This window comes from Phodopus roborovskii, unplaced genomic scaffold, assembly GCF_943737965.1.
Source record: "Phodopus roborovskii unplaced genomic scaffold, PHOROB, whole genome shotgun sequence".
In the NCBI taxonomy this organism is placed as follows: Eukaryota; Metazoa; Chordata; class Mammalia; order Rodentia; family Cricetidae; genus Phodopus; species Phodopus roborovskii.
In genome coordinates this window covers 180,581-252,669 of record NW_026126693.1, presented here as the reverse complement: position 1 = coordinate 252,669, position 72,089 = coordinate 180,581, and the positions used below count along the sequence as shown (strand labels likewise).

At 36.1% G+C, this 72,089-nt stretch overlaps 1 protein-coding gene across 1 annotated transcript; it reads right to left on the bottom strand.

Annotated features, from left to right (window-relative positions):
• Positions 1 to 25,323: 25,323 nt before the first annotated feature.
• On the bottom strand, positions 25,324 to 64,720 carry Gnat3 (G protein subunit alpha transducin 3). Its single transcript, XM_051174818.1, has 8 exons — positions 64,603 to 64,720; positions 52,375 to 52,417; positions 47,488 to 47,629; positions 41,443 to 41,600; positions 38,860 to 38,988; positions 28,947 to 29,076; positions 28,596 to 28,749; positions 25,324 to 25,514 (listed from the first exon to the last, which is right to left on the bottom strand). Exons 1-8 carry the CDS (start codon positions 64,718 to 64,720, stop codon positions 25,324 to 25,326), a joined length of 1,065 nt encoding a protein of 354 aa, XP_051030775.1.
• Between the last annotated feature and the right edge of the window lie 7,369 nt (positions 64,721 to 72,089).

Here is a 72,089-nt window from a genome sequence, read left to right as displayed (position 1 = left end):
TCAATCCCATGCACTGAAGACTTAAGCTCTTCAAAAGTTGCCCAGAGCAAGCCATCTGGGCTGCAAGGTGAAAGAAAATATGCAGAGAAGAATGTCTTTGCAGTGCATCCAAGTTCTATCTCCAATACTAAACTATGAAGTTTCTTCTTATTTTTGTAAGTAAATTTTATGCTGGTACAGATTCCCAAAGATTTTCAGGATTTGAGTATGTTATCTGTTATGTTTATTTTCTAACATTTTTATAAATATCACTAAAAAATGTTGGGCATACATGTACATGGACTCAGTTATTTAAGTTTAATGGCATTCCAGTGAGTAATAGAGAGACCCTGTTCTAATGTCTATAAAGTACCAAGGTGTATGGCAGTATTATAAGAATACCTCCATACAATACAACTACACATATGCAACTTTCTATTAGAAACACTGAATTTGATGTTTATAATAGAAGGTTATTGTGAGACACAGTGGTGCTTCTCATAGACTTAAAGGTCTTGGTGACCTCACATCAACAGCCTTTCTGAGTGTCAAAGAACTCACAGCACTTTGCATTAAATTGGGTGATAAATTAACTTCAAAATGACCTATCGGCAATTTGGAGAACTTCTTTTTCCCTGGATTTACTTGGCTCTGGTTCACAGGTTGGGAGTGGGATGAGTTGATTGTGCTTGGACTTTAATTTGTAACAGAAGAAAGAGAGCCCAGCAATTCCAAATCCAACATTCTATGTCAGAGAATATTGCTGGCATAACTTAGAAGAAATAATTCCAAGGTTGTAATTAAAGGGATGGTTGTTGAGAAAAATCTTTCAAAAGGCTGTCTTTGTAAAGAGGTGGGGAAGTCAAAGCAGATAAAAGACCCTTGGTGGAAAGGATAGCATGGGAAGTTCAGAGCCAGCCTTACAGAATGTATTTAAGAGGCAGTGAATACACCAACTTGGCTGTGATGAATGTGGTGTGCTTGTGTTACAAAGAGCACATGTACTAAGATTTATGTTTATTTCCCTGACAGTGAGATTTGGCTGATATAGATGAGGACTAAGTTCTCATTTGCTTCTGACTAACGTAGTTATTGAAAAGCTACTTACTTTGTCTTATTTGTTTCCTCGCTATTGAACATGTAGGTTGGAATGAATGACAAACTTAACAAAATTCATATCTTTTTGATGCTGTAGAACTCAATCATCATCATTGAAAGGTTTCTTTTTTCTTTTTGGGGGGATGAGTCAGAAAAAGTGGGGCTTAGGACAGTATTTGGGTATTCTGACTTAAGAAGACCTGGCTCTTGGATCCAGGGTGTTCTTAGGAGTCAAGAAAGATTTTTGAAAGGAAAGAAATCCAAACTTGGTCAGTGAGAATATTTACATACAGTTATTTATGTGGCTTAAGTGTGAAATATGTCCCCCAGAGTCCTTGGGATAAGTACTCTGTCCCCAGTGGCTGGCACTATCCTGGAAGGTTGTAGACCCTTTAGAAAATGGGGTTTGGATGTAAGAGGTGGATGCTGAGAACCAGAGACCTCAAGATGGCATAGTTTGGGTATAGCCTGGTCCTGCTTCCTTCTTGTCCTCTCAATTCCTAATCAGAGGGAACTGCCAAGCCTGGCCTGCTTCATGCAGGCCTGGAAAGTGTTGCTCTCACCAAGCAACTTCTCCTTGTAATGGGATTTCACACCCTGAACCAAGAGCCACAATAAATCCTCATTCCCTTAACTTGCTTCTCTGAAAATTAATTAATAATATGATGACCACAAATGAAAAAAGGGCAGTTTGAACAAACAGCCATTTTTCTCAAAGAGACATGATCACAGGAGAGTGAAGTCTGTATTGGAGAAATTTTTATTTTGGTTCCAGGGCATAATAGACAACTCCTTAAATGATAATTATTCTTGGAGAATTGTTCAGCATGCCTTTTTATCTCAATAACCATTGTATGTGCTTTCTGCATTGGACTTAATTCTTTGACAATTCTAACTTATGTGTAATATCCCTTCATTTTATAGTGATTAAACAGAAACAAACATATAGATAAATTATCCAATATCACACTAAAATAAGGGGCTAGAGACAAATCCATTTAACTCTGCTTAATCATTTGACCAGTTTCTCTTATGTTTCCTTAATCTTTTGCATAAGTATAAGTAACATTTGGAGTACAGTTTACATTGGTAGTAAATTTGTCACATGATCTAATGCCTAGGAATACCGACTGTAACAAATATGAGTTGCAAACCAAATCTTAAGTTTAGCATAGCTGTGTTCTGAATTTCTGTCAGGAGCAGTACATACTATCACATACAACCATGAACTTCACTTGCAAATGTTGACAAAAAGGAAAGGAAAAAAGGAGAGGAAACAGGAAGAAAGGAAGAGAAGGAGAAGGAAAAGGAGAGAGAGAAGGGGGGGAAGGTTAGGAAGTTCCATTGTGTAAGAGCAGCAAGGAAGCTGAAGCAGAGAATGTTTGGAAAAACACAGATTTTATTCCTCATTATTTGTTCCCTATTTCAAAGAGTTGCATCAGTTTTAGAGCTATTGGGAACTCCTGAGAAACTGAACTGACTGTGTGTTCATCTTAAGATCAAATTATGTTTTAATTTAATATCAAGCAAACACAATTGGTAAAACTGAGAACCATCCCAGGGATGTTTTGTAGTCAGTTCTTGGAAACAGATACATTAAAGATTTTCTACTTTCTAAAATCTGAAGATGAATAAGAAAGTAATATTTATCATTGTTTATATGAAAGAGATGATAACTTTACCACAAGATGGAGATGATCTTCTGTATTTTAAAGTGCTATTGAGTTAGGCCTGTGTGTGTGTGTGTGTGTGTGTGTGTGTGTGTGTGTGTGTGTGTGTGTGTGTGTGTGAGCGAGAGAGAGAGAGAGAGAGAGAGAGAGAGAGAGTGGTGTTTCTAGGAACATTTCATATTCCTGTTATCATTTGGGTTTATATAGCTGATATTACATTAAATGCTGAATTTGTCATATTATTTTTCATAGTTGATTTAATTTTACTTCTGGTGCCAGAACACAGGATATACCAGGAAAGTATCAGTTACTCAGTTATACTCCACCTCTTTAAATTAGTGGCTACTACATTACTGTTGAGAAAAAGAATTTGATTGTGTGACATAGCTATTGAAACTCCTATTCCAAATGTGCCTTATGAAACCAAAATACCACACCATCTCACTCTCATAACTCATGTAAGTATTTGAGCCTACCATGTAGATTGCTTTCTTGTTAATTAAGATTCTCAAGGATGATGGAGAACAAAATGTCTTAACAGACCATGCGTAACTTTTTAACTTTTCTATGGATACACTTCCTTTCAGAAGATAATCTCTAAATCTCACATGAGGTTCTGGGTAGGAGGGGCAGCTCACTTATACACAGTGCATCTCCCCAAAACTGGAGAATGAAGTTCTGAAAGAATTTCCACCTTGTATTATTCCTGTACCCTGTTTTCTCTTCCTCCTCTTCCTGGCAGTCTTTTTCCTCCTCTGCCTTCCCTGGTATCTTCCTTTCCTCTCCTGGTTCAGTGCCCAGGCCAACTTCTCTGATTAGTAGTCCTGTCTCAATAAGATGTATCCTTTCAAAATATGAGATTCTTCATGGGGAGCAGTAGCTACTCGTTAAACTACATTTAATAATATTTGTATTTTCTAATAAAGTTTTGGGTATTTTAACCATTTAAGGTATAATAAAAGTGCAATATGATAATCATCTCTATTTAAAGTGCATTATTTGATTCAGTTTACCCTCATATAAACTTTTTTGGTCATCACTGTAATTATGATCCCAAACATTTCTACAACTCAGAAGTTTCCTTGTGGCCTTTGTGCTGGGTTCCTTAGCCCCACCTGCCCAGACAGACACTCTTTTATTCTCAGTTATTTTAACTCTATTTGTAACATGAAGACTTTACAACTGGATTCATGCAGAATGTAGATCCTGCATAAAAATCAATAGGCAAATGAATATATTAACTCAATACTCATCAATATTTGCACAGCTAAGGGAAATTATAATACATTGAAATAAAGTAGCATTGCATAGTGATACAAAAATACTTTTGCTATTTTTTTTGATTTTTTTCATAAGAATACACATAGCTCTGACCCTCAATGTAAACAAGTGTATATCATTAAGGCCATTCCTCCCTTCTAAGTCAGGTGTTCTTAGAGCAACAGAGGGGAAAGCCAAAACAGAAAGTCTTAACTAAATCTAATCATGTTGCTTTTCCTTCCTGTATTTATTTATACAAAGTGTATTGTGCAGCAGAGAAGAGAAAGAAAAAACAGGAGCCATTATTCCCCTGTCTATCCTCCTTCAGGGGACATAAGTATGGCAGAGTATTTGGCGATCCATTGTGGTTTCACAGAATACTGTTATTCAAACATTAAGTCCTCAGTTCTGACTCAGAGTTAACTACAGATATTAAAACATGACAATATCCATTGTCTATAAGTCTGTTCTTCCCAAATGATAGACCTCTGATAAATAACAGATAAGGAAACCCTTTGGAGATACAGATCTACTTGAATTTCTAATAGTGTATATAGGCCTAACAGCCCTGATCACCAGGGAGTGCCATCCTTTGGGCGAAAGGTCTTCAGAGCTGGTTACCACTGAATCACTGAAAATTCGAAGCTAGGCAGTATGTAAGAATCAAGAATTATAAAAATAAGGTCCCACAGACTTTAAAGAGAGAAAGTGTGTCAGTGGGAGGGTTTTAAGGGAAGATAGTGAAGGGGAGATGAAGATGTGGGTGTGATGATTTCTCTAGACCCAAGAGAAATGATAAATGGGTTATTATGGAACCACTTACAACATAAATACAAAGAACTGAGGGAGAGCTCCTCTGCCCTTCCTACTGGATTGGCTGACCAAAGACAAAAGGTCCCCATGCAAGCAAGACCATGCTTTATACTTCCCTCTTTCAGCTTTCGTTCCCCTGAAGCCACACCTGAAGGGGGTGTGGGCTCTGTTACAGGTTCACAGGCAAGACACTGCTACAGGGGGCATCTAATTTATTATAACTTCAAAAATTAGAAATATAAAAACTATGTAAGGAAGAAGTACTGAGGCTCTAGCTCAGTGTTTGAGCATTTGTCTTACATGCATGACATAGGGGAGGAGGAAGACAGAGTGGAGGGGAAGACAGGGAAAGAGAAAGAAAAGGGAGAAGAGGAAGGGAAGAAAGGAAAGACAAACTTGGGGGACTGTTTAGACTGTACAGTGAGTAGAGGTGCTTTCATGCTGGCCTGAGGTCCTAAGTTTGATCACTAAATCTTACTTGCTGCCAAGAGAGGATGGAACCCTAAGACTCACCCTCTGACGTCCACATGCACCCATTCCCAACACACCCAAGCAAAAAAGATGAAGGGTGGATAAATTTTGCTATTTACAGCTTTTATTTCCCCACAGACAATGTCTTGAATGACTTTATTATCTTATTAGCTTTTCTAAAATCTCAGATATCTGTTTACTATATATTCAAAAACGAGTTGTCTTTGTTTTTTTTTGTTTTGTTTTGTTTTGTTTTTATTCTGAACAAAACATTTTCACTTCTTATAAGTCGATCCTGATTATGGAATGATCATGGAATGATTATGGAACAATCATGGAACAATCTGTTTGTCTGGATGCTTACAACTAGCTCAGGATTCCCATGATCTTTATCACTTCCCATGAATCTCAGTTGTCTACTTTTCTCACTTTTGCAAACTGTTTACCTCACCTCTCTACCTTTCCTCTTCTTTGAATTTTAATTCCATCTTGTTTGGTTCCAATAAACACTTCTGTATTTGGTGAATATTCTTGGTTGCCAACTTCATCACATCTGGAATTAACTAAAGGAAGAAGGACTGAGCACACATATGAGGGATTTTTTCTTTTTTTATTAAGTCATTTCATGTAGGAAGACCCACTTCTAACCTATATTCTAGGAGGTGGGGAGATAAACCTTTAATTCAGATCTTTGGATTAGGGAAATTTACCTTTAATATTGACCACACCTCCTGGCATCTTGTATAAAGGACATGGAAGAAGGAAGCTCTCTCTCCTTTCCTGCTTGTTCTCATCCTAATAAATAAATAAATAAATAAAAAATAAAATCCATTCATTCACTGGCATTACAGTTTACTCCTTCAGAATTTCCTATACCAGAGACATTCAGCCTTGTGACCTGAATAACTACCTGATTCTTAGACCATTTATTCATAGGTAGCAATTGTTGGATTAGCTATACTATAGCATGTAAGTCATTTCAATAAATTCCTTTCTGTATTTACAGAAACATTAATTCTATAATTCCTACTACTCTAAATAACCCTAATACACTGCATGTTTGTTCCTCAAGCTGAAAATAAGTCACACCTTAGTGTATCACACACCCCAAGTGACTCAGGGCTCCTGCCATCAGCTGACCCTCCACACTGCATGAACCTCACAGTTCTCTGTTTTTGTTTACTCCAGATGTTCTAAAATTAGCCCCATTCTCTCTGTTACAAAACAAAGCCTGTGCTATTATTGAAAAGCAGTCTTTTCCTTGGATAATTTGGACTAGCCCATGACAATCAAAAACCTCAGAATAAAACCAACCAGATTCTCCCTGCACATGTAAGAGACAGACTCCTGGAAAGGCACCATTTTCATACACTACCACAAATGGGTAGGAATGTAAACAGGTGTAAGGATTTGTGAGTATCTTGGTTGGTTTTTGCCACCTGGATACAACCTAAACATATCTGGGAAGAAAATTTCAATTTTGAAAACGTCTCCATCACATTGGCCTGTAGGCAATACTGTAGAAACATTTTCTTGGTTAATGCTTGATTTGGGAGGGCTGGCTGCTGTGGATAGTGCCATCACTTGGAGAGGTATGTTATGTAAGAAAGCAGGCTGATGAAGCCATAGGAAGCAAGTCAGGAAGCTGGATACCAGTGACCTCTGCTTTGGTTCCTGCCTCCAGGCTCTTGCCTTGAGTTACCTCAATGATGTGCAATGGCTAGGACATGTAAGAAGAAATAAAATCTCCCCATCATGTTTTTGGTCACAGGGCTTTTCACAGCAATAGAAACCTAATGAGGTGAATGAGAAAGAGGAAAAATGAACATCAAGCTCCATGGACATTACAACAAATGGATACCATTCTATTTTGAAGTTTTTAAGTATGAGAATCATTTTAATGTGACTGAAGTATTTACTTTTTAAAGACTTGCTTATGTTATATATGTTATATATAAACATATATTTTCTGAATTTGTAATCAAAGGGAATAAAGTACATTGAAAATTAAGTGATTTTTCATGTGTCATAAGTTTGCAATTAATCAGCTACTATTAATAGCCATCCTAACTCAGACTCCCACACAATCTATTAGTCTGATTTGCAATATTGTTAGAACTTTAAACTAGGAAGCATAAATTTAGAGATGAAAAAGTAAATTAGAGAACAGACACAAATTCAGCCACAGACGGAAGTGATAATGAGAGCCTAGGGCACACTGAGCTATAAGGTAGGAGAGCCTCCTAGCCTGGGAGGGAGATACCTTCATCCTTAAAACCGTGCCTCTAGACACAGAAGAAGAGGCAAGTAAAACAATTCCCTACAGAAAGTTTCAATTTCTATCCTTCCTAATGTTCTGTTTTTAAACACTCTTACAAGGATAATTTAGGGATGATTTAAATCTTAGTCAAATTATGTCATAAATCTTGTAAAGCAATCTCTTTTACCTCCTGAGACCTTTTCCCAGACACAGGTACTTTGTGTGTGTGTGTGTGTGTGTGTGTGTGTGTGTGTGTGTGTGTGTGTTTAGATTTACTTATTCTAAGAAAAGAAATATCAAATGAGATACAGCAGTAGCTTCCAAGAAAATAGGTAAACTATATCTATTGGGCTTTAGCGGCATTTAAGTCTCCCTTTCAGTTCCTGTGCCTCACTCCCAACTTTTATCTTTTAGCTTTTCCATGATACAATAAAGATAAGCAGTCATGTGACATAACAGGAACACTGTCTTACAATTTCTAAGCTTAGTGACCAGAGAACTGGTCATTATATTTCCTGCTCAGTGTCTCACCAGCTGGAACCCAAGGTTGCAAACTGCATTTAATTCTTCATCAGGGCGTAGTGTTCCCTTTCAAATGGCATCTTTCTTCTCCTTGTTCTTTTAATAAAAAGGCAAGCTTGCTGCACACCCAGGCTGGCAGTGGACTTTCAGTCCTCCAGCAGACTTCTAGCTATGGGTTACAGGCATGAAGCACCACAATGGCACACTCTAGTGGTCTGCGACAGGATTCAGTCTGCATGTCCTGTGTCTAGCTCATCACCCACATAGGCTCTGGTTTCCTCTGATGTTTTTCTGTTTTTGTTTGTTTATTTGTTTGCTTGCTTGTTTTGAGGCTTCTTTCAAGACCAGAAGTTCAAGACTGGCATGCTGAAGTGTAATTTTCTGCTCTATATCCTGTGTGTTTTTCTCAAGGCTTCACGTTCCCTGATCTGGTTTAGACACTGTTTTCTTTCCAGCTTTGTCCATCTGGATCTCGTGTGTCACACCCTTTGCAGTTGCTCCACAAGTCATGCACATCCAGCTTTTATTTTCAGTCTTCTCCCTACTATTATTTCATGCTGTTAGTTTGTTTCACATATACAAAAGACCCAAGATTCCTTCAATTCTATCTAGTCCACAAAATCTAGATTTTTTTTCTACAGCATTTTTGTTTCTAGAATTTCTGCATTTCCACTCACACAGTGATCTGTTTTTACATCCTGTCTACTTTTTCCAGCCCTCTGCATGTGACTCATATTTTCTTTTTTCTTTTTTTTTTGTCCTGTGCTAGCCTGATAATTGTGATTTCTGTGAACTGTTTGAGCCTGCTCATCAGTTATTCCCCTCAACTATGATGTTTTTTTTCTGCTCTTCAACGTTCTTTTTAATGTGTTCTTCAAAGCTGGCCATGATGTACTATTGTCTAAAAGGACCTGGACTAAATAAATCTTTAGTATTGCGCTATTAAGATGTGAGCAGGAGATAGGGAGAGGGTGTTAAAAATGGGCTTCCTTCCTCCACTCCAGACAGAATCTGGGGAGGTGGGGGATGCTAATAGTTGTTAGGAACAGATCTTTTTAAGAAGAGGAAGTTTAAATGAATTTGTAAAGCAGTTATTGCCCCTCCTACATTCCAGAAGGACAGAAGTTTTCTCCCCATTACTCACCATGAGAACACACAGAAATGTGGAGATTCCGTGGTGATTAGGACCCTCCAGAGTGTTTGCCTTTCAGATGTGTCCTTCTGGAGCCTCCAGAGCTTTATTGGTTGCTACTAAAGGTTTCATGCCTGGGACTGCTTTCTGTGTAAGGTTTCTCCATGACATTTTGATTTGACAAACTCGGATTCCCTGAACACACTTGTCTGATTCAGTTTTGAGGTAACAGTTTATTCTGTAATGTAAGGTAGGTCTCTGAAAGATCTGAGAATGGTTGAAATGCCATGTTTTCTCTCCTTAGATTTGAGGGGCTCTCAGGTCTTTGAAAGCCTCTCTGGGAAGATTTTTGTTTCCATAGCTACATTCTGGAAGTCTCAAAGGCCTGGTGACATTGTGTATCTCCTAATTATGCAGGAAACACTTTTATACTGCCACTTCTTTGTGTTTTTAAATACATGTGTAGTAATTGCTTGAGAGTGATATACAAGCATATAATGAATTTATAGTATTTATCCCTAGGCCTTCCTCTAACTTCTCCAAGGTCCATCTGCTTTTCGATATCCCACTCAACTTTCAACTTCGTATGATCTCCTCCTCCTCTTCACTAATGAGTCCAATTTGTTTGGTGCCAACCCCTGGAGCATGGTTAGCCTACTGGGGGTCGTATTTGTAAGGAAGTAGCCATCAATTGTCAATGGCTTCTCTGTGAGACACAGGGGCTTAAAAACCTTTTATGCTGGATGTTGTCAGCTTGATATTGGGCAGACCTTGTTCACTCAACTCATGTTGAGTTATCAGTTCATGAATGCAGTGGCCCTGTCATATCCAGAGGACACTGTTTCACTTTCATTCTCCCTAACCTCCCTCTGGCTCTTTCAGTGCTTCCTGTCCTTCTGCAAATGTCTCTGAGCCTTGGGAGATGGAGGAGGATTTGAGGTAAGTGTCTTCTCTGCAAGTAAACATTGTAGAAACATTTTCAGATGTGAATATATCAAATTTTGATCAAATCTACTTCTTACTGACTCTATTCTAACTCCTTCCATACCCTCTTCGAATTTCATGTATTCTCTTAAAACCCAGAGTCTATTTATTGCTGTCAGTATGTGCAGGAGTGTAGAGCACAGGAGAATGGATACAACTAGCCAATGGATAGAAAATAATGTTCTATGGGGTGCTTAGCCCTTAATGGTACATCTGCACCATACCCCCTCCCATCAAGACTCAAGGATCACTGTAGAAGAAGGGGGCAGAAGGGTTGTAAGATATACTACCATCTAAATGGTACTGGGCCAAAGTAAACCTTTAGTAATGTGGTACTAATATAGGAGAGGGTATTAAAAATGTGTGTTTCCTTCCCCCAAACCCAGGTAGGTTCTAGGGTGGGAACTCTAATAGTTGTTAGGAACAGATCTTTTTAAGAAGAGGAGGCTCAAATGAATTTTCAAAACAGTTATTTCCCCGCCTATATTCCAGAAGAAACCATTTTGAGTGAGGTAATCCAGTTACAAAAAGGCAAACTTGGTATGTACTCACTCTTATATTGATTTTAGACATAGAGCAAAGGATTACCAGCCTACAAACAACACTGGCAGAGAAGCTAGGAAACAAGGAGTTCCCTAAGAAGGACATACATGATTCCTTGGAGAAAGGGAAAGGGACAAGATCTCCTAAGCAAATTGTGAGCAGTGGGGAATGGTAAGGGAGTCAGGAGAAAGAGAAGGGGAGCAAAATAATGGAGAGGACATGAGGGAGCAGAAAGATTGAGTCTGGAAAAGAATAAAGGAGAACAAGAAACAAAGTACCATAACAGAGGGAGCCATTATTGCCTTAAAGAGAAATCTGCCACTAGGGAAATGTCCAAAGATCTACAAGAATGACCCCAACTAATAATCTAAGCAATAGTGGGGAGGCTACCTTAAATGCTCCTCCCTGAAAGTGAGATTGATAACTACCTTATATGTCATCCTAGAGCCTTCATCCAGTAGCTGATGGAAGCAGAAGCGTATACCCACAGCTAAACACTGAACTGAACTCCTGGAATCCAGTTGCAGAGAGGGAGGAGGGATGAGCAAAGAGGTCAAGACCAGGCTGGAGAAACCCATAGAAATAGCTGACCTGAACAAGGGGGAGCTCATGGATCCTAGACTGATAGCTGGGAAACCAGCATAGGACTGACCCAGACCCCTGAATGTGGGTGTCAGTTAGGAGGCCTGGGCAGTCTATGCGACCTCTGGTAGTGGATCAGTATCTATCTCTAATATAATAATGGACTTTGGGAGTCCATTCCACCTAGAGAGATACTCTATCAGCCTAGACACACAGGAGAGGGTCTAGGCCCTGCTCCAAATGATATGGAAGACTTTGAAGATCCTCCATTGAAGGCCTCACCCTCCCTCGGGAGCAGAAAAGGCATGGAATAGGGAGTTGGTGGGGGAAAGGGAGGAGGGGAAGGAGAGGGAACTGGGATTAACATGAAAAAGAGCTTGTTTCTAATTTAAACAAACAAATAAACAAACAAACAAAAGTCCCAGGAATAGTGGGAGGCTGTTGAGAAACCATGTTTACATTTTCACATACAAGACCTGACAAAGACCAAGCAGGCTCATATTCTAACATGGATGAGAATAGACTCCATAGTTGAGGAAATACTGACAAGTGATGGCTGCTGAGGGAAGGGGACAAGGTTTTCTGTGGGGATGTGACCTCAGGTAAGTTTTTCTCCTCTTATTCTGAGCTTCATCTGTCTTACTCTTACTTTGTATCTTTACATTTTACCTTTTTTTTTTTTTTTTAAATTCCTAACTGCCTGTCTTTGTTTTAGACTTCTTTGAGTTACAGAATTTCCCAGTATCACCTCAGCTAGCTTTGTTGAGGTACCGCCAAGGCCTCTCAAATGAAGCATGCTCAAAATGCTGTCCTGTGACTTCTCTAAAACTTTGTCCTCTTCTGTCTCAGCAAGTCATAAGTACCTGAACTTTCCTTCCTACCCAGGCCTCTCTCATATCTTATAGTAATGAGCTAATCATAAATGGATATATGGGGCCAGCATTGGAAATGCTTCACACATTTGCCTGCCTTTCATTCTCTATTTTTAGTGACATGGCTCAACCTATTATAACAACTACAGAGCATTTTTAGTATCTTCCCCACTCATCTGCACAAATACACTCTTGCTCATTTTCTACACAGCAAAGTAGATGGTTAAAATAGAGCTTCTAAAATTACCAACTATATCGTTCCATTCTATCACTAAACACATGTTTATAAAATAAAGGGAAAATTCCTGCTACATGTTGAAACACTGTGTACCATCCCACCTTGTCCTTTCCATCTCACCCTATGATTCTCCTTCTGTGACCTCTGACTGCTTCTATACCTAGTGGTTTCCTCACATTAGAGGATTTGAACATGCAACCATACCTTGCTCTTTCCATCTCATTATTCCTTCTTCATTCTCAGTTCCAGCTTACTTGATAGAGAAAATCCTTCAGACTCAATGAACTAGATCACAGTTTAGGGTGTGTGATCATGTTGAATCTATTATTGTGTTCATAATATATCTGCATTTTGTATTTATCATAGCATTGTAAAAATAGTTCTCTCCCCTATATACCAGGAGTTTTAAGAAGGTAGAGCTTGTGAGTTATTTTCTCTCACCACTTCCTCATCAGACACAATGTTTACTTGGAATCAGATTAAGTATATACATTGGCCAAATAAATGACCTAATGAATGACATAATGTGCCAAGGTTGGAAATACAATTCCTATTTCATATATTCTCCTGAAATATGCACCTTGTATCTTATGTCCCATTCTGTACTAGATTATAGTATTTTGAAATAGACACATATATTTATTCATGATTTTCTCAAGTGTTAAAATTTAAATATATGAAGTCCCTAGTTTATATCTAAGTAAAATACATGTATATGTAAGGAAATAAAAAAATAAAAGAAGAGAAATTATTATATTATTTAGTTAATAGTAGCACACAATTCCCACTATGTAATCATAAAATCAAACGTTTTGAGGGTTTTTCAGCAACAAATTTCAAATTGGAAGTCAGGAACTTATTTTTAAGTAATCATCCTTTGTGTTAGAAAGGCAAATTTGACTGGCACAAGCTTAATGACTTAATAGGTTTATATATGTAATGGAGTGAAGATAAAATGAATAACATTGTTTACAAGTGTTTTAAGAAACAGTCTTCTTACGATATTTCTTCCTTTCTCTATGTGTATATTTGTCGTAATACAGCCTGAAATAAAAATCAGTTTTATGTCCAATAGATATACAAATCTTGTCTTATTTTTCTTGATTCTTTTTTCTTTCCTTTAATTTATTAATTTATTTTACATCCCAACTACAATTTCTTATCCCTCCACTCCTCCCACTCCCTCTCCTGATTCCCTTTCTGAACAGAAACAGGGGCAGGCCTCCTGTGAGTTTCAACAAAGCATGGCACATCAGGATGCAGTAAAACTAATTTATTCCCCTTCTATCTAGGCTGGGCAAGGCAATCCAGGATGAGGAATAGGTCTCCAAGAGCAAGTCCAAGTATTAGATAGCCACTACTTCCATTGTTAGGAGTATCACAAATAGTCCACGCTAATAGCTGTCATACATATGTAGAAGGCTTAGGCCAGTCACATGAAGGATCCCTGGTTGTTGGTTCAGACTGTGAGTCTTTATAACTGTGGGTTTTAACTGTGCATGCTCTTGTGATGTCCTGACCTTTCTGACTCCTTTGATCCTTCCTCCCTCTCTTCAGCAGGCCTAATGCCTCTCTGAGCTTGGCCTAATGCTTGGCTATGGGTCTCTGCCTCTTTTTCCATTAGTTACAGCATGAAGGCTCCCTAATGATAATTGGGGTGATTATCAACCTAATCAGAGGAGATGGCAAGTTCATGCTATGTATACAGTATTGCTATTAATCTTCTTGATTCTTAAGCATACTTTAAATTGCATCTCCTGTTTTGCTAATGGAAGAAACACATTTTTCCTCCTACATGATATGAAAATTGTCACTTAAGTCTTTAAGTAGAAAAATACATTAGTTAAGGTTGAATGCAGCTAATATGCCTACATCCAAAAATATGTGATTTATACTCATCCAACATATCGTAATTGGGTCTTATACACTTTAAAGCATTGTCTTTTGGGAAATACCAGCCTATATGCTAACATTTTTTTTCTGGGTTCAATGGTGTGAGTTAATTGCCTGGAAAATAGCTAGGTCTAGAAACCACACTAAGATTATTACAACACTATTTTAGTGAAAGATTATAGTGTCAAGGAATAATTCTGTTCAGATGAATACCCTCACATTGATTTTGTACAAAGGGGAAAGTCTTTTCCTGGGTAAAAAGAGAAACTTGCCTTATGCTCAGTATTTTAAATTGATAATAAATCAGACTAATAGAATTCTAATGGTTCAATTTTGGAAAAGTGAATTTTCTGCCAGAATAAAATTTGTGTTCAAACATTTTAATTTTGTGACTTAAACTCAGCCATTTTCTATTATATAACTCAAGGTTCACCTTTATTCATGATAACTTACCATGTAAAGTCATGATGAACACTGTGTCCCTGGGAAATACCAAAGGGCTATTCTTAGTCACTGATTTTATTTGGTTTAATAAAATTGCTTTTCAACCTTTTTCCTGTAGTAACTATGTTCAATTCAGTGTTGGTAATAGGCACAAACCACTATACATGGTGACTGTCAGGCCCTAATAGTGCTACCTCTGCAAGGAAATGGACCTTGTCAGTCACCAAAGCTGCCTCTAACTGCATATTTATGTGGTCTCTTTAAAATAGTACAGGTAATGTCTCTGTTTAACTGGCTTATGAAATCATCACTTTATGCTGAACAGAACTGAAAACCACTAAGTAGGAAAATTACTTGCAGCTTCTGCACCCTAAATGAAAAGCTATTACAAAATCCATTCAATGATGTGGTCAATATATTATTCAATTTTACTAAGGGGAATAATTATAATTTGTGATGAAACTACTTCCTTTTCTCCTCAAAGTCTCCCACCATTAAAGAAACAGATTTTATTGTATTAACTCTTGTATGACAGTTACTTGTTTGTTGAAACTAACTTCCTGTCTAAGATAATTCAGGTTAATATAATACAATATCATATGCTGGGTGGATGATAAAAATAGCAGTTTCTATCTTACCATTTGTGAAGCAAGATCTGCAAGGGCAAGGTGATAGGAGGTTTACTACCTATTGAGGGCTCCTCCTACTTCACAATGGACTTCTACAATCCTTACAAGGCAGAAGGCAAGAGAGTCCTCAGGATTGATTTCCTTAATAGTTGCACCTTCCCCCACATCTTCACACTCTTTCCCTATTTCCCCTCCTCTCTTACCTCTTCCCATTTCTTCCCCCTTTCCTCCTTTCCTCTCCTCTCCCTTTTTTCTCTTCTCCCACATTATCTCCCCCTCTGCTCCTCCATTCTTTGCTTCCTCTCTAAACATCTTTCTTCTCCCACACTAGTTCTTCACTAACTCTTTGCAAAGTGCTAAATCTGCACAAACATTTAAGCTCATTTCCCTTTTTTCTAAACAAATCCTCCCATGTATCACATACACTTCTCCTACTTTGCTGTCTTTCAAATTAATGGGCTCCATTGTTTTTATATGTGTGTATATATTTTCATGTATTTCTAAATATAATCTTTTCAACCCATGTAATATTACGTGCATGCATGTCTTCAGGGCTGACCATTTGGTCTTGGCTAACCTATTGATGTGTGCTTCATTAGAGAAGATTATTTCTCCTGATCTCAGCATTCCTTAGTCTCTGTAGTCTCTGTACACAAAGAGTGTAGTCTTGAGGTCCCATGAGCTTTACTCCACCTATATTACTATGTATATTGTTGTCATCCTTGTTCTGGTTATGTTTAGGAAACCATCTTGGTAAGACTTCAAGTTTCTAACATTTCTAGCAGTCAAAAATCTCACAAAAAGTCCATATTCCTTTGTCTCTGACAATATTTTGCCCCCTTTTCTGCAATGATTTCTGAACCTTAAGTATAGGAGCTATAAAGCTATAATAGGGATGTATCAGTAGGTAGGACTGGGCTTCACAGCTCTGATTCTAATTGGTTGTGGTACTTTTAGTGGTTCCCATCTTTTGCAAAGAAAATTTTCTTGATAAGAGTTGAGTACTAAACTATTTCTTGTTAGAAGGACACATATTGGTTGTGTAGTAAGGAATTATGCTTCATTAGTAAATTAGCAGATGTAGGTTCTCCTCCAAGATACATCAGTTATTCTAGTCTTAGGTAGTTTCCAGACCCAGGATTGATTTTTCTCCATGTTCATTGCCTCTTCCCTTTCCTGAGGTCCTTTTCCATGATGCTAAAGTGTTCTAAACTTCTAACATATAGCAGTACAAGAACATGCCAAGTTTTATGTCATTTTCCTTGGTAACTGTTCATCTAATATATGTAGAAACTCCTCTCAGTATGCTCCCATGTCACCCCACTTATTCCTGTACTCTAAACTCACTATTACTCTTGCCCTCAATTCAAAAATGTGGATATAACAGAATTAAAACTTCCCTGCCAAACATCTGTAGTCAGCTAACAAGTCAAAGTTAAGGCTATCAACCTGCTTAACTGTCCATTATGGCTTAACACAGCAGCATTTGAAAGGAACAAATCACTTTCTAGTCTGAAAATACTCCCTTTAAATAAGAAATCGCACATATAGCCAGATGGTCAGAAACAAATAATGTTTATTGACTTGTAGGTAGCATGGCTTCTCATATTTTACTCATATAGCTGTATATCAACACGAGTGCTCAATTAAGGTACAGCTCCTGCTGCCTTGCTTCTTGACAGCTCTTGTTGGAACAGTAATCAATTAGGACCTTACAAGAGCTGATTTAAAGCTACAACCTGTTTCCAAAACAGCTCTCACATACATACCCAGTTGGTGGACGATGGGAGATTAATATTGCAGATAGCATGTGGATATTAAATATTCCAGCCTCAATGATTAGAGCACTTGTACAATGCAGGGAGCTCATAAGGCCATTTTGTTGTCATTGATCACAAGGAAATAAAGCAGATATTTGCTGAGCCTGTGATTAGGTAGAGTTTGAAGGTGGACTTCTTCTAAAATATACTCTAGAGCAAAAAGAAAGGAAAAGAAACTTGTGGAGTAAAAATGCTGCTTCTAGCAGGTTAATATTCCAGTTACATCTTGTGGACAGTTATATAATTACCAGCATTCTTGCTGTGTGAGTTTAATAGGGTGCAAGCCAGTTGTAATGCAATCTGACCATTATGATTTGATAAAATGTGTATTTCAAATAGCATTTAAAACAGAAAATAGGAAGTCCTTAATTTATTTCTTTATTTTTTCTTTGACCCAGATGTGGTACAATTACACATTGTTCAGTTTCCATGAGTTTGTAGGTTTTCTGCAATTTGTGTTGTTGAATTCCAATTTTAAAGCATGGTGGTCTGATAAGGTACAGGGGACTATTCCTATTCTCTTGTATCTGTTGAGGTTTGTTATGCCACCCAGTATGTTGTCGATTTTGGAGAAGGTTCCATGTGGAGAAGAGAAGAAAGTATATTCTTTTGTCTTTGGGTGGAATGTTCTATAGATGTCTGTTAACCCCAGTTGAGACATAACTTCTGATAGTTCTTTTGTTTCTTTGTTGAGTTTCTGATTTGTGGTCCTGTCTAATGTTGAGAGTGCTGTGTTGATGTCTCCCACTGTAAGTGTGTGAGGTTTTATGTGCTTTTTGAGTTTCAGTAGTGTTTCTTTTATGAATGTGGGTGCCTTTGTATTAGGGGCATAGATGTTCAGAATTGATACTTTGTGTTGATGGATTTCTCCTGCAATGAATACGAAATGACCGTCTTCATATCTTTTGATTAATTTTGGTTTGAAGTCTTAATTGTTAGATATTAAGATAGCCACACCTGCTTGTTTATTGTGTCTATTTGATTGGAAAATCTTTTCCCAACCTTTTACTCTGAGGTAATATCTATCTTTGAAGCTTATATGTATTTCTTGTATGGAGCAGAAGGATGGATTCTGTCTTTGTATCCATTCTATTAGCCTGTGTCTTTTTATAGGTGAGTTAAGATCATTAATGTTGAGGGTGAGTAAGGACCATTGATTGTTGATGCTTGTTTATTTTAGATTTGTTGTTGGCAGTGGTATTGTGAATATATTAGTTCTGCTTTACCCTTGGTTTCTGGTGTAGTTGGATTATTTTTTACCTACATCTTTGTGGGGGTAGTTAGATTCCTTGGGTTGGAGTTTTAAGGCCCATACCAAAACACTGAGTCGAACTAGAATCCAGATGCAGAGGGAGAGGACAAGACCTGAACAAGGAGGAGCTAATGGGCCCCCAGACTGATAGGGGATCCAGCATGGGACTGACTCAGCTCCACCCCAAATATGGGTCTCAGCCAGAAGGACTGAGCAGTCTAAGGGATCTCAGACAGTGGAACCAGGATGTATTCTTGGTGCATAAAAGGACCTTGCAAACACATCCCCCATGGAGGGATACTGCCTTAACCTAGAGACATGAGAGAAGTCCTAGTGTCTACTTCAAATGACTTGACAGATCTACATGACCCTACCTGGATGGCATTGCCCTACATGTAGAATTCGGCTAGGGGGATGGGATGGTCAGGGTGCATGTGATGGGGAAGAGAGAGTAAGAAGGAGGGAGGAAGGGAGAGGGAACTGGGATCGACATGTAAAATAAAAAATAAATAAATTAAAAAAGAACAGAAAATATTACTATATCAATTCTTTCTAGAAAGTAAAATCAAGTCAGCACAGAGTGCATGAATGGTGGGAATCATTGACTCTGTCTTAAAATAATACTAATGCATATGTTCATTAATGAAATCTTGGAAATAGTACACAGCAAATTATAACTCATAATTAATTTAACTGGAATTTGTAAGTTTAAGAAGAACTAATAAGCTTGGTGCTGGTAGCACACACCTTTAGTCCCAGCACTCAGGAGACAGAGGCAGGCAGATCTCTGAGTTTGGGGCCTTTCTGGTGCAGTGTGAATTCCAGAACAGTCAGGGCTGCTCAAAGAAACCCTGTATCAAACAATACAAACAAACAGAAAAGGACTAAGAAAATTGTAGGGTTCACTAACTTAAACAACAAACACAGAGCACTTTAAGTATGTTTGCTTTGGGTAGCTTAGATTTTTCATAAAGAATGAGATAATTCTCTGTCATTGGTCTTAATCAGTGACATACCTTGCTACTAGTGGGAAGAAAGCAAACCCCTTGAGCACTGTGTTGCTAGGCCAGTTGAGATTGTACATTGCAAGAAGAGTGACAGAAGAAGGAAAAATTTTTAAGATGAGTTTTATTACATATGAGCATACATGCACACAAGAAACACACATATACATAATTTAAAGATCTTAATTTTCAGATACCAAAGCATAAAAATAAGTGTATAAAATATTATCTCATTTTTCTGTGTTCTTATTAGGAAGGTATAAATATTCATTCAGAATTTTGATATTAAAACAATCATAAAATAGCTTCAATACTATTGATTTTCATTTGAACTTTACCTTAAAGACTAAATATCCTTATATACCACAGTTAAAAACATGGAGGTAATTTAAAACATGAGGTTTTCAATAGAAATTCTAATATATTTGTATTATTAAGCAGAGTACGAATTGGAGTTGACTTATTTTCTACTTAAATGTGTCAATATTAAAGTGGCTGGGGCTGCATCTCAATTGTGTGGTGCTTGCTTCCTCTGCTTCCAGTCTGACCAGTTCCTAGCAATAGAAAAAAATAGAAAGAGGAAGGGCAGTTAACCTGCTTGAGTGTTATCCAGAACATTCTGCTAGTTTTGCACTGTATGTACTTTTCCCATGTATCATGATAGGACTTTGTTCTGGTACATGGTTTGTAATCTCCTTAAATGTTACAAATAGTGACCATTTACAGGCTATTCTGCTACTAACTTCAAAGTTGCTGATAATTTGAAGAACAGATGGTTTAGATCTGTCAGGATGTAGGAGGTCAAGCTCATGTGTCCTGAGTACAAGAAATGCCCTGAGACTTTATTTCAGCCTGACCACAGTTTCCATGAATTCTGCTTATTGTTAGTTCTTTGAGAATTTCACACAATGATCTTTGATCATATTGATTCCTCATCTAACTCCTTCTAGAATTTCACCCTTAAATACTCACCCAGATTTGTGTCTTAGTTTTTGTAACCTATTAAGTCCAAATTGTACTGCCTATAATTTCTTGAGTGTGTACATACACATTCAATACAATTTTAAAGCAAATCCTATACCACCACACTACTTGGCATCATTCAACCCAAGATAACTGTGTGCCTCAACCCTCATCAGAGAAGCTGCTTTCCTTGCTTAATTCTTTAAGGAACACAATTGTTTCCTTGCTGATGGATTGTCTTACATTCTGTATATAAAAGTATGTACATGTACATCCATATATTTAAGTGGAATAAAATATTCTGATTTTTTTTTTACATTTATCTATTTGTTTGTGTGTGGGAGGGCATGTGTGTCACTGTGTATATGTGGATATCTGTAGTGGGATATTCACTTTGTCTCCTTCTGTGGCACTGACCACGCCCATTGGGGGGGGTAGAGCCAGGGGCGGAAGTGACCTGAAGAAAGAGGTCTGAGGAGGAGCCAGGGATGCTTTCTTGCTGGCAGGTCGGAGAGAGGAGAGCATCTGGTGGAACTTGCTGGTGTTCATCTGTCTAGGCTGTAAATTATTTCTCCCTGAATAAACATCTATTCAGCCTAATTGTTTATCCTGATCCTTATTTAACCGCAATAGACATCAGAGCACAATCCCTGAGAATTAGCTGTTTTTATCCCATGTTGTTTTAGGGGGTCTAACTCAAGTTGTCAGGCTTAGAGACAAGTGTCCTAATTTAGAAATCATTTCACCAAGCCCATATGCAAATTCTTGATTTTTTAAATAGAATTGTGGCAGGCATTATCTCTTCTGTATGGGATGCTCTGGATGGCAAACCTATGCTGAGCTCAAGTACAGCCACCTAGGTATTTTCTCTTGTCTGAGATTCTTAGTGGGTTAGATTTAATTATTCTCCATTGGCTGTAACAGAAAATTTTTAATATTTGATTTTTTATTTGTCAGAAGAGAAAACAGTATTATATTTTGAAGCAAAAAAAAAAAAAAAAAAAAAAAAAGACAGTTTTCCATCACATATGTGTCCTTGGTTTTGCAACAATGTGACCACTTTAGAAAGTATGTCTTTCAAATAAAGCAATGGTTTTGGCTGTGAGTCTCATACATTATTTCTTATCTCAAAGGTTCATAGTAATTACATGGCCATTCTTGTATCTGTGCTGTAAATTTGGGTCTTTTATTTTGTTATGTAAAGTTTTTATTACAAAACTGGTGTAACATATGAAGCTGGAAGGAAAAACTGCCATTACAAATGTGAAATGTTTCAGTCCAGCAGGGTCAAGGAAAAAAAAAGTCACAGGGAATGTTTTCCTCTGATGTGGTGGACTGACGGTTTAAAAAAAAATAAATAACATTGCAATAAACAGAACAGTAATATGTCTGTCATATTTAACAGAATGACATTTTACTGTAGTTTATGTTTCATGAAAGAACATGCATTAATGAGCTGCCAGTTGATTTCAACTCGAAACTCAGTAGTTGTGAGCCATCACATTATTTTTCAAATTGTGAGCTAACAAGTATTTGAGACATAGTACAGAATAAGGGGACAGGACTTAAAAATTAATCAATTTAAACAATTGAAGTAACTAAATGTATGCAAGGAATATGCATCTGCATAATTCTACACCATTAGAGATGTTTCATTTGTGTGTCACTTAAGGACTTATGTTACTTGCTGTGATCATCAGGATACAAGCACGCACTACTGGGCTAGAAGTACAGTATGAAGTAAGATTCTTTCTATGCTTCTGATAATCCAAACTACAGCTGCTACACTTGATTTGGAAACACATAATGTAAGTGTGCCACCAAGTGGCCGCAGAATCATTTGTAAGAATGTCTTCAGAAAAGGAATCAGAAATGGCTTTTTAGTGAATATTGCTCCATTCAAAACAGATTTAATAAGTGGCAGAGCTCATAACCTCTTCCATAATTCTCACTCACACGTTTTAGCCCTCTGATTCTGGGATGAAAAAGCCACACACATAAGAAATTTTATTTTATTTTATTTTTTGTGTGTGTGTGTGTGTGTGTGTGTGTGTGTGTGTGTGTGTGTGTGCTTCTATTGCTACAGATTGACCTTAGGCAGAATGATGGACCAGGAAAGAACATTTGAACTACAGCACGTTCAGGGTCAAAAAAATCTTGATTGCCCATTTATGAGATATATGAAGACTGCAATTTGTTTATACTCTTTGCTCATCAATAGGATAGTCGACATTTAGAATACATATTTTCCATTCTACAGAACTTGGAATTCCCTTTCCAGGGAGCTTCTTGTCTCATAGTCACCAACTCCCACGATATTTTTATATAAAGCTATCACTACCCACATAGCAATCCTCTTATCACTCTAGTCTGAGGATTCATCTGCAAACTCTAATCTGATGACCAGCTCACACCCTGGAGAAGCGTGTTGCCATGACTGACAGTGATACCTGAGATAAATCCATATCATATTTCTCTTGTAGTTGAGTGTGTTTGTACTGGACAAAAACAGGAACAAACGATAATGCGAGAAAGGTGGGAATTGTTCTCATGTAAGAAGGGAAGATTCAAGTAATAGAGGAAGGAGGCATTACTGCAACCATGTGTGTATGTATCTGTGTGGCATTCATTTCAGCTGGACTGTCCCTTATGTGTTAGAGTATGTGACAGTACAGCACAGTCTAAGGAGGCTTCTTTGAGATGATTTTGGTTACTGACTGTCCAACCAGGTGCCTGGATGAACATTCAAGCAGGTGTTTTAACTTCACACAATCTAACATCACTGTTTGTGAGAATTCACCAGGCACTGGTCATTTTTTCTGTAGTTTCATATCATTGCTTTTGTTAACCCCAAATGGTTGCATCTATAAAAGTATATTTGATTTTAAAGATGACAACAATGAAAACCTAAACATTGGTTTTTCTCCCAACTAAAAATGCTGCTCCTTAAATTTAAGTTAATATCTAGTACCATTTTTGCATTGTGTAACCTTTTTTTTATGTTCAACCATGAAATTGCAAGAAAGAATCAGTAATCACATTGTCTGCCCTACTCCTTCTTGGAGCCAAACCACTCTGGGAATAATGAACACATGCTTGTGATAATACCAATAGCAGATATGGACTCAGAGCATCAGAAATTTCAGGCAAGAGAATCCCAGACCATACTGGGATACATGAGTTCAAAAAATAATTATGGATTTTGTAAAGATAAAGCTCAACCATTTTGACTTCTTAATTACAAAGTGTAACTGAAGTCAAAGTAAATTCAAAATAGTAATTATATTCATATTTCAGATAATACATTTTTTTCCATGTAGAGAAAACTAGGTACCATTGGGGGGGGTGAACAAAAACAAAAAGCAACAGATGTTAGTTTTCTGAATTGAGAATCTTATGGCGTTACCTATCTCCATCAAAATTTTGGCTAGTCTAGTCATCATATAGTTACTGATTCTCATCCATAAAACTTTATCAGATATCAGAACTAAATAATTCTTCCTGCTTCTTTTGTCCTTGATATCTTATACTCTGTAATAAATGTATGGTCTCCAAAAATTTAAAATAAAAATAATTATATTTTAAGAGAAATTTTTTATATCTTTTGTGGATTTTAATGGGTAAGAGATAAGGCACAGATAACTCAGTGAAAATGGTTTTCTCGCTTTAGATGGTTCTTCATGTTCAGACTGGAAATATGTTTTGTGGCAGTGAATTAGTTCTACTGAGAGACAAAGATGTCAAGATCCACCAGAGCTACTGATTGGCAGATGGTTTTTTGTTGTTGTTGTTGTTGTTCTTTGCATCACCCTTTTCTCATAAAATAAATCCAATTTAATATTTTTTAAATCATTATACATTTTATGCACTAGTCTAAAAGTCCATTTTATATATCCATTTTCACAAATGCAGAAGGATGAATAACATCACAAAGTGCTTGAACTCTGGATCAGTCCTATGTTGGTTTCCCAGCTATCAAACTGGAAAGGGGTTAGGATGGGAGTTGGTGGGGGAAACAGGGGAGGATGGGAGAGTGTGGGAACTGGGATTGACATGTAAAACAAGCGTGTTTCAAATTTAAACAAAAAATTATCAAAAAAATGTTTCAAGAAAAAAAAAGTGCTTGAAATTTAAAAGGGCTGACACCTTTATCTTTGTGTAAGTAAAACCCTTTGGTTTGTAGGGCACCAATTTAAAGAGTTAGAACAGATCATTCTGTTCCAACAGGGAAGTTCAATGGCTGTCATTTCAAATTCTCCTGTTTGCTACTCAAATTCACAAAACAAAAAACATTCTACACCCTTTTTCTTTTGAAGTCTAGAATTACCAACGCAAAGCCCAGGTTATCACTTGTAATAATATCCCAGGCCACTTAGAAATATTGTATATATTTATTTGAGATATACAATTCCCCATCAACAAAAGCATGTACTCTGTATACTTTGTGGCAACCTAAATTAAGGGCAGGTGACCAAAATATATTTTGTGTCATTTTTGTATGGTTCTAGTAGTACAGACATGACTTTGAGTGCTTTTCAAAAGTCTAGCTAGGGGAGATGTTCTGACGCTTTCTGTAATTTATTCTATTATTAACAATTGGTCACTTGTATCCCATCTCCAAGAAAATTTAATAACATGAGTATGTATTGTGATAGTTACCAAGATACATCATATTATAGAGAGAGAACATAATAAACTCTGCCTGCTGTGCCCCAAGGAAATAAGACTTAAGTCACATACAGGTGATAATTCAGTAACATTTGTTGTGTGAAACTCTTGTTTTATAATGCTAGTTACATTTCTAGATAAGTCTGTATCTACATGTGCTAATCACAAAGCACCTTTAATGTCTTGAACAGACTACAACCATCACAAGTGGGAGAAAAGAGGTTGCTCAGAAGAGCCCACAGTCTTTGAGATTCTCTTTTATTATTATATCTGTCACTGCATCAAACACGAATTTGACGTTTTGGGTATCAGTAGCACAGGTCATGTGAGAGTAGATTTCCTTATCTTCTTTTTTTAAATTCAGGTCAAGAAACTGGTTCTTGATATAGTTCCCTGCATCTTCAAATGTATTTGGTCCTTAGTGAACAAAGAAATGAAAAGAAGTAAACATTAATCACATCTTACAAATCATGGTCTATAAAGAACACTAGCAAATTATAGGAGTGTGCAATGCTCAATGTTATTTTATACATGGAATCTTAATGTACATCAACTCTCTACTGCAAAGCTGGTATAGAAGGTCAGATTTTAGGGATTTGTGTAGTATACTATGTCAGCTCTGCTGGGATTTCTGAGACTTATATGTTGATTCATTTAGATGCATATGTAACAGCATTAAAGAGGAGGCTGTGAATATGGGAGGTAGGGGATGGTGGTCAGATATGGGAGTGGTTAGAGCTAGAAAGGGGAGAGATGATGTAATTATAATTTAAGTTTTAAAAAATTTAAAAATAGACATAACAAGGTGAGCAATACAAATCATGCACACACATACACACACACACACACACACACACACACACACACACACACATCTTGTATTCCTGTGGTCACGCATATGAATTAATGCAAGCTAAAAGAGAGAAATAAGTGAGTCTATGGCAGATTAGGTAGCAGAAACAGGAAGTACTGAGAGAGGCCTTATGACAAAGTTGAGACGAGGGGATAAAAAGGAGGAAGGAAAGCCAAAAAGTGTGACTGATCGTGGACTGTAACATTCCCTCCTTTAGTTCTTCTACATGAAGTTGGATAATGGATTGAAATTTGGAGGATCTGGTCAGATGAAAAAGAATAAGATTTTAGGGGCAGTGTACAAATCAGCTAGAATCAGTGGTAAGAAAGTTAGTTCATTGTCTTGGCTGCCAGGCAAGCAGAAATCTGAGCTGAGAAGCAGAAGGTTGTAGAAGGCAGCAGCTCTTGCCTCCTCCATACAAGAAGAATTTGGGCCTGGGAAACTTCAGTAGGATGACACCCAGAGCAGATGGGCAGGGAAGTTATAAAAATATGAAACAGTAAAGCTGCCAAATAAACTGTAGTCATTGATTGGCTTCACACCAATACATGTGTGTTGAGGACATGGCTGAAAGGACCTAACAGATTTTAGAAGGGGATAAAACTTTTGCTTTCATACTTTATTGTTGCTAGAAGCAAAATTCTAGGAGAAGAATAGTCTTCAAACCATATAACTAGGCTTGGACATGGCTCAGAGTAGAGTTTGCCTACCAATCACAGGCCATGGGTTTAACAACCAGTTCTAGTACATAATTAAACAAATAAATAAAAAATAAATTAAAATATGATAAGATAAATAAAATAAAAAATATAAACTTGGAAAGTACATGTTGACAGGAATACAAATCATAGGAACTTTAGTCATTGTTAGTGAGAATACAAAGTGCCCCAGTCACTGGGGAAGGCTGGACCCTGCATAATTCAAGCAATTTGAGATTCTGGAAAATGTGAAATGATAATAATATTTTAAACATCTGTAGTTCCCAGAGTTTCTAAAGTGAGATTATAAAACCTAGGTGATTATATGACAGTGGAACTATTTCTTATGATACTATACTAATTCTTTAGTTTGGATCTGAATGTCCCTCAAAGGCCCATTTGTGACAGGTTTGTTCTCTAACATGGTACCAATGGAGGTAGTAGTAACACTTGATAGGTGGGACTTTTGGGAAATCTTTTTGGCTACTGAGGATGTACATTCAAAGGGGACTGTGGGGTGCCTATCTCTTTCTCTCACTTCCTTCTTGATAGGGAGCTTACAGACCTGCTATGCCACAATCCCTTTGGCCAACTGACCATTGATTGGAACTTCAGAAACTATGAGATTTAAAAACTGCTTTTCTCTTTGTCAGCTGATTTACCTCAAGTATTTGTTATCTTAACAGAAACCTAATTAATTTGACAATTTAGCAAAACACATAGAACTATCAGACACAGAAAGAAAACCCTAATTACACTGTGGATTTCAGTTAATTATGTGTCAACATCATTCCATCAATTACAAGTACACTACATCAATACAAGATGTAACTAATAGGATACTGGGGGAGAGGGAACTGAGGAAGTACATAAAATCTCTGATCCCTCAAGCTATTTATTTCTCTGTGAATAAAAACCACTCTAAGAAACTGTATCAAATATATATCCCTTAACTATCTCTATTTAATATATATCATTAAGTATAACTTTACAATTATATTTATCATATTATAGATGTGTAGCATTATAAATGATGTTTGGAATTCTAGAATGACAAACACTGTAAAAATTAAGTGCATAAATATCTACTTTGACAGACTGTCGTGGTACATCTAATACCTAAAGGGTAAATTCAGATTTATATTTGTATTTAAATTAATTATGACCATTTGGATATTAGATAATTTTTATCAATATGAGTACTTAAAAATTTGGGTCTCTAAAGGTAAATCAACCCTTTTGTGTGACACTAATGCCTCAGTAGTCGCTAACTGACTTGACCAGAAATCAAATACTGGGACCTCAGGAGCCCAGAGAAAGATAAGCTCCACAGTTAGCAAATTCATTCTTGATGTTTACTGGCCACACTGTAGACAATGAACAGCCATTGAGCTCCAATGTGACATGACAAGCTCTAGTTAGGGTGGCACCACAGTGGTGTGGCATGATTATAGCTGACTTAGTACAGCTTGCAGTATCATTACACGTGTGTATAGAGTAGTGACCCTCTTCTATCTAACATTTTCCACTTTGTTCCATTTAGAGTTTGCTTTAATTTACACAATATAGCAAAGTTCCTCTTTGTTTGACAAATTGCTTTCAGTGGGAATCACAATCATGCTAAGATTCAAATAGGAGTTCTGGGGACATGACCTCATTCATAAACTGCCAGCCACAAAAGAATAAGAACCTGAGTTGGGTCCCCAGAGCCTATGTATAAACCAGGGTGCAGCAGTGTGCTTCTGCAACCCCAATTGTAGAGTGAAGGGGATAGTAGGAACAAACAGAATCACAAAGCCCATTGATCAGCCACTTTGCTTGCATAGATCAATCACAAGTTCTATGAGGGACCATGTCTCAAGAAAATAAAGGAGGCAGAGCTGGGAACATTGCCCAGAGCTTAGAAGCACTTAGTTTACTATCTATAACAGAGGGAAAAAATGTTACCAGTGTACTCTGGAAAGCAGATGCTGAGGTGCACCTTGGCCACTTTTTCTTGGAAGAGATCTTTCTTGTTGAGAAACAGAACAATGGAGGTGGTTGCAAAATACTTGTGATTACAGATGCTGTTGAACAGATGGAGACTTTCATGCATTCTGTTCTGTGGTGTAAAGCAGGAGAATGTGTAAGGTTATTATCTGCAGAGTTTGGGCATGAGCATCACAAACAAGGATGTAGATAATATGCACTTTTGTAAGGTAGACATTGGATTGGGAGGTACAGTACTACAACTGGACATCACTGTTTGGTATGCCTTGGTCTCTCTTCTCTTCCTCCACTTTTTTGTATTGGACTTACCACTTCTTCATCTTCTACAAGCACCATGTCATAGGCACTTAGTGCAGCACAAAATATAATGCATGTCACTCCTTCAAAGCAGTGGATCCATTTCTTTCTCTCTGATCTCTGTCCACCTACATCAAACATTCTTCAAAAACACAAAATGAAAAATTAATCTTCCAAATTTTCTTGAATTGTTGATGCTGACTGCATATCTCAGTATACTTAAATATACTTGATTTCTGTTGTATAATTTAAGTTGATCAACTGTCACATAAAATAGGTAAATTTCACGAGGGAACTAATTCTCATGGAAATTTTAAAGCATTTTAAAATTTGGAGCAGTTTATAAGTCTTAGAAGATTCTGATAAGAGTTTATACATATTTTCAAGAATGAATAGAAGACTGGGTGTGTCATTATGGCACGAGGATGCTCTTTGCTTGCTTCTTAAATTTCTTTTTTATTCTAGCAAATAACTTGTGTTTTGTGCTAACATTGATTCAAATCAGCTTGTATGAAAGATCACTATTTTCAAAGATCTTTCTGGTTGGCAGAGAGATAGACATGCAAGTGATCATAATAGTATATAATTACATATTTATATACACATAATAGTATATAATTACACATATTATAGTATGTCAGTATAGGGCAGAGTTTACAACATTCTAAAGGATCATTACAATCACTCACTGGGGGTATTTGAATGTGTTGATTCAATTCTACATTATTAAATTAATAGAAATTGTCATGGACAGAGAAACTGATAGTAGACATTTCTTCTCCCTTTTCTTCAGATACTGCACATCTCAAGTGCAATCTCTCTTTAACCTCCTTCTTTTCACCTCTTCTCTTATCGAGTCATAAACATTTCTGTTAGGACTAGTGTGAAGTGTCCTAGCTAGGACTTTCCCAGCATTCACACCTTGGTTAAGCATCCTTACTGTTGAATGGACATTGCATATTTACTTTCTTGCTTGCAACATTGTCATGGACCCTGTTCCCCTTAGAATGAGAAACAGATTTGTGATGACTTACAGACTGCGGTGACTGTTCTTATCATCTCTGCCCTTCTAAGCTGGTGTCATGTCATTCTCCTCTCAACACAATAAAATCTGATTTTAGTTTAAATCCATATAAATGTTTCTGATGTGAGAGGATTCTCTGTCTTGTTTCCCTTTCAATTAGTTAACTATATTTTGAGATAGAGTCTCCTTAAGTCAGGATGGCCTTGCACTCCCTATGTTGTTGACACTGTCCTTCCTTCCAGCCTTCACTCTTCAAGTTGTAGGGTCACAAGCATGTGGCACCTTTCATTACTACTTCTCTCTCAACTTTCATGTTTTGTTATTAATATTTCATCCTGAGAAGGATTTCTGTGAGTCCCTTAAGTTCTCTCTCCTCATCTCCACTTACTTTATGTGGTACCAATATTATTTCATGGGATTCAGGCCAAACCAAAAAAAAATTAATTCATCTGTTCAACATCTGGTATGTTTCACAAAAGAGCAGCCATCTGAGGCAGGGGCTCTATTTTAGTCATTGCTTCATTTACATTACACAACAGCATATCTGGCACATGGTACACTTGTAATATGTATTTGCAAATTAATAGAACAGAGACTTGTTAACAAAATGACTGAACAACTTTTATGAGAAGTGTGTTTATGTTTTACCAGTATCTAGATGTGAGATAATGGAGCATGTTTGCGGAAAACAACTTAAGTTTTTAAAATTTAATGGAAATGTAGAGAGGCAAGCAGGGAAGGGATGTACATGGAATTGAAGTGTGGCAAGTAGGAAATGGCTGTACAGGGAAATGCAGTGATCAGTAATTACAAAAATGCCGAGAAGTATCAGAAAATGAGGAGTTGAGCTTTGCCAGTGTCTGGGGGAACACATTGTCTGGGTGAAAGCAACAGGAAACAGCAAGAGCAAAGAATGGAAGAATCCCCAATGAGCTGTTGTTTCTGCTCAGCAAAGGAGTAGCAGAATCATGTGAATATTAATATTGCAGTCCCTGGTGGGTGGAGTTGGGAGATCTTAAAGAATTTGTATGGAAGATTTACTTGTTTTTTTTTTATTATTATTATAGTACTAAGGCTGCTTTAAACTGAGGACAGACAGAAGATATATATTTGATAAGGTAGAAACTAAGTTATAATCTATGGTGATATCATCATATTTGAATCAGATGATGATGATGATTGCAAGCATCTAGGCTGGACAGGTCTATAGGGTGGTGATACTTTGCCTAATAAATACAAATCAAGTGATTTCATAAAGATAGTCAAAGTACAATGCTTTGGGTGTGGTAATGAAATCAAGTTTGTAACCCCAGTACTTGGAGGCAGGAGCAGCAGAGAAAATTCAAGAGCACACAGTCTACTTAGCAAGTGTCTGGCTAAAGGAAAAACAAATATTACTTCTTAATTCATATTTCCACTATAAACCCAATAGAGAACAGATAAATGAAGCTACATGTATCCACTGATAAGTGGGGAAACTCTGAAAAGTCTAAAGTTTAACCACAGGCTGGGAAATATGGGCCACAAGATAAGAACACTAATAACGTACCTATCAACTTTGGAGCAAAGAAAAGGAAGTCCTCAAATGTCGCAAACAAAACCTAAATCATGCTATACTCTTGGGCACATGAGCCCCGGAAGGAGGGACCTGTCAAAAGTGTACAGCTATTTTTATTTTTCAGATGTGTTCAAGTAACTTTATCAAGGCTATTATTCATTTAATGCTTCCTGAGGCTATGTGTTTCAGGTACTATACTAGGCAATATAGTAACTAATTTGTATGATATTTTCACTTTATATAAAAATTTATTATACCAAATTTCCCTAGCCAGTTTTAGCACCTAGAGTTAGCTATGAAGTCCTCTTTAGAAGTCTGGAATCGTCTCTAGTTTTCTCTCTCCAGGTCACACAGCAGTTTTTTTATGCTAATAAAAAGGTTACTGTGCAAAACTAAATTTTCATTTGAGATATTTCCCCACATTTCAATAGAAAGAGTGTAGACCTGAATTCCAGGTGTTTTACATATTCTTCATTTGGTTATTTGTCAACCTATTCTGGATCCTCAAATAATGTAAAAAGAATGTGGGGTTTATGCCTGAGTAAGGTGCATTAACTTGTGGGCTTTCTGATGTGGCTCGAAAAAGCTCATTGCTAAGATGGTATTCATGGAGGACTTTTCCAATGTACCTGTCACTCTAAGTCACATCCGTAGATTTGAACAGATGTGAATGGTTTTAGTTTTAGCTTCTTGTTGGGTTCATCCTCTCTCTGATGACTGCTTAGGGGGAACTAACAGCCTGCCCATGGGCCCAGGACAGTGGAAGCACATGAACCGGTGACCTGGTTTTCAAGGAAAGAATGCTGGTTCCTTTGTTCCTTTTCACACTAGGAACAGAATGCTATGGAACGGAAGGATGTGATGTTAATTTCTATCCACTAAGTGGGATTGGATTTGCTGGATATTTAGTTTTGTCTCTTTTAATCGGCTTTTATGCTCTACTGTCAATTTCTGTCTATTCTGAATTACACTTTCTTCTTTAACTTATGTGACATTTTCAAATTGTCTTCTAATCTTTAAATTCTGAGAAAAACCTTCTCTTTTAACTATAGTTGTTAACGATTGCTCAATCTATTGCAGGTGGCCCAGTATTTTACCATGAAGATAGCAATATGTGTTTCAATTAAAAAAAACATTTCATTTTATTTTATGTTTGATGCAGGTTCTACTACTAAGTAAAACGATAATAAAAATGATCGAGATATGAGAGTTGTAAAGGGAATTTTTTAGAATCCATGAATTCCCCAGAATGAGGACAAAGGCACTTCACACTCTTCACACTTTTTGCATCCTCATTTTCTGCATACACTTTTTTTCATATTCATAAGCTAATGTTTTTTTTTTTCCAGCTTGAACCATGTGAAGCAAATTTTTCACATAGGTCCTTACTTCTCCTGAGGATCTGACAAACTTGCAGTGGACTAGTAACTCATGGTAGGTATGACAGTGGAGATACATAACAGTAGTGACATTACCTTAGCATTGTATTGAATGTATTCGAATTGTGTGCTCTCCTGAGAAACAAATAGAGTTGTCTTTGAGTCTGAATGGAAAATAATATTCTTCCCTATAAGACTGAGCCTTTCAAGATTTGAGATAAGATTAAAAACTTTGTTTGTTTGTTTGTTTGTTTGGTATTTCAAGGCAGGGTTTCTCTGTACTGCTTTGGAGCCTGTCCTGGAACTAGCTCTTAGACCAGGCTGGCCTCAAACTCACAGAGATCTGCCTGCCTCTGGGACTAAAGGACAGAGCCACTAACACCCAGCAGAAAAATTATTACTATTTACCCAAAATCACTATCAGTAAGATGTGGGGCTTAGGGAGCATGCCTTTAACCCTGTTCTCTCAGCATTAAATAGCTTCCACTGAACATGTTAAACATGTTCAGCTTTCTTTCAAGAAAGGGAGGACAAGATTATGCAGTCTCTGTTCATAGTGACAAAGTGTTCTGACAGTTCATCTATGCGTGAATGTTTATGATCCTCCCATTTATGATTAACGTGAGTCACTGCTCTGTTTTCTGTACAGAATGACACAGAAGCTTGAGGCCAGAGTTCTCTGCACGTTTCTCTAAGCCATCTGCTATTATTGAACTGAAATGCTCATTAGTCAATTTGATCAAGGTCCAGGGAGTTGCTTTTATGTTGATTTTCCTGTACATCACATTAGCTTTGTGAAAAATTATGTCTGTTTCATTATTATTATAATGATCTATTTCATATATATATATATATATTTAATTTTAGCTTATACAAATTCAAACTATAGAAATATACTTTATAGAAATATACTTTAATTTAATATCTTAAAATAAGCAAATAGCAAAGGGGAATTTTACTTATATTTTTGACTACACACACACACACACACACACACACACACACACACACACACACACACACACAAAACCATTGTGACCATTCTATGAAGAGAATGAAAATCAGAGAAACAGCTATGCTCACCACTTGGTGGTTTAGACTGATCAAACTGACATATTAATGAGAGATCTTGCATGGGTGCCCTTATTCTACTGAATGAGAGATTTATGAATGCTGCGTGGAACTTGCAGACCTAATTTTGGATATTGGGAAGGGAGATTTTTGTTTAATTTTTTTAGATGGGTCTTATAAATATTTTCAACAGTCTGATGGTAAAATTAGGATTCTTGAGGTTAAAAGATCGATTTTAAATTGTTGATTACAATATAAATAAAAATTAACAAGCCAGGCTTTTAAGTCATAGCCAAATATTGATTATGTGTTAAATTGTCCTTGATATTGACATAGGGAAAGCCACAAGATTCATTATGACTAGGTTAAACAGCTGACTGAATAGCTGAGTTTTATGATCCTATTTAATCAGTTGGAAGGCTGTTGAATTTTATGAGTTTATGTCAAATAGTTGACTAAATATCTGACCACACAAAAGTTCTTATACTTAGTATTGTAATAGATCAGTGTGAATAATTTGATCATTACAATTGCTGAAAAATCATTATATAATCTAGGAGAACTAATTACCAGCCTACTTCCTGCAACATGGCTTCTCTTCAAGCATAGGGATCTTTGAAAAGACACCATCTCTCACTTTTTCTACTTTCTGGCCATGTAGACATGGACGCTAACCTGAACAGGACTCTCTTAGGAACTATTCTGTTAAATATTTGTACAAGATACTGACTAAGTCAAAATTGATTTAGTATCTTATTATAGGTACATATGAGGATGTGAGTTGCTGAGCGTGTGCTGTCATTATTTAGCCACAGTCAAATTACCGCATATATCTTTCCCTAACCAATTTTAATAATGGAGAAGGATCGGTATTAATAGACACCAAGGGCATACATGTATGTACAGAGGTATGTCTAAATCCCTTCCTTACTCTTAACATTAAAATATAATAAAAAATATTCAGAAGTATATGAACCAAGTCTGAAACCACCATAATTATTAATGTAAAGGCAAGAGGGTAGCAAGTTTGAAGCTAACCTAGGCTACATAATAAGTTCAAGGCCAGCCTAATGCTATCTATCAAGACACTGTCTCAAAATCAAGGGTTAGGGGTCTAGCTCAGTAGTAGGGAAAGATGCCTAGAGTATTGGAGATCATGGCTTTATGCTCAGCTCTGTGAAGCAAACAAATAATCAAATTAGATCAGATATTTTTTCTGGTAATATTAATCATGACCACACATGTAACAAATATGTAACATATGTGAATTAATGTTCTTTGTGTTATGATAGAGAATAACAAGTCTAAACTGGGATGCCACTCCTGGATCCACATAGCTAAGCCTAGTGAGTCATACTCTTGGAAATGAACACAGTGAATAGAATTCAACTTCATATTTTAAGAAAACTGTCATTTTTTTTCAAATCACAAATATGCTCATACATTCTTGAAAGCAGTTATGCCAAATTTACAAATTTCAAGCTTTGTGGTGAAATAGTTTCCAGCTTTTCTGGCTCCTATATTCAATACTTTCAATTCTGTATTTTAACTGTGGGACATTTAAGAAGAGACTGCATTTTCTATGACTGATAACTTATTTTAGATTTCTTTCTAAATCACTTGAGTCTGGGGGAATTGCTCCACCACACAAGGGCTTAGAGTTTATTCTATTTTCCAATGACTTGGCAACTGGAACATCTATAAACATCGTTGGTCAGGTTGGCAGTTAGAATTCTGCTTTGATAAGAACTCTTGAGATAAGTTGTTCTATCTGCTTGACAGTTGGTTCTCTGGCTTGATAAGAACTCTAGGCTAATTTCCATTAAATTGGATGATGCATGGAGATGATACAGTACTTTTGCAGACAGAGCTTTTCATTTTGATATTCCTATTTAACATTCTAGAGTTCTCTGTTATAATATGTAAATTAATGCTTTAGTTTTAAAAAGCCTTAGGATAATTTGTGCTATGCGAATACAAATCAATGTTAATGTAATATATTTTAACACCTGGGCAATTGCTAAAGAGAAGTTAAAAAGTACATTATTTTTATATACAATTTTGAAACACAGAACTTTATATGCTGTATGAAACGCTAAACATTTGGATTATTCTACTGTGTATTTGAACGTTGGTTAAACTTTGGAAATTTGTTGAATGGTTATTATGCCTCAACTGATGTGAATAAACTTTAAAGTTCTTCAAATATTTAAGTATTTTGTTATCTCCCCAGCAACTGTGATTTATATTTTTCCCATGCCATTTTTCTGTGAAAGGTATTATAAAGGAAGACAATCTTCTTTCAACAACTGCTTTACAAGAAAATAATGCTTTCCATAGAAATGTATGTAGCAGCCCATCAGTGACATCGTTTAAAGATTCACTGTTTATAGACAAGAAGATGTACACTTTGAGGACAACCTCAGCATTAATTCATAAGACATTTGGAGATTCATTCCCAACCTCCATTCTTTATCAGATATCACCCAGCTTATGATGTCACATGCAAATACTTTATATACATGATATATTTAGCTAAAGCTGACCACTTGCTTCCTCTTGCAAATCACTCTAGTAAGCATTGTCAGCATATCATAATCACATGTAACCCCTGACTTTTCAAGATTGAGGGTTCATGAAGGAGAAATGGAAACAAAAAGGGGAAATGAAAAAATAAGCAAGGAGACCATGTATTGGTGACAAGGAGAAAGAGGGAAGTATGTTGATATATTATTATTGAAAAGGGGATGACTTGGGCATGGTAGAGTGGAGACAGCTGCATTTTTGAATTTTTCCCCCTAACTTTGCATGTGTAATATAACACTAGTAGCTTGAAACTCACAGGGTGGAGTTATTTACTCCAGAGAAGTCATCAATCAAACTACAAATTCGCTTTTATTCTTCATTCTTTATTCATCTTACTGTATTAGAAAACCCTCTGTTCAACAATGTGGCAGGACACGGTTGCCTGCTATTATGACACAACTACTTGTAGATAGTAAAGAGATGGGAAGATCAATTCTCTGAGGGGTAAATTCTTCATTTGGAATTTTTATGATAAAAGCATCAAAAGCACTTTAAGTAAAAGAAAAAAAAAATGGTTGCAAAAGTCTTAATGTCTGAATTGTTAAAACGGGAGAGCTTGCTTATTCATGAATGGATTGTTAAGAGGGTCAGTGTGGAGTGGGGGACTACAGTGCTAGGGGAATGACAGGACCTGGGAGGGGTGACAGGACTGGGTGAGGGTTGACAGGGCTGGGGGAATGATAGGACTGGCTGGGGGAATGATAGGACCTGAAGGTTGAGATATCTACCAGATAGCAGTAACCAGCACAACTGCTTTGTGATTCGGATGATCTGGGGCTGAGAAAATTCCAGTGGCTTATGAAAGAGAAGTAACACCAATGCTTAGTTCTGTGCTGGTTCTTCACTCGATCCCAGCTTTATCAGCAGGGTGCTAGCTGAGAGATCCCTAACTCCTGCTGCTGTTTCCTGGAGAATCAACAGGGGGATATTCTGCCTGACTAGTCTCAAAGCCAAGTCAGCTCCACTCTGTGCCTTCCGAAGTAGGGGAGACGAAAAACACAAGACTGAAAAGGGAGTGTGTAAAAAGGTCCTGGGAAGGCAGAGGGAGACACAGGGAACAGCTTTGGACATGGTTCCCAAAGGAAAACTTCAGAAACTGGGGCAAAGATCATCTGGCTCGACAAAAGCGAGCAAGAATTGAGAAGACTCTTTGACCGAGTTTGCCCAGGAAGTGCTGACTATATTCTCTGCTGTCTCTTTGTCCTGCTCTGATATGGGCCAGTTCATTAAGTTCAAAAATTCAACTATTTGTAAGCCTGAAATTCAGTAAAAGTTTGGAAGATATTACTTTCATATTATTTGAAAATATTCCAATAGCTTTTCTAATTAGCTACCTCATAATAACCAATTTGACACTTTGCAGCCTTTCAAAACTTTTATTACCCTTAAACTGAGTTTACGGCACTGGTTAATAACATTTAGTTACTTTTTCTCATAATTGGCTATAAATAATTCATATCAGCTGTTCTCCAGGGTTTTGTTTTTAAACTTTTTGAATACATTTCCATTATTGTGCACATGACCGACCTTGTTTATTATGTAGTTTTATCAATGTTTCATTTACTAACATATTTCATTGGAACCTTGTGTCAACATATTCTATCTCCCCCTCCAAATCCATAGGAAACAGTGCTAAGCTTTGTATGAATACAAACAAATATGCTGACCTATCTGGGGGGAGAAAGATGTTAAGGACCAAAGATATGTTATCTAACACTGTAATTTGATTTTCATTTCTTAATATATTCAAAGATCAATTTGATAGTAGAATTTGAAAGGTTTACTTGAAAAGGATTTCAATGCAATCACAATAAAATAGGAATGCATTTCCATACCAAAACCAGGCAGATGAAATATGCCTTGTGGTTCTTCTAAATAGCATTACATTCAAATAAGGGTATTTTAACTATTTGCATTTTAAAGTAAGATAGATTTAAGAAATATTTCAAGCAAATAGAGAAGTAAGAAGGTAGGTGGAATAGGATTCCTGACACCTGTTGCAACAAGGCTATTTAAATAAATTTTCTTTAAAAAAAAAAAAAAAGCACTCACTGTAAAATGTCATTTTTAAGTATTAGAAGCAGAACCTGGATAACATTTGTTTGAGTAACGCAACCTAGAAGGAAGGACAGGTCCACAGTGAGCTGGAGGAGTCCAGGCAAGAAGGGCACTGTAATATTAGTTAAGGAGGTCTAGCCAGCCAACTCCAAAATCACTGCGTGTAACCATGGTTACACAGGTCTCCATGAAGAAACATTGAGCTGGAAGTTTGCTCCACCCACACTTAGAAGACAAGTTTGTTCATACCTGAAGTTCAAGTCTTTAAAGGAGAACTGAGTTTCAATGATACCAGTCGTTTTCACCCGGGAATGTAGAACATCTTGCTCATTTGGCACATACCCAGGGGCTGTAATTCTGTCTAAGTCATTAAGGTAGCTAATGCAAACAAAATGAAATAGAAAATATTCATATTTTGAATTTACATTGGAACATACTGCAATTCAGTATAAGTGTATCTTAAGAGTTTAAAGTATATTGGAAAACACACCCTGTTTGTTGCCTTTCAAGCTGCTGATCAGAATGGTAGGGACTGGCAGCTGGGATGCCACTGTTGTAGAGTGCAGTCCACAACTAATTTCTGGAAAGCTCTTCTCTATGAATTCAACACTACCTTAGCCTGTATCTTACAAAGTCTGCAGGACAGGCATGCTTGCTATCATATAGATAGATGAATGTAAAGCTATTTTGCCATGCAGGGCTGTTTAGATGTATTTATATGTATTAGGCTGCTTTAGAATGTTTGCAGCAACAGTTACTACAAGTTCTTCAAACGTCTTGTGGGAATGATTCACTTCAATTTTAAAGGACTGGTTGATTTCAATAATAATTTGAATTTCTTTCTTGTTATTAATTTTCTGGGTATTTTTGTATGGATTACTTAGTTTAGAACACAGCCATTTCCACTGGGGTCATGATGAAATCCATACAGTTCAATGAAAGATCCCAGGTATTTCATGTGGGTCTACAGCTTACCCTCTCTACCTACTGTAGTCAAACCACCATCAATGCATGATGAAGTCCCTAACTCTTCCAGAATAAATGATCTAATTACCAGGAACTATTTCCTTGTTTGTTTCTTTTATTGATCACAATAGCTAAAGCTCAGTAATGGATAGTTATAAACCTGATTAAACTCTGTGCCCCGAGTCTACAAATTAAAAGTGTATTTTTTTTTCATATCTACTACTGTGTTTGACATTATGGATTAAATAGCTTAGCAATATGACTATTTCTGTGATAAACTTAAATATAATTAGTAATTTCATGGTAAATTTGAACATTATATTGAGCCATATAAAAAACACATTTAAAAAAATGATAGAGTGTGGTATCCTACCATGGAAACAGAATTTCTGGGTAGAGTCCTATTGAACATTAGTTATTGCTTAAAAACTTAAATTTCTTCAGAGACTAAGTTGAGGAGTTCTTATATGTTAGCATCTAACACAGTGACTTTAAAACAATGTTCTTTTTGCCTTTAAAAACAGATCAAGTAGCTATTTAGCAAATTTGGAACAATCATTTTAAATTGAAAAAGAAGAAGTATACCCAAAGGAATTCTGCTCAAGAGGAAAAGTAAAATTGTGTCTTGCAAATATTAAATTGTGAAAATGTATCATTATTTATGCTAATAAAGACCTCTTGTCTTTAAATGGGTGATAAATTGAAATTTAAAGAAATCAAAGAAAGTATTGGATGATTTTACAGTTTTCAAAAAAAATTTTTTTTTTTTTTTACTATTACTTGAAACATTGTGAATTTCCTATTGATAAAATCAGGTATGTGGTAGGTGTATGATATGTCAGTCACTTCATGCCCAAGTAAAATAATAAAATACATACTTACTAAAATAGAAATAAAATTCATTTAATGACAGCTTGAGTAAAGATACATTTTAAAGAATTTTCTTTGCATTTGTAAATTATTTCAGGCAAAGAAGAGGCGTTAGCAAACTGATTTCCATCTAAAGTGCTGGTTTTAATAAGCAAATATGGATTTGGGTGTTAAAGCATGTAGTTTACAAATCAAACAGGTTTTTAGACCTTAGGCCTCAAATCACTTACAATGACTTGTTGATTTATTGCTCATACTAAAAAGAGTGTTTTCCCTGCTGAGTCCATGTTTGCTCTTAAATTTTGTGGAATTTAAATAGCACACTAGATGGCCCCAATTAATAAACCATGAAGCCTTAGTTAGGTAAGGCCTTTCCTCTTTTCTTTTACTAGAACTTAGGGATTGACTGGTCAAGTCAACTACTTTTGGTAGTTTCCAGGATAACTCAAGAATCACTTGATATAAGGAAGTTTTAGGTCATGCTGACAATTACACTGCAAGCAGTGTGATGTCATCCTAAGTTCTTTATTAATATTAAATACTTACTTGCCAATGTTTGCTGTGAATGACTCCAACAAGAAGTCACAATATGCTAAGGTCTGGAAACCAATTGACTATTGTCTCCCAAAATTTGGTATCTTTCTCAATAACCTAGTAAGCTAACACTCATATCATGAATAAGAAATTATTCTAGGAAATGATATCAGTAACATTGAAATATATGTTTCAGATTAACATAGCCCCAAATGTTGGTGTACACAGCATCTCTCTATATTAATGCTGAGCATTGTGCATCATGGTTAATTATTTTTAATTAAGAGAAAATATGTACAACAGTTGTTTCTTTTCAGGCAAACTGTTTCAAATCTTTTCAGTTTTCTCTCATTTTTCTACAATAAAGTACAAAACTGTTTTTCTTTACTTGTGCTTATGTACACATGTGCCAAGTTATAAATGCATATGTCATCTGTAACTCCTGCTGCAGAAATCACTTACTAAGCTGCAGAGTCATTGAGCTGGTACTCAGAGGCCCTTTCAAAGCAGGCTTGAATTCCTGGGTCTCCCCACAGTCGTTTAATCACTTCAGCCAGCTGGGGTGTCATATCACCATCTTCTAGTGTACTTGCCATTGCAAGAAGTTGTTGTTTGTCTTCCTGGAGTAATATTTTGGTGGGAAGAACAAAAGCATGATATTTAGGCTCAGATATTGTTTTAAATAGAGCTTTTGTTTTTTGAGACAAGTTTCTCTGTATTGTTTTGAAACCACACACACACACAATCTAATACTATCTGTTCAGCCTGTGTATTTCTCTCTCTCTCTCTCTCTCTCTCTCTCTCTCTCTCTCTCTCTCTCTCTCTCTCCCCCCACTCTCACACACACACACACACACACACACATTTTCAGGGCTGATCGCTTGGTAGGCATCTTCTTCTACTCTAACATAACCTTGGGACAAATTGTTAAATGAGGCAGTGGCAGCTGTTCCCAGGGTCCTTTCTTAAAGGAAAAAATGATGTGCTTTCTCAAATACATTATAAACTAAACTAATATGCTCTTCCTTTCCTCTATATTATTCACTGTAAGCTAAAATACAGTCTATTTATGTTGGCAATGTGTGTAGATTTTTCCCTTAAAACATGTAAATCTCACCAAAGCCCTTTCAACCAGTTCCATAACCTGATTGTACTCTTGTAGTACATCAATCTGCCTGATCAATTTTGCCTTTACTTCTGAGATTCTGACACACACACATGGGTAAAGCCTCTGGTGATTTTTAATTAAGGCTACTTAATAGAAGCACATGGAATAATAGTAAATGTATACTTGCTCCTCAAACCTCATGTACTGGACTCCTGCCATAATGTAAACTCCCTAGCCTGTATTGAGGGTTTCTATGATTATCTTATTTTATGCAGCAACACCTCCACAAGGAACCTTTCTATTCTTCTAATACTCACACTAGTCCTTTCCTATTTCATCTTTTTTTCACAGCATTTATTGTAAGGGTTTTTCCTTCCTTGCTTTGTTAATTCTTTAGTGTATAGGTAGGTATATGAGGGCAAAGATTGTTTGTTTTGTTTATTTGTACACTCTGACAATCAACAGAGTACATGTTGCTAAAATACTATGATTTCAAGAAACAAAATAGCATACATGCTTATTCTAGAGGAACTAAGGGATCTCTAATAATCTGACATTGTTATTTTTCTAATACTACTGTCAGATTTTGAATAACATTCCAAATATTTAATTTCCTTATGATGTATTTCAGAAAGCTTGAGAATAGTGATGGTTTTGGAAAAGCTTATTATCTCAGAATTTGGAATCGCTAGAGAAATGGTTCTCAACCTGTGGGTCACAAACATTTAGTTGGCAAAGGTCAGATGACCATTTTACCTTAATACCATTTATTTATTAATTTATTTATTCTTATTTTCAATATCAATCCCAGTTCCCTTTACCTTCCTCCCTCTCTCCCTCCCTCCCATGCCCCCCAACCACCCATCCTTCCACCCCCCTACTCTACAGTGAGGGTGATGCCTTCCAGGAGGGATCAACAAATCTGTCAAGTCATTTGGAATAGGGCCTAGGCCCTTCCTCCTGCCTCTATGTGCTCCCAAAGTCCTTTTGTACACCAGGGATACATCCTAGTTCTACTATCAGAGGTCCCTTAGACTGCCCAGGCCTTCTAATTGAGACCCATGTTCAGGGGGTCTGAGTCTCCAATGATGGTTTCCCAGTTATCAGTCTGGGAGCCCACTGGCTCCTCCTTGTTCAGGCCAGCTGTCTCTGTGGGTTTCTATAGCTTGGTCTTGTCCTCCCTCTCTGAATCTGGAATCCAGTTTGGATCAGTGTTTAGCTGTGAGTGTCTGCTTCTATTTCTATCAGCTACTAGATGAGGGCTCTATGATGGTGGATAAGTTAGTCATCAATCTCATTATAATGGAAGGACATTTATAGTGCCTTTCCACTGTTGCTCAAATTGTTAGTTGGGGTCAGTCTTATAGGTCTCTGGACATTTCTCTAGGTTCAGTTTTCTCTTCAAACCTATAATGGATCCCTCTTTTGTGGCATCTCTCTTTTTATTTTTCTTTCTAATGCCATTTTAAAATACAGATATTTACATTACAATTCACAACAGCAGCAAAATTACATTCATCATATAACATTGAAAATAATTTTATTGCCGGGTGAGGCTGCACACACCTTTAATCACAGCACTGAGGAGTCAGAGGCAGGTGGATCTCTGTGAGTTTGAGGCCAGCCTGGTCTAAAGGGCTAGTTCCAGGTCAGGCTCCAAAGCTAGAGAAAATCCCCCCAAATAATTTTATTGTTGGGGGTCATCATAACACATAGAACTATATTAAAGTGTCACAGTATTAGGAAGATTGACAACCACTATTCTGAGCTATATTGTATAGAAATAAAACACTTGCTGATTATTCAGTGCTCATCAGTATCATGTGCCTCAGGCAGTCTTAGAATGTTGTTGAATTCATTCTGAATTTTGTAGTCGTAGTTCCAAAGGAGATAGTACAAGAGCATATCAGAGTAAGGAATGGATGCTTAGCCTACATGTCTAAGAAATGCTGAACTAACTGAAAGGTCACATGGTGTAGTTCTCCAGCAACTGGAAGTCCTCTTTGAGTCTTTGAATACTCACAGCTATTGAGAATTCTTGAATTGTGTCAAGTGCCAGTTTTCCAGACTTATCAACTCACATGAATTGAACTGCAGAACCTTTTGAGCATATGTTTTTCCTCTTCTTTTTGAAAGTCTCATAATCATTACCATAATCACTCCCATTCTCATTATTACACTTTCTTGTGTGTGTCATATGGATGTGGGTACAATTTTGTGGAGTCAGTTCTCTCCTTTTTTTAATATGTATTTCCTACATCAAACTGAGTTCATTAGGCTTTCCTGGTTTCATATTCCTTTGCAACAACTAGAAAAAGGTCACATTAAAATAATGCATACCACAACTTCCTAAAAGTCTTTCTTAGTCTAAGCACTTGATTATTTCCTCCTATCCACTATTCTTTTACATTACTTTATGTAAATTAGAATAGTCTGGCACAGTAAGCCCAAGCCACCTAATTTATATCTGTAGACAGAATACCTCTTTGAGCTTTAAATGCATGTTTGCAATTGCATATATATGTAAACATCTTATATAATGTACACACATCACATTTCCAAATCCAAGCTGTCGCAGTCACTCTTTCAGCGAATAAGGATGTACCGATTCTAACATCCAGCTGTGATTACCTCCTCAACATGAAATGATTTATAAACTTCTGCTCAACATCAAGCTTTCCTTCCTGAATACAGATAAGTTTTCAATGTCAACTATTGATGCCTAATTAGTGCATCTCCAGCAGCAACCCAAATGCTTGCCACATAAGATAATAATTTTCAACTGATCTTTGCTGAGTGCATTTCAGTATAGGAATTTTAATTAGTCTGTATTTAAAGTGATTATCAAAAAATAAAAAATAGCTGATATTTACATGGACTCTATATTCTACAATATTATGGATTTAAAGGGGCTACCTATATTTTTCTTCCTACTTTGGTAATTTTTGCAATGTTATGGAAAAGTATTAACATTTTATGTATGAAGAAATTAAAACAGAGATGTTCAGCAGCTTTATCTAAACCAAGAGATTCAGTGGATAATGCAACTTAGGTTGGTTTTCTGTCTTTGAAAGGCAGTCTGTGTGATGATGTGCAAACAAATGATTATGTGAAAATATAAATATGCTTGTAAAACAAAAGTCCACCTAATAAGAAATCTGAAAGTCCCACAAACATAGTGCTTAGAAATTAATAGGTCAAATAAATAATTCAAGCCAGGTACAAAATATTGGTACTTACAACAAAATACTAAATGCATATGATTGAAAGTGTAAATGTTTTCTCCAGTTGAAACAAAAATATGTTCTGCGTAGTACTAGGAAACTATGTTATTCTGATATTCTGGGGCACAGAACACAATTGCTCCTGAGAAGTCATAGCGACTTTTTGGGCCACTTAAGTTTACACCATTGAATGTACAGTTTTAAAATTCTTTCAATAAGGATAATAGTAGTGATGTTTCAAGTCTATTATTTTTTTACTCCACTCTAGTTTGTAATACCTAGGTTAAATGTATCAAACATTTTTTTTTTATTTTTTAAGAAGTTGTGTTAGAATTTCTATTGCTGTGAAGGGAAACTATGACCAAGGCAACGCTTATAAAGGAAACCATTTAATTGGGGCTGGCTTACAGTACAGAGGCTTAGACCATTATTGTCACTGTGAGACATGGGGGTGTGCAGGCAGACATGATTCTGGAGAAGGAGCTAAGAATTCTACATCTTGAACCACAGGCAACAGTAATAAGTCTGCAAAACTGAGCCTTTAGCATCTGAGGCCTTATATCCTGCCCTCTAGTGACACACCTTCACCAAGGACATAACTCCTAATAGTGCCACTCACTCCCTACGGTGATGTAGGGGCCATTTTTTTTTAAAAAATTACTTCAAAAGCAATATGAAATTTTGTGATTTTTCTACTTCCTTGACAAAATACATGGAATATTTTAATACAAATTCCAAGATTTTTAAGTCATTGTCAAAAAAATTCAAAAGACACACACTTTTTTGTAACTGTATTGCCTGGGAGGGAAAAGCAAAATAAACATTGCCATGTAAAACATTGAAAACAGACAGACTTTGAAGATCCCCCATGGAAAGTCTCACCCTCCCTGGGGAGTGGATGGGGGTGGGATTGGGGGGTCAGTGGGAGGCATGGGCGGATGAAAGGAAGAGTGAACTGGGATTGATATGTAAAATGAGATTATTTCTAACTTAAATTAAAAAAATGAAAACAAAAACATTGAAAATAGGCTTCACAGAGGGCACATCTCCTTGCAAAGGAATTTAGGCAGCATTATGTTCTCCCTGGACTTCAGTTGTTTTGAAGTTAACCAAATACTTGTTTGCAGTCTATTTTTTCTCACCTATGAATTAAAGGAGTATAGCAGTACATTTTTTAAATGCTATTGCAAAATTCTATGTGCTTAAAAAAAAGCCAGAGTCAGAGGTAATAGAATAGAACAGACTAGAATAGGTTCAATAAATCATCAGCTGATAAAAAAGGAAGGGTCGTGGAGTTCCATACCAAGTTTTCCTTTTACAAGTGAAGGAATGTGAAGCCAGAAAAGTAGGAAACTTAACTGGAACTGAATTGTGGAGAAATCTAGTAAAGCAACTTTTTAAGAATATAGACGCCAGGCTTTGCAAAAGATTTGCACTAAAGTGTGTTTATCATTTCTCCATGCTCTTTTTCTCTTTCTCCCTTTCCCCCATCCTTCTCTAAGAAAACTGAAGAGAAGAAATGGGATTTACACTTTCCTGTAAAGTAAATAGTGTAGAAATGGGCATTTCCTTCTCATCCTGATAACTTCCAATGTTCACTTAAATGGCCAACCCAAAATTGGATGCCTGGGGAGGGACAGAGAGGAGGAAAGCATTTGTGCCTTTCAATAATTTTATGTATGCCTCTTACACTGATCCCTTTGGGGACTGTTTAGTTGATGACCTCTGGAGGTGCTCTGGGGGAGCCTTGTGGAAATAGAGAATGTCTTTTAATGCTTTTATATTGTGAGTGGGGGTCAGTTATTGCCTTTTAGACACTAATGTACTCCTAGGTTTTGCATATTATCTATTTCAAAAGTAAGTAGGTTTGTAAAGATCATAACATGTGAAATAATTATTAATTAAATAAAAAAAATCATTTAAATGCTATGTTGTAAAGCAAAGTACACTTATGTTTCTTATGTTGTTACACTACTTAATAAAATTATAGTGAATAGCAGAAAAGAAAGGTTTCATTAAGAAAAAAAGGAGGAAATTTAAGTTGGAGATAGTTAATATTTGCAAAATTATTACATTATATAGTTTTGACATAGAATAGGACAACAGACAATCCTATGATTCTTTAGCTACATTCCACCCAGGCCATATGACTAATTATGACACGGGCATACTTACTGCACTTCTGGGATTCTCATAATCAATTCCAAGTGTAGTCATTGCTTTCACAATGGCTAAGATTGACTGCAGGGTGTTACTGTAGATCACTGCTTTAAACTCCATGCATTCTTGTTTACTGTAACCATTTTTGTGGATGATCCTACAATTAAGCATGAGATGTTTTGTGAGTTGAGCTGGTATACCACAAATAATAATAAAAGCAATAATAAATTTTTTGAAGAAAAATGTAGTATATATATATGCCTTAAAAGGGGTGGATTTTGATCATGCATGTATGTCCAGTCTAGACAATTTAACATCTCTGAATGTTTGTCATTCATTGTCTCATCATATAATGTCTTTTGGGTCAAGGTGAGACCCAAGGTCAGTGTAAGACTTGTTCTTGCTAAAATAGTTTTCAAATATATAAATAACATATACCTTATTTAGAACCTAGATTCATTCCTTTTCTCAGGAAGAAAATTCCCTGATTTCCAGGTCACAGATGTGTTCAAAAACCTGAACTCTGTGTCATGTTTAAAAAGTGATTTCAAGAGGATGTGAGGTCACTCAGCACAACAGTCCTGGCTTTTCCTATCTCTTAAAAAACACTAGGAAGTAGGAGTGCCTACTTTCTATTTACAGCATTGACAAAGGCATTTTGTTTTAATTGCAGATAATTGCTTTCTGTTGGATCCATTGCCATTCCTCCGAGAGTGTGTACGTGCTTCTGGGTTCTCCAAGATTAGTTACCTAGAGGCTGGGCTCCTCTCTTCCGTCCACTCATTAACGAACTAGTCAGTGTTTGATGGACAGTTTAAGAATAATAGATTAAAATAGAATTTCCCATTAAACTAAAATCTGCTGTTGTTACTTGTGTGTCTTTGCAAGCTTTGTTGTGTGATATATCTTGTTTCTTTGTTTTATATTGTTTTTAAAGTGCTTTTGTTTTGTTTTTGAAGTTCTGGCTTAGGGGTCAAGCATAGCAATACACCTCTTCAGTGTCTTTGAAGAACCTAAAACGGTAGAACCAGGCACTGAGAAGAGTAAAGAATGTGCCTCTATTATTTTAATCTATCCTTTACATTTGATTACCAACAAATACTCAATTTTAACTTCAAGTTATCTTTTAACCTATTTAATTAATCTATTAAATCACTTGAGTAACCAAACAACAACAAACCCAGATGGATCCAAAACCATATAAATGCAGAAAGACATACTTATAATAGATCTAAGCAAGACTGTTGAATAAATTCCAGTCCTATGTCCAAAATTAAACAGAAAAATGATTTACTTGTTAAATTAGAATGGTAATTATGAGTAAATTTGAGGCATTTGGATTCCTTTGGTAATACAAACTCTGATAACTAATAAAACTCTAAGAGAAATATGATAGAAGCAGCTGCATAAATTTATTTCTTTTAGAAAGTTGCCTAGCTTTAAGTTGGTTCCTAGCTCTTTTCACGATTTTATTGAGTATTTTAGTTTTTCATTATATGCTGAAATAAATGAATGAATCACACCTGACTGTCCTTCCACTAGGTCCATATTGAATTCCAGCCTATGCAACACCTACTGCATACTGTACCACCAACTATGTTACAGAAAATTACATTTTAGATCCTCAAATGGCCACGAAAGTCACACGTGGCTCAGACAACACAATCATGAAACCTTCCTATCATGGCCAAATTTCTAACAAAAGCACCAAGTTGTAGAAGTATCATTTTAGCAGATTTTGGGCTCTATAAAAGCTCACAGCCACATCTGTGTATGGTAAGAGACATTAGGAAAGCTGTGGAGAGTTATATTGTGGGTAGGAATAAAAAAGCCTGAAAAAAGACAAGGATTAGCAGAAAAAATGAGCTGATTATTTTATGAGAATGAGCCCTTTTTAATGGCCAAAAGGAGCGGGGTACTTTATAGGTACAAGAGACAGCACATGTGAATGGAGGCACAGAGTTACCAAGCTTTGAGCATGTGTGAAGAGTTGGTGTTGCTCAAACCTTGATGCATATGCAATAGCTTCATAGTTATGCAAGTGAATGATGAATTGTTCCAACGGTTTGCAAAGTGATTGGTTGTACTTTGATTTTAATTTTGGATTCTTTATCTTTCTATTTTACTATTTAAAATAGTTTACTTATACTTCAAACTTTGAATATTTAAGTTATTTCTATGATATATATATATATATATATATATATATATATATATATTTCAAATTCTTGTTGCAGTTTCTCAGAAAGATGTACAGCTAAAAAATACTTATGAAAGTACTAAAAAATACTTTCTCAGTTTTTTATATGTTTTATATGATATATATGTATGTATGTATATATATACATATACACATATAATAAACCACACACATACATACACACATGGTTTATAAGATTTAGTTTAATTTTATGTGTGTGTGTGTGTTATGTGAATCTTTTGCCTAAATCTTTAAAACACCAGAAGAGGGTACCAGATACTCTGTGACTGGAGTTAGGGATAGTTTTAAGTTCTGGGAACCTAACTAAACTTCATCCTATGCAAAGGCAACAAGTATACTTAATAGCCAAACCATCCTTTCAGTCCTAAATCTGTGGTAGAGGTAGAAAAATTATAGATACTACTTCTTTTTTGCAAAATGTACTTCTAAAATAATGGTAAGAAATTTAATTTTTGCAATCTTTAATCAGATAATAATTTTATATTGAGATTATAGTTTTGATATTGAAATAGTCTGATATCAAAGTTCCAGCTGTTATGGTACTCCTTATGTAGCACAGACTGGCCTTAAACTTGTGATCCTCCTGCATCAGCCTCCTAAATGTAAATTACCACATCAGTCTAAAATTATGTTTTCATAGTTTCTCATAACACAGAATGCCTAATTATTGATTTAAAATTTTATAGCTAGTAAAGTTTAAACTAATTATATAATTTATCAGCTCTGTAACAGGCTGAAAACTGTTTTACATAATAGCCCATATCTCTTTATATGTTAGTAGTTAGTTATATATCTATGATACTCATTATTGGCTTTATTTCCAGTTTTTTTGGCTGTATTCATATATGATTTAATATTTAAAATCTTTCTTTTATATAGAAAAATAACTTCATTACAAACTAAATTTACACATATAGATAATAAACACATAAAAAAGAATAAGGTAAGTTCAACTGTAATTATGTCCTAAATAATAGGGTAGTCGAGAAGAATAATGATCTAAAGAAATGCGAAATAACTCTACTGTTAAGGTGAACCAAAAATTGCTTACAAAACCATGTTTTGGAGAAAGAAAGAAAGAAAGAAAGAAAGAAAGAAAGAAAGAAAGAAAGAAAGAAAAAGAGACAGAAAGGAAGAAAGAAAGAACAAATATGTTCTGGCACGTATAGGTGAGATTTCCTGTGGTGACACATTATTTATGACTTATTAAAGCTTGAACAAAGATTCAGAAAGCAAAGTCAGCCACTAGGCATAGAAGTCAGGCACACCCCTTTACTCCCAGAAGCCAGAATCTAGGAGGTGGTGATACACACATTTAATCCTAGGACTCAGGATTAAGAGGTAGATGGATCTCTGTGAATGCAAGACCACCGAGATCTACACAAGATTGAATCAGTCAAAAAGAGAATTATAGCTCACACCTTTAATCCTAGCACTAGAGGGGTATAAAAGACAGGAACAAGAAGTCAGTATTTGGCATATGTTCTCCAGCCATGCTGAGAAGAGGTTACAGTCTGAGATTGGTGAAGAGATCATGCATGGATCAGTCCTTTCAGCCTGAGGTTGAAGTGAGCTAGTGGCAGACTGCTTTGCTTCTTTGATCATCAGCTTGAACTCCAATATCTGTCTCTGGGTCATTTATTTTTCATGTTACAATTTCCAAACTGGGGCTTAAATAATAGTTGGTAAGAAAGTTACTTGTCATTATAATATTAAAGAAAAAGTGTGGCTTGTATTAATCAGAGGACTTCATCACTGATATCTAGCTTGGGCTGTTGTCTTCAATACTTCTTCATTCAGAAATTTAGTAAGTCATCACATTATAAGGAATAAATAGAAAAACTGATGTAATAACACATAAGAATTTGTTGGAGTGATATCAAGGAACAAATATTTCATATCCATATGAAATTAAGGCTGATGTTAAAAATATTATCCCTCCAAAATTGCAAATGGATTCTTGATTCACATTTCAAATGTTTATGGCTATACCCTCATAGTTAAAAAGCTAGTTCATTTGAGGTTTAATATAATTAACATAGCTACTGCCTCTAATATTTCTGGAAGGCAAAATTCAAAGGAAAAATAGAAATTATGGTCATGGTTGAATAATAGAAGTAATATTGAACACTCAAAAAAGTCAGGATAACTTTGCCACTACCTGCAAATTCTGACTAGATCACTTGAATTCCGAAGAAAGTCTTGAAAAGCATTGTTTAAAGATTCCATCAGTCTATATTATGATACTTCTATGCAGGTGTTCAGGGCTGACCATTTGGTATTGGTTGTTTGCTCTTATCTGTGGGAGACTACTTCTCTAGCTGTCAGCAGCCCTGAATTGCCTGTCACTGTCTGTGTAGGGTTGAAGCCTCCAGGGCTTCCCATGACCTTGTCAGCAAGTATGTTGGTGTAACTCTGTTTCAGCACATGGTAAGTCAGTCATGAGAGTGAGACCTTATGAGCAGATTTTACTTATATATATGTAACAAAAAATAATGAAGAAAAGAGAGGCAATGGATACGGAAAAGCCCAAGGAGAGGAATGTGGAAGAAATTGTAGGGAAACAAGGAAAAGTCAAAATGATGTAACTATATTATAATAAAAATTAGAATAGATAACACAGAATTATTCAATGCATAGATAAATCAGATAGTCAACACTTGAAAGAGTTCTGTACCTACTTCATTTGTTTAACAATAGTACTTTTCCCAGATTCACCTGCTCCTGAAACAAAATGAAGCAAATGTTATTAAACTGATACACAGAATATGTATGATATTAAAACCTACTATTTTGTCATGTGTAAATTTTTGACAACTCTATTTGTGAAACTTCTAAAGTAAACAATGTTTCTTAGTAGCTAAAATTATATTTTTCATTTAAACATGATTTGATTTGAAGTGCTTATATACATGAGTTTGCAACCCAAAGATGTAACCCACAATTTCAGGCTCTAAACAGCTCATGGCCTCTTTGTATCTCTATTTGAATAAATGGTAAAATAATAAAATCATAGATAACTTTATGTCCAGAACTGTTCAAACAGAAATCTATACTGTTTCAAACATGCTGTTCTCCTCAGCAGCCTTTAATACTTTTGTACATAGTTATATTTTCCTTTATCCAAATGTATGAAGATTCTTAAAAACTAAATAACTACAAGGAGCCCTTATGTATAAGAAATGGCATGGGTATGCTCCATGTCATAGATCGGGGGTGCACAGAGGTAGGTGTGAGGAACCAACAGTGGTCCTGCAGCTATGAGAGTCTCCCTTATCGGCAGCAGGTATTGTAGTTCATGAACCACACTACAAACATTTTGGCATCCACTCAATTCTTTAGGCATCATATACAGAAATCCCAATTGCACATGATTCTTAATACAGAAAGCAAGAACTCATAGTGAAAACTTAGTGGCAAGTTTAGGTTGTCAATAATAACCTTTGGACAATATTTCTTGAAATTCTCTTGAGGTTAAGGACTACTTTTTTGAGACATAAAAGCTAAAAATATAGAGATCATATGAACTAGGATTGTGTTTTTGAATCTGTGTATGCCTGCATGTATCTTGATCTATCAAAGTATCATCATTTTAACATAAGCAAAAGATAGTTTGAATATGATAACTCCAAAATCTAAAAATTTCATTGAAATTATACTTATGAATATGGATTAGAGCACCCGACAGCACCACTATGTAGACTTTTACCCCACCTACAACTATTTGACCTTCACCTTTACAAAGTGCTTACCATCCTTTCCACGCTTGTAACTTCTTCATGAATCATTTTATTTTTTATTCGATCTATAACTGTAAGGTATATTTCACATGAAGGAAATAATTCTTTGAACATATTTAAAAAAAATAACCTACCCCTGACCAAGAAGCTATTTGCAACTAATACCCTCTAGCCAAAGCAAGCCAGGATTCTCCAAAGGCATGTCCCTGAGTGTGTACCTCACTCCAGTACAGGTATCATGCCCAGGAGTAATTGGCCAACAGAAAAAAAAAAAGACTTCTTTATTATTTTTGATGAAGTTTATTTTGTTTTGATTTTTTGTTTTATTGACTTTGTTTGTCGTAGTTTTTGAGAAGTGGGAGGGAGAGAGAGGTCCTGAAACTGGATGTGTAGGGAGTGGGAAGAGAAAAACACAATGTAATCAAAAGGTATTGTATGAATTTTTAAGGAAAAATAAATTCAAAACATAGATTTTGTCCTTTGTATGATATAACATTTTTCCCCACTGAAGTATGTATGTTTTCCTGTGCCTGAAGGAATAGATACAGAGGCATCTAAATTTAACTCTGTTGCAACAAGTGTTTTTGTCCCTGGCATGTCTCAGTGTATCTGATTTCTGCACTTGTCTGAACAGCTGCTTATCATGTATGATACTGAAACATAAAGTGTGGTAAGACCATAGTAAATAAGGCTTCATTGACAAGTTGTTATATCTGATTCTTCCTCTTGCATAATCTGCCAAATTTCTTCTCCATTATTGTGCCAATGTGCTTTCTTGCATAGACCATGGAAGTTAAAAACAAAGCCGATGAATGCAAGAATCACACTAAGTTTTTCAATATTCCTTCATAGATTTTTTTTTTCATTTACTTTTGAACTTATGGTGTTGAAAGTAGGGCCTGTGGGTTCTAGGCCCCACCAAACACTGTAATCCAGCCCTGGATCTGCAACCACAAGCCTCAGAAGTGGATATTGGAATCAAGTGTCATCAGGCACAAGTGACAGCTTCATGGGGACTCACTCAACTATATCAAAAACATATGTTCAGTTTTACTGAGTTGAAAATTGCTAGCTGTGGGACTATGGGACGAAAATCAAAGATTTTAGCATGTGCTTCAGTCCTACCCAAAGCATATTTAGTTAGTACTGTATTTTGTTCTATGAAAGTGGGGCTATTGGGTAAAAAATGGACAATTTTGAAACTGAGTGAAGAACGTTTCATATTTTAATACCAATTAAAACATTAAAGCAAGTATATATTATCTATGATTCCTGTAATAACCTAAAAATTGTTCATGGACTATTTTTAATTAAATGAAATATAATCCTTTAGAAAACAAAAATTATAAGAATTTTGGAATGGGATACAGCTTGTAGGAAGAGTATATGTCTAGTATGTGAGAGGCCATCTGTTTTATCTCCATCACAACTCACACAAAACTAATATTCATGAATTACATGATTATATGTGTCCTGAATCATGAAGAAATATAAGAGCACTTAGGAACCACTATTGGTCAAATTAAAACATCACAGACATATTCCATTTTATTTCTCTATTATAAAATACTCAAAACTGTGTTAGGACATTTGGAGAAAAAGGTAAGTATACAACAATTCTTCATAACTTACCAGGCAACAACTCACATGTGTCCAATGTAGGCAGTGTTATTAGTTAATTTAAAATAGCAGATAAAGTTGCTTTTAAAGATTTTTAAAATTTACAAATTTTTTTATGATCTGTATAGTGAGTTTAGTGTTCTAAGAGAAGGTTCTATACACCTAACTGCAATATTGGCATAATTCTTACAGAAAACACAAGTCATACAAAAAAAAATATCTTCATTTAAAGCTCCATCTCAAAGTCCCCTAGAAATAAACTTTTCAGTCCCATTCTCACATAATTTTAGGTCTTAGTTCATAATCACCACTCCATTCTTGTAGGATTAGATCATGATACAGGGCTAAATATACACATGACAGCATGTTTGCATATGCTGAGTACATCCTAAAATAGCTCCTTCCTTCTAAATTGTGGTCATGACTAACTCTAGCTTCTGGGTTAAAGAGTACCAAAGGAATTTTCTCAAGATACCTGTTTGTTTCTCTGAAGAAGATAATGCATCAAATAATAAATAAATATATTCTTAATTTCCATTTCAAGACACACAAATTATTGTAAATAATAAAATATAAATAAGACTGTTGCTATGCAGAAATATGGAAAATAATTTTAAATTTGTGCAAAATCCACAGCTGTATAAAGCTTGATAGCTCATTTGTCTAAAGCAGGCAAGCAGAGATTGAATAACTTGCCATGCATTCATATGTACGAGTATTAACTCGGCAATTAAAATCATATAATTTTATAGCATAAAGCAATTAGAATGAGCCAGGTTTGGAGATAATGTTGTATGCATGAGAGAAATGAGAACTGTAGATATGAATATACTCATACAAACTCTACATAGACCTTCAAACAAGCTCTCAATTCTCATCTTGATGCTGTGCAACATTACAATGTTTCCAGGTAGCATTAGCAGTGAAATATTTAAATGCTTTCAAGGCTTATTTAACTGTTTTAGGTTAAAGTGAAAGTTGCACCCTCCTAGATATTGATTGTGCTAAAAGTGTCAGCTCCTCAGCTTATTTAGTCTTCTTAAGGAATCTTTTGTTCCACTCAATATTTCTCTTCTTGAGTAAAATTAGAAACTTCTCTCTGTTCTACATGAGAGCCATTAAATATCTTGGACTCAAATACGAAAAAAAGGAAAAGAAAAACATAACAGAAAGAAAGGAATTCTGAACATGTACTTTCATAGTTAAAGAAATACATTTTGTTTATTTATGTACTTTTAATCGACTTCAATACATTTCTGACTCTTACTAGAAAGTTTGATTAAATTTTATCTCTGTAACCATCAGTTTCCTTGTTTATAAATCTTGCTCCTAGGATGTACGTTCTAGAGCTTCAGAAGACTGAATTGCAGATGGGAATGACTTGGAGAATACATTAGCAACTACCAGAAGTACCCTCAGATTCAAAGAATCCTCCAAAAACAATGTCTTCCTTCTTTTTTTTTAATTTATGGTTTTACACTTCATTATTTTTTAAGAACTTGCTTATTTGTGTCGATGGAAATATACACACAAGGGTAAACTCCCAGAGAGTCCAGAAAAGAGCATCAAATCCCCGGCAATTGAAGTTACAGGCAACTAACTGTCAACCACCAGATATGGGTACTTGGAACTGAGTTCAGGTTCTCTGGAAGAGCAATAAGCACATAAGAACATCTTAGTCATCTCTCCAGCCCTTCCAATTTTAGTACTTTTTTTTATTAATCATGCTTGTTAGACTTCCTACACTCTGACCACTACATGCTAGTATGAATGTTCTGAAATTTCTACTGTAGCTGCAATGTTTATGAGCAATCATTTGGGTATATCATCATAAAGAAACAACTACAGCAACACCTTTTAAAAATTGAACACTTTTCAAAATGCAGACCATGAGTAGTTAGTCTTTTTTTTTTTTTTTTTTTTTTACCTTGCTTGCTGTTTTGTCATATTTCTTCCATATATTTATCCCAAAAAATTTTTAAGAGTTTTCAATATTTTTCTACATGAAGTCAATCACAAATAATAGATAAGATTTTTTTTTCAAAGTGCAGTAAGGGCATCTATTACACACCACTTTGTTTATTTGAAACAGATTTCTGAAGTACTATTTTCTCAAACTTCTGTTTGCTGTAATACATTAAAAATAAGTACTTGGCTATTGTTGATTGTCTGCAAATTCCCATCATTTACATTCCTGATTGGCTTCACCAGCATGTGTTCCCAACTAAACCCACAGGACTGAAATTCATGCCTGTGTGCATTCTCTAAATTCCCAGTTCTGCCTGGAAATTTGTCAAGAGAAAAGTCAAAACTAGAAAATGTCAGAGGCTATTCTGTTGATGACAAGAAAGCCAATAATCATCATTAATCCTGGTTCATGGTCTATATTCAACAATACTAATGGATTCTTACCATTAAGTATGATAATTAGATTTCTGTAGACTATATAAGATAACTCACTTCTCTTCCTAGTTTACTTTTGACAGGTACAGATGAATAATTTGATTTATTTTTGCCTATTGAAATATAATGCTGACTCTTCTATTTTAACATGATGGTATGGTAAATGTCATTGAATGCCCTGATAGTATTTAACCACAATTTTTGGAATTAATCTTTTATATAATTACTCTCTCCCCAGTTTTAGTTTGTATTTAATATAATACTGTCATCAGTCTGCAAATAATTTGGTTTATCTTTTACAAACATGACAGGGCTTTCATTGTCTCTATCTAATTTTTTTAATGACCTGACAAAACTTTCCTATAAATGTTTATGTAATGTTGAAATGTTCTGTCCATGAATTAATTATGAGGTAAAATTTAGATTCAAAGTAATATAAACATATTGGTAAGTACCCTTTTTTTGCCAACAAAGTAGAAAAATACTTTTTTATTACCTATAACATTTTTTGTTTCTACATTTAAAAAGATAGAGTTTGAGAACTATTACATCTGAATCCTGTATTTACATTGCTTGCCTTTATCAGTTACTAATGCTGTCATCCTCACATTCCCTGTCATTTATGGACATTTGTGTCCCTCTGCATAAATTTGTAAACATTTTTACCTGTTTTGTTTTGCTGATAAATTTGAAAGCAATTACACACTTTGCCCATGAATACTAATAAGGGCATCTTGTAATAGGGATTTTCTGTCAAGTGTAAGACTACTTACATGCATAAAAAATTTTATCTTAATTCCAGTGTTTTGTAATGAAATGCTGAAATTTCAAATGTATCTGATTGTTACACAGTTATTTTCATTCATTTTGCATTTCCTAGATTTAAGATCTACTCACAGTTTATACATTTTTGTTATTACCTTAACTTTTAAAGTTTAGACTATGTCCCATGTATTCTTGTTACTATTTTGTTTTCTTTATGGTGTTAACATTTTCCAAAAGTTTAGGACTATTATCTGATATAGAGTTGAATAATCTGTTTTGATTGTGATATTTAATGTAAATATATTCAGATTAATGTTACATATTAATACTATGGTTTTCAATGTATTACATTAGAAAGTACATAGGGTCAGATGAAATTCTAGGTCTCTTATTTTGTCTTAGAAATTTTTATGATAATATATCAAAAATAAACATCCAAATTCCCTGAAATTTTCATCAGGCAAATTGTTTACATAATTTCCACCTAGGAGAAATTACTCTGTCTCCTATATTTTCCTTTAAACAATCTTTTTCTTGAATTTCCAATTTCAAACTTATTTTGAAAATATATGATGATGTTCAAATTACCTAAAGATACCAAGCCACAAGATATAATTAAAAGTTCATTATGATTGTTTTATGTGCTATTCTGATTGATAGTTGGTAATAAAATAAATAAGGGGATCATAGATGATGAATATGTGAATGACAGATTGTTTATATAATCATAGGTATATATTTATCTTCAAATTTATCACTTTGTATGTTTTAAATGTATACCATCTATATGTTAATCATAGTTCAGCAGTGTTTCAAAAAATCTATATTCACCTTATTAGATTGTGAAAATAATTTTCAAAGATTCTTTCAATGTCTTTTATTCATCACACTATAGCTTTTAGGCCAGTAAATGAAATGACTAAAGGAGAAAATGTGATTTTTTTTTTCTCTCCTGTGTGAGCGTATTTTATATAGCCATCTAACTATTTAGCTGTGTTTTAATTTTATCAACAATAATGTATGCAACATTGATGTTTCCAAAGAGAGATTTGGTTAATTACAAGCCTGCCTTATACCCAACTAAATAGGAAACTATAAGTAAGGATCTGATATAGTTCACTCATTAAAAGTATTCCTCTTAATCCTATATCGACAATTTGATGTAATAATAGACAGATACATTTGTTTTTATAAAAGTTAGATACATTAACTAACTACCTTATTCTTTTCCAAAGACTCCCATGTGCTCCAGGTTTCATACACTGCCAAGTTAATCAACTATACTTTCCTCTGACTTACTACAACATATATTTAAACATCACATTTCTGTGGATTTTGTCTCTCAAAGCTTTGTCTAAACTGTTTTTTTCCTTAATTTATATCACATCAAATATTGGTGTAATAGTGAAAATTTCTGGTGAACATTGCAATCTCATTTTTTTTTTCATAAAATTTTCCTATGTGGCCCATATGAATATATATGTATATGTATATAAATAAAAGAGATAACTAAGTAGCAAATATTATAACATTTACTTAAAACTGATCAGTACTTACCTATTAATTTCAGATTAGAGATTTCCTATTGTTTTCAAACTCAATGGAAAAAAATACAGTGCTCTCTTTAGCTGTATTTGTTCATGTGAAGTCATGATTGTTTTCATGCCATTGAGAACAACTCAGGTATACTTTCAGGTACTGCTTCCATCACTCCTCTGTTTTTAGGAATGCATGCCTTTCTGTGAAGTCATAGTAATTCAGATTACAAGCAACTAAAGGGAATGCAGGAGTATTAGACTAATTTTTAAATTACAACTGACCGGAACAAGGGGGAGCTCATGTGCCCCAGGCTGATAGCTGGGAAACCAGCATAGGACCAACCCAGAACCCTGAACATGGATCTCAGTTAGAATGCCTGGGCAGTCTATGGGACCTCTGGCAGTGGAACTAGGATGTATCCCTTGTTCAAGAACAGACTTCTTGAGCCCATTCCCCATGGAGGGATACTCCCTTAGCCTACAGACATGGGGGAGGTCCTAGGCCCTATCCCAAATGACTTGATAGATTTTGATGATCCCTCATTGATGACCTCACCCTCCCTGGGGAGAGGATCGGAGATGGTATGGAGATTCGGTAGGAGGCATGGGATGTTGGGGGGGGGGGACTGGGATTGATATGTAAAATAAGAAAAAATATTAAATTAAAAAACATATAAAACTTTTAAAAATAGCTATGGTAAGTGAATAAATACAAGAGGATTAGAAAGTAAATGAAAAATTTTTAGGTGGAAGAAGAGAAGACTTTTTAGTCATCAAGAGGAAAGGGGGTGAGAAGGGAATGGCATGGTTGAGAGGGAAAGGAGTAGAGTGGAAGAGCAATGAATGAGATACCTTAATAGAGAGAACCACTATGGAGTAAGGAAGAAACCCGGTGCTAGGGTAATTCCCAAGAATCCACAAGACTACCCCAGCTAAGACACCTACCAATAGTGGAATTGATGCTTGAACTGGCTAGCCCTGCGATCAGATTGGGGAATACCCAAGCTATCACCACAAAGCCTTCATCAGTAATTGATGGAACCAGATGCTAGTCACCAGGCCAAGCTCCAGGTGTCCAAAGAAAGGGAGGAGGGAATATATGACCAAGGGATATATGATCACGATGGAGAAATCTACAGAGATAGCTGAACCAAGCTCATTAAACTCATGAACTCTAGACAGACATTGGTGGAGCCTCCATGCCACAGAAGTAGGTCCTCCATATGTGGTAGACAGTGTGAAGCTTTGACTAACTAAGGGGCCCCTGGCAGTAGGACCAATGTCTATCCCTGTATATGAGCTAGCTTGTGGGAACCTATTCCCTATGGTGGGATGCCATGCTCAGACTCAATGCATGAGAGAGGGGCTTGCTCATGCTCCAGCTTAATGTGGCAGACTTTGTTGATTCCACATGAAAGTCCTTAACTATGAGAAGTGGGATGGGGTGGGCGGCAGGGTGGGAGACTACTAAAACATGGACATGAACCCAACCACAGAAAGCTTTGACCTACACAGTCTGTCCTGCCTACAAAACATACTAGGACAATGGGAGCACAAAACTTTGAGAGAAGTCAGTCTCTGACTCTTGTACCTGCTCTTGAAACTGTTTTCCTCCTACTGAGTTGCGGTGTCCAACTCTGATAAGATAGTCTTTACTTCATCTCATATTTTGTCTTTCATATTTTATCGTGTTATATTTGGTTGTCATCTCTTAGGAGCCTGTTCTTTTCTAGTGATGGAAAGGGAGTGGATGTGAAGGAGAGGACAGATGGGGAGGAACTGGGAAGAGTCGAGGGGGAATATAATCAGGGTACTTGTATGGGCTAGGATTGTTAAGAACTTTTTTTCCTTCTTTCTTTCTTTTTTTTTTTTTTTTTTTTTTTTTTTTTTGCTTGTTTTTGGTTTTCAAGACAGTGTCTCTCTCTGTGTAGTCCTGGTTGTTCCTAGAACTCACTCTGCAGACTACAGTGACCTTGAACTCACAAAGATCCACCGGCCTAAGATTCCCAAGTGCTAGGATTAAAGGCGTGTGTCACCACCACCAAGCAACCACCTATCTTCAATGAAAGAAAAATAAAAGGTGATTCTCATTTAAGAAAGAAAAAACAAAAACATGAATGTGGGAAAGAGGCTTTTAGAGGGGATCAGATCTTTAGATTCCTTGGGACATGTTTCCACTAACACAGAATTTACATATACTTCATATTACATGGCAAATAGGAAACTCAGTGTTCTGTTTTAGCACCCAGAAGTCAGTAGACAGTAAGGAACAAAGCAATGGATTACATGATGCTTTGTACCTTTCTCTCTTTTTTTTTTCCAAGTACAAGTTTATATTCAGAATTGATCACTACAATAATTAAGTCATAAGACTATTGTCTGTACTCCATGAAAGAGTGTGGATTTTGTGAATAAGAACCCAAGACTTTTGAGGGTGGTAAAGTAGGAAGGATGAGTTAGTTCTTTAAGACACTGTATGATGCATTAATGAAGCCAAGTTGAATATGAAAATACAGTGTAGATAATTTGAGTTCAGTTAAAGATGAGAATGAAACAGTTTATTGTTTGAACTTGATGACTGAATCAAATGTACAGTTCAGATTTCAAAAGGAAAAAATAGTAAAGTGTTTCAACTATAAGTCAAAATTGTGAAAACTGAACAGAGTATGCTCAGTTTTATTAAATTAAATCTGAGCTGTTCAGTCTACATATTGTTGGTACAAATAATATAATGATATGAAAAGGGATGTATACAATTAGTATAATCTTAGGTAAATAAAAGACACAATGTTGATACTGATATTTCTTTTTCATCCCTGTTAATAAAAGTTACCTTTTCAGTTAATGAAACCCACAGGTTAAAGGACAATTTGAATACTTTCATTTCCACTTGAGAGCTTTACATATAACAAGTTTTGTCCTGATGAATATCTGTCTAGAGTGTTAAACTTTTCTAATTACAGAAGTCAATGTTTATTAGTGATCTTTCAACTCTCAATTCATAATTTATGGAAATCTCAATTTCCTTCATTATACTACTATATTTTGGGGGCTTGATTTTAAATGACACATTTTCAGCCAACTTTCATACTATTTTACCTTCTTCTTCCCCATCACAATCCATGTCAGGTTGGACAGTTACTCCAACACACCTACCTCAAGGGCCATAGCTCTGCAGATGTTTGACAGTATTGTCATTGTAATTGGTAATACAACCATTTCAGTGATTTGGCTTATAATTTGTGTCTTTATAAAGTGAGAGAAAATATTTTTAAAATGGTGTGTTGAAAACATTTATCAATTCTTTTGGAAATTTAGTTCAGCATGTAGACATGTCTTTTTATTTACTTATTCTTTTAAGGGAGAAAATGTTTATTCTGGGTAAACTTAAGGTAAAGTCTGCCATGGTGGATAGGCAAAGGAAGCAGGGGTTGATGAAGTTGATCAATTGTGCCCACAGTCAATAAACAGACAGCAGTGTCCTATACATGCAGATGCTCGCTCTCTCTCTCTCTACATTAGCAGCATTGTGGCATTGCAAGGGAATATAAAAACACTTAGGGGAGTGCCTGAATTTCCCTTCTACATTGTATTTACCATTACCCAATCCATAGCCCTTTGACTCCTAATAGAGCCTCTGAGAATTCTCTGAAACTAGGGAAAGTATGTTTGATGGTTTCAAAGCACTTATCATCACCTTCCTAAATCTCTACTTATGAGTCCTGTGGACATCCCTTGCCACAGAAATCCAGCAAGGAAGGAGAGAACATGATTCTTTCCTTGAGGAACAAGAGAGAAAATTCATGGTTGATTTTTGAAACTCAGTAGTGAGAACAGAGTAAAACAACACTTAAAAATTGAAGAAATTTGCTGCATGATAGAGTCACAATCCTGAAATAATGAATTGCTATTGCATATAATTAGCTCCAGGGTAAATACACAGGTGTCAGTAAGTTAAAGCTCTTATTTTGATTTCCTTCTATGTTGATTTAGGTTTTTGGAAACCTATATGCACTATTGTGTAACACAAGGTCAATGTTTCAAAAGCAAAGCTAACTGGCTAATCAGATGACCAATAGCCCGAAAGTGGAGAAACTGAAACATAAAAATGGAAATGGAAGACTGAATCCATTGAATGCCTCTGAGTCACTCCTGGGTTATACAGTATATTTACCTAGTACATATTGCCATGTATTTGTGCTAAAATATCACGGGATTTAATATCTTCAATTATAGCTTTTCTGCTACTTCTCCAGAAGTCCACAGTTAAATTTCCCTTCAAACTCACATGTGGCTGAACTGACATGTTACTATGCCAAACTCTGCCAGCTTCTTCCCACTTAGCTTCCACAAAGTGTTCTCTTTTGTGCCAGTGGACACTGTATATTAAGTAGTTTCATAAAAGTATGTAGCACACAGATTATCTTAATTTAGTTAGTAGAGCAACTATTGAGATTGTAGATGTCACAAAATTTTGTTCTTTGTTTTGAAGTAATGAAAAGTAGCCACACAATTTTGTGGCATGAGTAAATGAATATGTAAATGTCCTAAAAGAAAATGAGTGCTATATTTTCCAATGTACACAAACATTAAAGACACTATTCCTCCTGCAGTATTAGTAATATTCTTGATAGAATTTTAAGTATTTTTCATTATTATACACGCAATATGTATAAAACATAAAAATTATGAAATACATTTAGAGTACACATAAAAATCAGTTATCTCAGCATTCTAAATCCTCCAAGGGGCATACACCTAAAGTTATAATTTGAGAGAAATAAACATGCCATAAATGAAGAAAAAAAAAACATATCCTCAAAGCAAAAGAGAAACATATTACCAAGGAGCAGCAGCTTGACAGTTCGGGCTTCCCTCTCAGCATCTTCCTGAAGCTTTTTCTCCAGTTCTTTTGACCTCTTGGCTGACTCCTTGCTCTCTGAACTAACTCCACTTCCCATCTTTTGATGTGAGATGCTAGTGAGTTGATTTCCTCACACAGAGTACAGCAGTGGTTTGGATATAGGACTCAGGGGCAGTGTTGCTAAAGCAGCAGCAGCCTGGTTACCGCACTCTGGATTCTGCTTTGACTAAGGGGATCTTTTCTATCTGTCACCTGATCAAGAGGGAAAGCCATGAAACTCCAATGAAAGCTGAAGAGGAAACTCATTATGCTTTCAAATTAAATGGTCACATCTGGCCCATCTTCAAAACCATGCTTACTCGCCTTAAAGTCTAGCACAAAATATATGGAAAGCATTCAAAATGTTGATATTCAAGATGGCCTGTATTAGACAATTCAAATGAAATGTTTTTCAATGACAGGAAATATTTATTTTTGGTGTTGTATTTATTATTAACCAACACTTTCATCTTCAGAGTTTTGTTTTTCAGATTCTTCAAAATTACACCTACACCTCAGGAAGAGGTATTTTTTCTTTTCCTAGATTGATACAAATATTGATAATCTCTCAATGTCAATAAACTAGAAAACATTTTTGAAAATAGAATCAAAGGATACATTTCTCATATTTATACATATTTTATTTTATAGCTACAAATATAAAATTCTTGTCCCAGTATCTTAACTTATGGATTTTTAGTCTCATAGGATTCCTCTCTGTAAATTGAGATTTTCTGTTAGTGAGAAAGTCAATCCATCAATGTTAATTGAAGGTCTACTTTGTAGAGACACTCATCTGTGTTCAATGTGGGCAGCACTTAACTCTTTCAGACTATTAAGCAACAGCTGCCATGCTGGGGTAACTTTGACTGATTTGATACCCAGGGAATAAAGACTAATGTTCTTGAAAGAAAAAAAAAATTCAGTTCTGATAATCTGAATACTGACATATTTACGTATGTTCCATATCTCTTATTTGCCCTACTAACACCATAAAATTCTTGAAAATTAAGAGGCTCAAGGGAAGAAATTATTCTTACACCATTTTTATTCATTTATCTGAAGCAAAAGCCATTTAGTAGGCTGTCAAAAATGTTTTCATAAACACAGATGTTTGCTTATAACATCAAGGGTATCTTACACTGCATTTTGTGGGGTGTCAGGGTGTATTTAATTATAAAATATTGGAGTATAACTAGTTGATCAAGCTGCCTCTGCTATTATGCAGGGATCCTGTGTAATGTTTGAACAGGTGGGTTTTTGAATATTCATACAACAAGGAAATAGGCCACCAGACTAAGTACTTATTCCTGCTTTGTTTACCTTTGCACATTAAATATGTTGAGCTGAAGATACATGAGCATAGTCAAAGTATCCTGGATTTTATTCCTCCTAAGCCATGTAACGATACTGTAAATATTCAGCAAGGTACATATGCAAAGCTTTGTGCAAATAATGTGCTGTTGTTTTTACTATGCAAAGAGCTAGTTCCAAAGGAAGGAGATGGATTCTGCTACATTATTTATGATCAGCCTGAAGACAGGTTTCCCACTCATAATGAAAGCCTTAACACATTATATTGCTTTTTTCCTATTCATGTTTCATAGGTTGGATATACATTGTATCCAAATATTCAGGGTTATTATATGTTCTATACCAGCAAAGGACTGACATGTTAATATATAATTTTCACTCAAATACATCCCTAGTTATTGTGAAGGGATATACTGTGGTTTGGGGAGTTCTGTGTTTTCTAAATCTTCCTTAGCAGATTATTAACTAAAGCTCACTAGCTCTTTGAGACATTAGAACAACAAATTTTGTTTATTTTTGAAAGCAAAAAACACAGAATTATGCCAAAGAACAACATGTTAGCTGTATATACTGGCCACTAGTAGTGAGAAATTATAATGCACACACATACACACACACACACACACACACACACACACACACACACACACACTCACACAGTGAAATATTTCACTGCAGGATGTGATCATTCAGCATAATCCTTGAACATGACCTTTCAGGATTTATACCCTCAGAATGTAAGATGATAGTCTCCTTTTGGCAATTTTCTATAACAGAAAATGAACTTGAAGTTAAATGAGTAAAGAATCACTTCTCTAACTAGCAGAATTATTATAAATCTGAGCAGTATAAATAATTATCCTCAGGCTGTCTGTGGCTTACTTCTCTGCAATACTCCCTGATGGGGATATTGTAATGTGATTTGTAATTATTTTACATTTTTTGTTAAATATATAACCTGTGGTTATCTATTTTTTACATCAGAATTTAAAACTGTATTTTGGGGGCGTCTTTCTTGTTACCTTTCCTGATGTGAGATTTGTTTGGTTTTTTGTTTGTTTGTTTGTTTGTTTGTTTTATTTTGTTTTTTAATTAATTAATTATTTTTTAAATTGTTCTTATTTCTTATTGATTCCAGTTCCCTCTGCCTCCCTCCCTCTGTCCCACCTTCCCATCCCCCCACCCTCCCATTGCACCCCACCCCCACTCCACAGGTAGGGTGATGCCTTCCAGGAGGGTCATCAAAATCTGTAAAGTCATTTGGAGTAGGGTCTAGGCCTTCTCTCGTGCCTCTAGGTTAAGGGAGTATCCCTCCATGGGGAATGTGCTCCCAAAGTCCTTTTGTGTACCAGGGATACATCGTGGTTCCACTGTCAGAGGTCCCTTAGACTGGCCAGGCCATCTAACTGACACCCATGTCCAGGGGGTCTGAGTCCTGACCTGAGCTTTTATAGTCATTGGCTGGGCTCTCTTTGGAGTTGTTACATGACCCTGATTTCTGTGGATCAGTTCCTACTGAACATTATTTATGGAAGGTATCATGTGTGATTATCTTTATTTTCCTATCTCATAAGTGTTGTTGATTTCATATGTGGGAGTCCCTGAACCTTTTGAGTCCCTGCTGCCTTAGCAATGACCTTTCTACTTATATATCCCCATGGAATTCCAAACAAACCATTCTTCCTTTGCTAATGGTATTCAAATGTGCACTTCTTAGAAGGGCATGTCCTCTGGAGAGCTCAAGCCTTTGGGGCTTCCAGAAAGCAACCTTTTTATCTTGAGGGAACATGTCAAAACTTGTTTCTTCAAGTGGGCACCTCAGATGGTACAGTGGGATGATATTAAGTAGCTAGGTGTTATAATAAGTAATGCAAATATGTGTGTGATCAAATTGGTTTCCATATTTATTCTATATACTTTTGAATAAAGATATAATTATATTGAATCATAACATGTATACACGTTCACACATATATATATGTATATATATATTTATATATATATACATATATATATATATATTTGTATAGGTACATATGTTGTTTTCTGGATTTGTTTTTTTTAATCTCAAATTCTAGTGTAAGTTTGTTACTAAGCATTTTAAATCACTAGTTAGTTACCTTAATTGTTTCCCTGCGTGTTTGAAATTTTGACTATTACAGCAGTTTCTTATTAAATTTTCCAGTTTTAAACTCTTCTCTACCCTTGTCCAGTCTGTCTGATTATAACAGGCTAAATTTTTACATACCTAAGATTGATAATTAATCATTTTTGTCAGTAAAGAGCAACAGCAAATGACCCTCTGTATATTACAGAGTTCTTCATCTACTCTCTTGTCAGTCCCACCCAATGCCAAAGAGTATTTCTCAATAGTTCTCAGAACTTATCTCTATTTTGTTACATCATTGAGTATACTTGCAGTTTTCAGTTCAGTGTAATGTGACAAAAATTGCTTGCTACAATTTAATTATAATATGCCACTTGGAAGGATAAATGTAAATGAGTATATAAATATTGGTAGTAGAGGAAGCTTTGTTGCACTATAATTGCAACAGAAAATCAGACCATCCCTAGGAGATCTGCAATAGAAAGAATCCTTAGTGCTTAGGTAGAAATGAGGCAGAAAGACTGGTTCATTTATCCCTTTCAAGAACCAGACATTGAAATATGTGTTACCATAGGGAGACAGCATTATTATGAATGATAAAAGTCTTATGGGTGAGGACACTTTCTGGACAAGAATTGGATGAGGACAAACATATGTTAGTCAGGGAAATAATTCCTTCCTCATGGGAGAGTAGAGACAATGAACATGGACTTGCATTACAACTTCCCTCTCTTCTATACCAATTGCTGGTAACTGGGTTTAGTGTAATCATTACATTTGTGCTTGTCCCATGACTATGGCTACTCTCATTCCTTGGGAAATGAGAGTAACCAAATGAGAGTATTTGTCTGTGCTACCATGCTGGCCCCAAACAAAGAGCTATTATTCATCATATCCTGATCCTGCTGTTTATTCTAGGTTTCCCTACTATAGGTCATTGCTTCTCTCACATTTTCAAGGTGTGAAGATGTTTGGGGGACCTTTGAAATGAGAACAATGCTGGGAAAGCCAACCATACATCTGAAGAGATTTGGGATTTTTACTAAAAAACTAAAACAAAAACAAAACAAAACATGGGTAACACATGGAGAAAGAGAGTGGTATATCACTAAAATATGTGCACTAGTTTATCTTATCTGCTGAGATGATGATGACTTCTATCATTGAGAGTGCTCACACCTGATCACTACCTCCTGCTTTTGGGCTATGGCTGGTGCCTTTGCTATTTACTAGTAAAATTGAGCAGGAAACATTAATAAACATTACAGATCATCTGGGCGCCAAAGTATTATTGCTTCATTTCACTACGGTCATACTTGCTGATGACCAGGGCCATTCATTCCTACCCTTCTGGTGATTTCTTCTCTTCTAGTCTTTTGAAAAAGGGAACCTGGAGAAATAAAACCATAAATTTATACTTCATGTTTCATAGTCACAGCTGTCCTTTCCAAGTTAGAGTTAGTTCAGTGCCATCACTCTGCCAAGAGATAGTTAGTTGATCGCTTAAAGAGAATACATTGTAGAATCAATTTATTTTTTTAAAAATTATTTAATGTTTCTTCATTTATTTTAGGTACTGACCATGTTTTCTTTCCCTCCTCTCCTCACGTTCTCCGTCCCACCTCCTACCCAGTCACCCCACATCCACTTCTCTGTCTCCTTTCAGAGGGCCAAGTCTCCCATGGGCTTGAGCACTGACATCTAGCTGAGGCAGGACTAAGCTCTTCCCTCTGCCTCAAGGCTGGGCAAGGTAATCCAATACCAGGAACAGGTTCTCAAAAGTCAGTCAAGTGCATCAGGGACAGATCATGATGTCAGTGCTCAAAGCCTCATAGGCAGACTATGTTCCCCAACGGTCACACACATGCATAGGTCAGCCCTATGCAGGTTTCTTTTCTTTTTTTTTTTATGCATATAGAGTATTTTTTATTTAATTTTACATAACAAAGTCCAATTAAATGAAAACAAACATTTATACACAATATTTGGGAATTTGGGCGTCGTTCTTTCCAAACTACTTCCTGCTGGTAGGGGGCGCTGTCTTGGGGGATTCGAAGAAGATTCAGATATCCTAGCTGTAGTCTGTAGGGCTGTTTTGTCCAGCTGTTTGGAATGTAGGATCAGCTTGTACTCTGTTTCAGGCGGTCTGGTGTGATCAAACCACATTAGTCTGGAAGGAATCCACATCTTTTCATTTTCTGTGGAAACAAAAATAGAAATACTTTTCCCCAGTAACTTGTTCTTCAACTTAAATTTTGGAGTCAAAGCGTTTTTTTTTTTTTTTTTTTTTTTATTATTTTACATGTCGATCCCAGTTCCCTCTCCCTCCCTCCCTCCCTCCCCCCAAGCCCTCCCTCCCTCCTTCCCTCCCTTTTGCCCTCTCTAACCTCTCCCATGCACTCTAAACACCCTCCCCTCCCAACCCCCCACCACAATACAATATGTAGGGGAATGCCATCCAGTTGGGGTCATGTAGATCTGACAGGTCCTGTGAAGTAGGGACTAGGGCTTCTCTCCTATCTCTAGAATAAGGCAGTTATCCCTCCATGGGGGATATGTTTGCAAAGTCCTTTTGTGCACCAGGGATACATCCTGGCTCCACTGTCTGAGGTCTCTTAGACTGCTCAGACCTTCTGGCTGAGACCCATATTCAGGGGGGTCCGAGTCAGACCCCTGTTGGCTTCCCAGCTATCAGTCTAGTGGCCCTTAGCTCCTCCTTGTTCAGGTAAGCTGTCTCTATGTACTTCTACCGCATGGTCTTGTCCTCTCCATCTGCTTCTGGGTTCTAGTTTGACTCAGTGTTTATGTATGGGTGTTTGCTCCTGTTTTCAACAGGCATTAGTTGAGGACTCCATGGAGAAGTTAGTTGTTGATCTCACTCTCCGGGAAGGGCATTTATGATAGCCTTTCCACGGAAGCTGAGATTGTTAGTTGGGAGCAGTCTTGTAGTTCCCTCAACCTTTCTTTGTGTTCAACTTTATCTTCAAACCAATATTGGCTCCCTCTTTTATGTTCTCTTTCTCTGTCTCTGTCTCTCTCTCTCTTTCCTATTTTCCATTCCTAACCAGGCTCAATCCTCCTGGTCGCACATGCCTTCCTCTCCTCCCTCTCATTTTCTCCTACTTCTCTCTCCATTAGCTGTCCTCCCCCACTATACCTGAGGTCTGGGGGACTTGTCCCTTCCCAGTTCTGTGAGGGACTTTATATGAATCTCTTAGAATACAACGTGTATTCTAGTTCCTCTGGTGATGTGAATTATAGGCTGGTGATCATTTGATCTAGTTCTAAAATCCATATATGAGTGAGTACATACTGTGTTCCTCTTTTTGTGACTGGGTTACCTCATTCAGGATGGTTTCTTCAAGTGCCATCCATTTGCCTGCGAATTTCAAGATACCATTATTTTTTTCTGCAGAGTAGTATTCCATTGTGTAGATGTGCCACATCTTCATTAACCATTCTTCAATTGAAGGGCATCTAGGTTGCTTCCAGGTTCTTGCTATTACAAATAGTGCTGCTATGAACATAGTTGAACAGATGTCTTTGTTGCATTGATGTGAATCCTTTGGGTATATGCCTAAGAGGGGGATTGCCGGGTCCTGTGGTAAACTAATTCCCATTTTCCTGAGGAACCGCCATACTGATCTCCAAAGTGGCTGTATGAGTTTGCACTCCCACCAGCAGTGGAGGAGTGTTCCACTTTCTCCACATCCTCTCCAACATAAGTCATCACTGGTGTTTCTAATTTTAGCCATTCTGGCAGGGGGTAAGATGGTATCTCAAAGTTGTTTTGATTTGCATTTCCCTGATAGCTAAGGATGTGAAGCATTTTCTTAAGTGTCTTTCAGCCTTTTTGATTTCCTCCATTGAGAATTCTTTCTTCAGTTCTGTACCCCATTTTTTAATAGGGTTATTTGGTGTTTTGTTGACTAGTTTCTTGAGTTCTTTGTATATTTTGGAGATCAGCCCTTTGTCGGATATAGGATTAGTGAAAATCTTTTCCCAG

Excerpts from the sequence above, each read along its gene's own strand:
- Gnat3 (XM_051174818.1), bottom strand. The coding sequence starts at position 64,720 with ATGGGAAGTGGAGTTAGTTCAGAGAGCAAGGAGTCAGCCAAGAGGTCA. Across the intron at positions 28,750-28,946 it reads TTGTAGAAGATGAAGAAGTG|AACAGAATGCATGAAAGTCT; the intron begins GTAAGTCCAATA and ends TTTACACCACAG. Across the intron at positions 25,515-28,595 it reads CTGCTTTCCAGAGTACACTG|GACCAAATACATTTGAAGAT; the intron begins GTAACATTTTTT and ends TTGTTCACTAAG.